Genomic DNA, 69,683 nt, shown 5'->3' on the forward strand with positions numbered 1-69,683 from the left:
GGGGAACTGATCTCTGTCGCAGGGTAAAAATGTAACGAAACAAACAAATAAATAAACGGTGTACAAAAGTAGACAAATCGTGATTTGCGAGAAGTCGTGTGACCAAGAGCACATTTGATTTGCAAAGACCCACGTTCAGAAGATGTTTGGAAGAGCCACAAGAGGGAGCTACTGATCCAGTGTTTCTCAACCAGGGTTCCCTGGAAGCCTAGGTTTCTGAGAAATCGCTAGAAATAGTGTTGAATTGGCTAATAATATGTACATCAAATGTAAAACATATGTAATTATATGTAGGGGTTCCCTGAATATCATTTCAAGGGTTCCGCAAGGGTAAAAAGGTTGAGAAACGCTGTGCTGCTAGCTTGTACTGGAGATTTGCTTTGTTTCTGTGTATTTTCTGCTTGTGTGTGTGTTAAGTGCCGTCAAGTCGCTTCCGACTCATGGCAACACTATGAATCAAAGTCCTCCAAAATGCCCTATCTTTGACAGCCTTGCTCAGATCTTGCAAATTGAGGGCTGCGGCTTCCTTTATTGAGTCCATCCATCTCTTGTTGGGCCTTCCTCTTTTCCTGCTGCCTTCAACTTTTCCTAGCATGACGGTCTTTTCCAGTGACTCTTGTCTTCTCATAACGTGACCAAACTACGATAGCCTCAGTTTAGTCATTTTAGCTTCTAGGGTCAGTTCAGGCTTGATTTGATCTATAACCCACTGATTTGTTATTTGGCAGTCCACAGTATCTGTAACACTGTCCTCCAACACCACATTTCAAAGGAATCTACTTTTTTCCTATCAGCTTTCTTCAATGTCCAGCTTTCACACCCATACATAGTACTACACACTTGACACATAGTAGTAGGGAATACGATGGCATGAATTAATCTTAGTGGCCAGTGACACATCCTTACATTTCAGAATCTTTTCTGGCTCCTTCATGGCTGCCCTTCCCAGTCTCAATCTCCTTCTGATTTCTTGGCTGCAGTCTCCCTTTGGGTTGACGATGGAGCCAAGGAATTCTGCTTGGAAAGATAGAAATTAGCATTCTTTGCCCCTGGTGTGGTCCGGTTCTCAAAGGGCATTTCTGTGGCCGCCTGCTCTGTTGCAGCCAAAGGGCTATTGGCCATTTCCAGATTGATGCGCTAGCCCTGCTTGGGCTGGCTTTTCTCATTCCTGCCGAAAGGGAGGCCTGTTAGCGCAGCCCCCCTCCCCCCCCCGTGGTGGCGATTGAGTTGGGAAGAGCAAGAGGGGAAAGATGAAAGCAAGCCGCTGCCAGAGAAGTGTTTGCTTTTTGGGGGGGGGAAGGCAAGGAAAGAGAACAACATTAAAACTGCCAAGGGAGTGTGACCTGTGCTCAACCTCCTCGTGTCACTCCCCCCCACCACAGCTTTTGCCAAACTCATGATGAAGGTGGGCGCCCTTTGAGCTTCAGCAGATGGGGTTTGCCATTGCCTTCCCCAGTCACCTACACTTTGCACCCCCAGCAAGCTGGGTCCTCATTTTAACAACCTCGGAAGGACGAAAGGCTGAGTCAACCTTGAGCCGGCAACCTGAAACCGACTTTCGTCGGGATCAAACTCAGGTTGTGAGCAGAGCTTGGACTGCAGTACCGCAGCTTACTACTCTGTGTCACAGGGCACTTTTTAGGAGATACCAAAGGGATTATCTGTAGGCAAATCAGGTGCTCTACCACCAAACTACTGAGCAAGATGGGCCAACCATCATGCTGGAGAGAAGACCCCTTTTTATATTATATTGTAACCCAGCATCATATTTTGCTAGGAGAGGGGGTTGGGGTACAGCCAGCCAGGCCCAGCTCCTCTGGCTAACTTTCTTCCTTCCACCCTCCCTGTTTTCCTGTTGGGGGTGGAGAGGGAGAGAGGAGAAGGAAAACAGTGAGAAAACTACTGCCCTATCTTCAAAGATGGAGGGATTCAGTCTTCGATAGGGCAGCTCGGGTTCTGCCAAAATAAACAGGAGGGGAAGTTGGCCGCAGGCCAAAAGCGGCAAAAGGGGCCCCTGTAAGCCGCCCACCCTCGGATGTCAGGAATGCTGTTGCCATAGGGCTCCCACAGAACAGCTGTGCCGCATGTTTGGATAGCGTCCTTCGCACAGCTGGAATGTCAGGGCGGGGAGTCTTCAGGACGGACCCCCTCCCTCGCACAGCACTGTTTTCCCCTTGGAAAAAGCAACAAAGCAAGAGAGACGGTGTGCCTCTTTGTAAGGATTTATTTCTGGCATGCAAACTTCGGAGTCACACAAGACTCTTTGGATAGAAATGTTCAGCTGAAGCTGCCAGACTGGGTCAGCCCACTGTGGATCATGGCTATTTTATTCTTGCCGTTCCCGGCTTATGACATTTAGTTTAAAAAGTGGCCAGGATTTAGGAAGTTGTCAGTTCTTCATGGAGGCAAGGGGTGGTCCTAGATAGCTTACAAGAGGTGGTGGTAGGGTCACTCCTGAAAAAACCTTTGATCCTTTTGATTTATTAGCATATCTAATTATTAACGTGGCCCCATCTGTGGACACTTCAATCCAGAGACTGGACAAGTGAACACGCAAGATGGACCCATTTACAAACTTGAAAAGCCCCAGGTTTGCAGAAAAATCTGAAATCTCAAAACAAACATACTGCATGGATTAACCTTCCCAATTATAAAAGCAGAGCCCAATAGCTTCAAGAAACAAATGCCTTGTCAGTGATCATTGTGGGGGTTGCTATGCAACACTATTGGCAGCCTTCAAGCCTTGGTTCCTGCCAGTAAATGGCAGGGGAAAGGGGAAGAGGCAAGGCCCTTTCTAGGGCTGTTTCATCCTTTTGAGGAAGACTCATCAGTATGGGTGACACGCTACCACACAATTTGCATGACTCACCTAGGCATGGCAGCTTGCTATTATTCAACAGCAGTCACTGCATGAAAACCAATGTGGTGTAGTGGTCAGTTTCAGACTCTGACCCCCACTCTCCTATGGAAGCTCACTGGGTGACCTTGGGCCAGTTACATCAGCCTGACCAACTTCACAGGGTTGCCGTGAGGATAAAATGGAGAAAAGAATGGTATAAGCTGCTTTGAGACCCCCACTCGAGAGAAAAACGGGGTATAAAAGAACTATATAGCTCAGAGATAACAAAACAGGTGGTTAAGTTTTGCAGAAGGCGTGTATCACTAGGAAGGCCAAACTGAGCCATACTTTTACTCCAGAGCAGGACGGGAACATATGAGATTACTAGTTTACTTTTAGGATTCATATCTGCTTGTTTGTTATGCAGTGCGTGAATTTTAAATATTACTGGATTTGTACATTTTATGTGGGGGTGGGAAAACTGAATGTTGTAGTTCTAAAGTCTGTGCTGAATTGGTCTTTTGACCGCAATAAATGATGATTGATTGAACTATATAGCTGAAGATGAGGAGGAAAAGAGAAAGAAGCAGGGAAAGAGGAGAGGCTATGGAGGCTTTTCAGGGAAAGAGGAAATTGTGGGGAGGGGAAATTGAGAAGCCATCACAATAACTTCTTGGGGCTACCAACCTTGCCCAACAGTAAGGCAAGAAGTTATTGGGTTGGATCCATTGCAAAATTGCCACTTGCACTAATGCTCCTGTGGACGCAGAGATGCAAGAAAAAGGCCGCATTGGCCACTCGTGCTCAGTCAAACTTATTGGGTCCCAACTTGTGTTCCTGCCTGCACAAGATCTTGCACAACCAATTTCTGGACACTACATCGGGAGGAAAGTGTTCGGTGTCGCACAAGATTTTGTGCAAGCTGAACTGTGCTACGTCTGTTGATGTTTCCGCTTGGCATTGCTAGAGCCAAGCCATTGAGAGCTAGGGTTTTTCCAACAGCGGTGGCATGGCTACAAAAGGCTCTTCTTTTGAAATCCACCTGGTACCTTTCCTTGATGGCGCTCAGGAAACATGTTAATTTCGCCTGGGCTTTTGACAGTTTTTTATTCAGTTGTGATAAGGGCTGCTTTATAGAACACACACAGCTCTTGCCCCAAGATCTCACCCCAAAGCAAGAAGCACAATTAAAGCTCCCACTGCAATGGTGTTTAGACCAAAGCTTCTTTAACTGTGGGTCGCGACCCTATATGGGGTCACATAACTGAATGTGGGGGGGGGGTCACAAAAAATTTAGGCAACAGTAAATGGTAAAATTATATGTATACCAAAGAACTGTTCTAAAATAAATTTATGATTTATTATCAGTAAATGTTTGATTTGTATACACATGAAGCTGCCTTATACTGAATCAGACCCTTGGCCCATCAAAGTCAGTATTGTCTACTCAGACTGGCAGCAGCTCTCCAGGGTCTTAGGCAGGGGTCTTTCACATCAACTACCTGCCTACCCTTTAACTGGAGATGCTGGGGATTGAACCTGGGACCTTCTGCATGCCAAGCAGATGCTCTACCAGCTGAGCCACAGTCTCACCTATTTTACATACCTATATACCCGGGGTCACGTAAAAATGTCTCAGGCGAAAAGGGGTCGCGAGTGGAAGAAGTTTAAGAAGCCCTGCTTTAGACAACTGGCAGGTGCCTCGAAGGTGCTTAAGCTGGTGGTCTAGATAGAACAGCTAAGAAACACAGGAAGAATAAAGGCTAAAAAAAAAGAACCAGTATTGACTTTGTTATAACCTTTCTCCCCCCTCTGCAGAAGAAAAGTAACTTCAGTCGGCTTGAGTAAAGCTCCCTGAATATCAAAGGTGGGCAGTTTGCTCAGCAATAAGCACCAGTGATTGTGTGTGTATAAAGTGCCTTTAAGTCGCAGCCGACTTATGGCAATCCCTTTTGAGGTTTTCATGGCAAGAGACTAACAGAGGTGGTTTGCCAATGCCTTCCTCTGTACAGCAACCCTGGACTTCCTTGGTGGTCTCCCATCCAAATACTAACCAGGGCTGACCCTGCTTAGCTTCTGAGATCTGACGAGATCAGGCTAGCCTGGGCCATCCAGGTCAGGGATTAGTACATGAAAAATAGTGGTGTGGCACCTGACATGTGATGAACAAGCAACGATTATTCTGAAATTGCTATGCTGAGTAGCAAAAATTCTGAGCCAGCCAGTTAAAAAGCGTGACAGTGAAATGACGCTGGGGACAAAATGAAAGCACACATTAAGTTCTTTCGTCTTTCCAATTTTATTTCTAATCTTTTGACACTGCTTGCTGACAAATTCTTCCATGTGATCCAATAAGTGCTACAGACTTAGACCAGGATGTTGTTGTTTTTTTTAAAAAAAGGTACTTTAGGCACGCCCAAGAATTGTATGTTAACTTCTCTTTGAACAACAGATTTCGATTGCCCTCTTTGCGGTGATTCGCAACCAGCTTTTGAGAGAATCCTCCACGTGGCTTGCTGTGGGGAGAAGGCTGCTGTTCAAGGCCCTTGTTATGCAAAGCACAGACTCAGTTCAAACTCCAGCTACTGCTGTCCTGTGGCTCCACCCTACACCCCCGGCCACATGTGAAGTAGAGAAACTTCCGAGGCATCTCGAGATGCTCCCGCTGGCAGCATCCCAAGTGATTCGACGGCACAGGTCAAAAGTGTGCCATGCAATGAACCTGGGGGCAGGTAGAGACCACCTTGCCACAATACGAACCGAGCCGGAGGCTCTCAAGATTCCTAGTCAGTAAATTTCATTTCTGTGCCTGCGGAAAGTCCAGGACCTCAACCGATGGCCATGAAGCCCTCTGTTTTGGTCTCTGCAGAGCCTCTCACTCCAGGTATTCTCCCCCCACTCTGCCTTATGCAACAACCAAATTCATCTAAACTAACATGGAGAGGGATGTAATAGTGACTCCTCCCTGTGAAGAGCAGCGAGAGACTTCGGACGACGTCTCCCCTTATGCAGCTCGGTACTCACATGCAGGAGAGAAACAATCTGCAAAAGTCTCGGGTGTTTCTTTCTACTCTGGAGAACAAGAGGCTGAAGAGCCCCTGGTTGGGTCAGGAGGAGTCAACGATGTGTCCCCCGTCTCCCCCATGTCAAAAAGTGACTTGCCAAGCAGGGCGGTTACTGTGTGGGGCTGCACCCCACAAAGCCTGAGTCTGCCTGGGCCATACAGTTATTCTGTAAGAAGAATACAGCTCAGCACCTTGATCCAAAAAGAGATTGGTGTGGCTTCCAGGTTTGGACATGAGGTTGGTTATGGAATCTTCTGCAAGACCCACAACATCTTGTTCCACTGCGTTTCATCAAATCCTCCACCAAATCAGAGCGGTGACTGTTTTTCTGTCTGGATAAAAGTGTAGCAAAACAAGGCAATTGCAAAATATACACCCGGGGCCTTCGAAAACAAGCAGTGCGGAGGAAAACATCGGTGGGCTTAATGAATTACAGTGAGGAGCGATGAGACCGTGCTGAGATCAGTTTTCGAAGGGTAGAGGACCTTTAAGTTGCCGTCTGTATCCACAACCCGAACTTGTTCCAGGATCAGAGGGGAATTCTTGGGAATTGTTTTGGCGCCCGAGTTTTCGCAGTGGAGAATCTCGTTTGATTTGGGATCAGAATTCACTTCCCCATCCTTATTCTCGGCTGTGAACTTGTGGAGCTCTGCCATTTTCTGCGATAAAGAGATCAAGGTCGCGCTATGTCAGGCTGGTACCTGAAGAGCGATGGCTCCCCCCCCCCCGAGCAAATGAGACAGAAATGGAAGGACCTAGAGAGCAACACATGCTGTAAAGCTCAGCCTCCATCATGTATGGGAGTGTGTGTGGCTGTGACGACAGACCATGGAGGGCTTTGCTGCACCAATGCTATGGACCTTTGGCACATGACTGCAACACACAGAATAATCAATCCCATAGAGTAATTTAGAAGAAGAGTTGGTTTTTATATGCCGACTTTCTCTACCACTTAAGGAAGAATCAAACCAGCTTACAATCACCTTCCCTTCCCCTCCCCACAACAGACACCGAAGGAGGGAGGTGGGGCTGAGAGAGCTCTTAACAGAACTGTGACTTGCCCAAGGTCACCCAGCTGGCTTTATGTGTAGGAGTGGGGGAATCAAACCCGGTTCTCCAGATCAGAATCCACCACTCCACACCAGCATTCTTAATCACTCCACCACGCTGGGTGTATGGGCAAGCTTACTCTGGGGTATGCTGGGCGTATGGGCAATTTTACTTTGAACACCGGCCTTCAAACTGAATTTCCTACCATTCGGTAAACTAGGGAATCTCCGCTGAACTTCCTACCATACAGTAAACCTGGGAATCTCTGCTGAACTTCCTACCATTCGGTAAACTTGGGAATCTCCGCTGAACTTCCTACCATACAGTAAACTTCGGAATCTATGGTTAAACAGCATACACAGCAAAAATTGCAGGGTTGGTGGGGGGGGGGGAGAAAGAGGATCAGGGGCTGAATACGTCCTCACCAGAAGGAGCGTGTCCATTACGTCTTTACAGATCTGCAGGCTGGTGGCACTTGTCACCTCTAGAAAGATATCCGAGGTCGTTTTTCCAAGCTTCACACGCAGAACAGAAACATAATAAAGGGAAAGAAAAAAAATTAAGAACTGGACTCGGCATAAAGGCTAGGCTGAACTAAGCTATCGAGGACAGTCTTGTGGAATCTCGTTCTGATCTCTTTCGTTCGCAGACGAAAGTGTTGCAAAAAACAACAGAAGTGTTCTGGCTTTCTCCAAGGAGCCCTGAGAATGACATTTTGGCAAGAATGTCCAGCCAAGGCTTCTCAGCCCCCCTGCAGAACAACAATGCCCAGCATTCCTTGAGAGAAAGTCATGAACAATGGAACCCCCCGCCCTTTAAACCCAACTGAAATGGTTAGAGTAGAATGTACCTTTGGCATGAAGTGGGAAATAAATATGCCTCAAAGAATCTAGAATTTGGCAGATCAACAGGATTGCCGTGAACATTCAACTGGGTGTTTAGGGTAAGGAATGTGAAGCCTGCCCCCGCTTCACAACAGTTTTATACTACAAACCAAGAATTACGCTCAGGGTTGAATTTCAGCTAGCAAATTCATTTTTAAAAAGTTTCTAGACAGTGGGGACATGGGCAGTGCCTGCTGAGCTCTCAGAAGCGGAAGGGGTAACAGAGCCAGATTTCAAATGGAGGCAGGAGGCTTCAACCTTGTGTAGCTCTTGACCCCAACCCTCAACTAGCAAAGCCAGATTTATGTGAAGTCACAGAAACCACACAAATCCTCCCCAATCTGCCTTGTAATGAAATTAATAATTTATTATTAGGTCTATGACCGCAGTCTTGGACCAAGGGAGGAAGAAAGGAAGAGAGGGGGGATGGGAAGCATAATACAAAGTATAATACAATCTTAAGTTAACAATGCTAAAAATTAGGCGTCCACCCAATAGGTAAAATTCCTAACTAAAATAAACTGGGGGCAGAGCAAACTGACTAAAAGTTGCCAGAGGTAGGCGTTGAGAGTTCTTTCTTCTTAAGAGCAGCCACTTTGGCCAAAAAGCGGGCAACATTCGATGTTGCTGCACCATTAGTTGAGTCGCCAAGCAAAAAAGGCAACACCCAGGCATGTAGAGGGAGGTTCAAGCTGGTGAGGATTGGAGCAATAAAGCATCTCTATCTTGAGACCAGTGAGGACAACGGAGCATCAAATGGTCCAATGTTTCAATTTTGCCCGTGTTACATGGGCAGAGACGGTCCGGAAAAGGTATCCCGGTATATCTGCCCAACATGACCATGGATGGAAAGGCATTTAAACGAGCTAAAAGGAGAGCCAGACGATGTGAGAAGATTGAAACCGTAGAGTGGAACTCTAGAAGCTTCTCTGGTGGGGGGAGTCCCAAGACCAGACCGGAGCAAGTACGTCTGGCCCTCCCAACCGTACTGGCCCAATCTAACTCCTTCAATCTCTTCAAGATTGCCTCTAAATGAGATGGAACCAGGTTGTCAGAGGGAGTAGAGATCCCCAATCTGCCTTATGAATGAACGTTACCTTTGTCTTCTCACTGTTTGTGATTGGTGGGAATGAAATCACAGCACCCTCAGCATCTATTAGGCAGGGGTAATTCTCTTTCCCGTCTAGTAACCGGAGGTACCTGGATAAAAATAATAAGAATATAAAAACGAGCAGAACGAAAGACCAACAAGAATAGCGACAACCCAAGCAGTTTTCTTGCAAACACCAAAAACAAACAAACAAAAAACCCCCCACCACAACTACAAACTCTAGAAAAGCTGGGAAGGTGAAGAGTTTGTTTTAACTGCACTCAGTTAGTTTGCATTTCCGTGTACATGTCTGAAAATCTGCACTTTCAAGCATGAAAAGGCCAGCATTCATCCCTGGAGAGCCACTGCTGGTCTGAGTAGACAGTACTGACTTTGATGGACCAAGGGACTGGTTCAGTATAAGACAGCTTCATGTGCTCATGCCCACCACAAGCTTGCGCACGTACTGAACCTTGCACATGGGAGCTTTCTGAAGGTGGATTAGGCTCTACTTTGCAGAACCTCACACCTAACTAAAATTGTCTGAGCTCTGGGAAGATGCCGCAGCAGCCAAAATAGTAATTTGTTTTAAGTTTGGATAGGCCTAAGGTTACGAGATGGCTTCACGAGACTGGGGGCATGGGGGTGGAGGTAGCTGTGAATCTTACATTGCTCAGGAGGTCCCTTCCAGCTCTGTGGTTCTCAGCAGTGCCCCGACATTAACACTGACCTGTGCAGCCCAGAAATATTCTGCCTCTTCTTCTGCTTCCTCTGCTCGTCGGCTTCTAGCTGCAGTTGGCGAAGGAGGTCCTTTGCCTTGATCTCTTTCCGGCCCAAGGGAGAGATCTGCAAGCCGAACACGAGGGAAAGGTGGAAAGTTATTGGCATCAGCACCGGTTTGTGGATGAGCCCCACAATACTCCTCGCGGGGCTGCTGTCCGCTATAGACCTTTCGGGGAGGCCGTCAACCCAAAGGGACGTCTTACATTTGGGAGGGCACAGAATGTAGCAAGGCAACTTTCCATTGTGCCTATAGTCAGCTCCAACTCAGAGCTTCCCCCATCGATGAGGCAGAAACACCCACTGCCTTTTCATGCCGTGACACAGTGTCAGCTGTGAATCTCATGCCCAAGATACATTCTATATTGATTTTTTTTTTGCTGTCAAGTCACAGCTGACTTATGGCGACCACTGGTGGGGCTTTCAAGGCAAGAGCCATTGGGAGGTGGTTTGCCATTGACGGCCTCCACGTTACGTTCCTGGTATTCCTTGGGAGGTTTTCCATCCAAATACTAGCCAGGTTTGAGGCTGAGAGTGTGTGACTGGCCCAAGGTCACCCAGCAACCTTCCATGGCGCAAGTGGGGATTCGAACCTGGGTTTCCCAGGTCCTATTCTGACCTTAACTCACCACCTTAACTGCTCTTGCACTGAATTTATTAGGAGCTTACTGGTTTGGGACAAAGTTTGTAGATGAACTGGTCTGATGCGCTAAGTGACGAAACACCATCATTTAAGGTTTTAGCCCTGCACCTACCAACTCTGCTGGATTAGAAATCATCAAATGTCTCAACTAAAAGCAGTGTCACTACGAAAAATATAGAATTCAGCAGAGACGTCCCGTGGTTGCAATTCTATTGAGAACTTACCCAAGTTTTATCAAATCTCTTCTCCAAGGAAGCTCACAGTGGCATATAAAGTGGGCCATTTCCCCCTCGCAACAGCCCTATATCATGCCCTGCCTGTGTGGTTACAAAGGGCACTCAGCCAGTGACCACATCTTGGATTGTTCATGGCCTCAGAGAGAGTCAATTGAGTAGCCAGTCTTCTGTCCGCTCCGTGCCTTTAATTTATATACCCCCTTATGATTGTTAATATTGTCTCTATGCCAATAAAGGTTTGGATGGATGATGATTTATATACCCCAAAAGGACATCAGTCCCCGACTCTACCAGCAATGCAACCTCACCTTCAAATCATCAGGAGGTCGAGCGTCATACAGGAGAGGACCTTTGATCAGCCGCAAATCGTGCGTGGCGATGGTGGCTGTTGTCCTTTTGTCACAGACGTCTTCGTGGAGTTTGGTCTAAAAATTTCAACGACAACGACGAACCAAAAAAAGAAAAGAAAAAGCTTTGCTATTTATTTATTCAAATTCATAACCCGCCCTCGTTCCCAGCCAAGGCTGGACTCAGGGTGGGTAACATGTAAAATACATAAAAAGCCATAGAGCAATAATTAAAAACTTATATTAAAATTGTCAACCAGATAGCCTTAAAAACAACTCAGACAACACAGTGTACCGAGTTTCGGCAGGTCAATCCCACACAGATGCTGACAGTGGGGGGAGAAGGATGAGGAGGCCAGTAATGATGGATAAACTTGCAGCTGCCCTCAGTTGTAGGCCTGGCAGAATAGCTCTGTGTTACAGGCACTCCTAGGAACAGCTCACTAGGAAGGCTATTCCACCAGGCCAGAGCCAGGGCCGAAAAAGCCCTGGCCCTTGTTGAGGACACCCACACACTCTTCAGGCCAATGACAGCCAGCAGATTATTACCAGTGAAGCGTAGAGCTCTTTGGGGGGTGTACCAGGAGAGGAGGTCCCGAAGGTATGATGGCCCCAGACCATGTAAGGCTTTAAAGGTCAAAACCAGAACCTTGAACCTGATCCGATACTCCAGCTGGAGCCAGTGCAGTTGTTACTGCATCAAGAAATAGCAGCCCCTTCTTTCACCACACTGACTCTGCCACAGCAACTGCCTTGTGAGAGTCAGAAAAGGAAAAGCCGACAGGGATCCCCGGCATCTCCAGTTAAAGGGACTAGGCAAGTAGGGGATGTGAAAGACCTCTGCCTGAGACCCTGGAGAGCTGCTGCCGGTCAGAGTAGACAGCACTGACTTTGATGGACCAAGGGTCTGGTTCCGTAGAAGGCACCTTCATGTGTTCAACTTTCCCCTACCCTGACAACACCACCTATATGTATAGAAGAAAATCAGGAGAAGACCCTCTGAAATGTTCTCTGCTCTTTTTGGTTGAATCAGCTGTGGTAGGTTTTTTTTTTTTACTGACTTATGGTGACCCTGTAGGGTTTTCAAGACAAGAGATGTTCAGAGGTGGTTTGCCATCGCCTATCTCCATGTCACGTCCCTGGTCTTCCTTGGAGGTCTCCCATCCAAATACTTGCCAGGGTTGAGGCTCAGAGTGTGTTGACTGGGCCAAGGTCACCTAGCAGGTTTCCATGGCAGAGTGGGGATTCGAACCCGGGTTTCCCAGATCCTAGCCCTACACCTTAACCACTACACCATGCCGGCTCTCAGTGTGGTAGGCTGCCTCCTGGAAAAGCTAGCTCTTTACCTCACCCTGGCCGCAACAGCTAAATGCAGGAGGACAACAATTCTGTTACGCTCCATCTCCATAACCACCAAGGCAACCTCTGTGGAAAGAACTGTAGGGCAGGACAAACTCCCTAATTCTCACTCCAACCTAAAAGATGGTTATTTGGCCCCAGATTGGCAGCTGAGAAAGAGAAGACGGGTGATTTTGGAGAGGGCTCGCTCATTGCTCTGGGCCCGGCTTGCTGGGGGTAAAGGGAAGATGACTGGGGAAGGCACTGGCAAACCACCCCGTAAACACAGTCTGCCTAGTAAACGTCGGGATGTGACGTCAACCCAGGGGTTAGGAATGACCCGGTGCTTGCACAGGGGACCTTTACTAATTAACTAGCGTGGCCCAGCTGTGAACGAGGAAGCAGTCGAGCAGTTATTGGGCTTGTCCCATATGAAACAAGTATGAAGCTTTCGGGAATATGAGAATAAATGACAGCTGGGTTGGTCATATGTAATAGCTTGTTAAGTAGACTGCCATCAAACTCAGTGAAAAACAGCCACAGCTGAAGGACAAACTCAGTAAATTCAAAACCGCAGCATCAAAAATTAAGGCTCTGTGATCCCAAAAAACTGTTCTGTAAGCATACATTAGATTTTTTTTTTTTTACTGTGGACATTGGGGCAGGGAGGCAGCTTCTCATTAGAACCGGGATGCGTATTTTGTTTTTAAGCGATATGTTCCATTTTTAGGCTTCTTAAGGTAGTTAATAAACTACCGACCTCGGAAGGATGGAAGGCTGAGTCAGCCTTCATTAGTAGGTGATGTGATAGACCGCAGTCTGAGACCCTGGAGAGCCGCTGCCGATCTAAGTAGACAATACTGACTTTGATGGACCAAGGGTCTGATGCAGTATAAGGCGGCTTCATGTGTTCATGTGTACCTACATAATTTTTTCAGGCATACCTGAACAGAAAGAAACCTCTTCAAAGCATTGCCTGTCTGGAAGTCCATTCCTTTCACCACACAGCACACAATATAGGGGCGGACGTCTTTGACTGCTGGGTCGGCTTTTACGATCACTGGCGCTGGGTTCTCAGAGATGTGGAGCACTTTGACCATCAGCTTCTGGACCTCTTCCGCCTCATCATCCTCCGAATCGCTGTTGGCTTTTTTCTTCGGCTTCTCCCTCTTCTTCCGCCGCGCCTCCTCTCTCTCTGCGCCCTCCTGTTTTCCTTTCCCTTTGCCGCTCCCCCGGCCCCCGACTCGCAAATACTCCAAGATGGATTTCGTTTGGCAGCCGTTCACCATCTTCTCGAGACGTTTGTCTTTTAGGAAATTGCCTTTCAGGTTGACATCTTTCAGCTTTGGACAGTCCGCTAACTCCACAGGGATTTCAGACAGTTTGTTATTAGAGACATCCAACGTCTACAAACAGAAAAGAATTGAAGCAAAGAGTACGTGAAAAGTCAAGCCCTTGAAACAAAAAGGAGCCATTCTCATTTCCACCCCATCCTCCTTCTAAATAACTCAGAATAATACCCATGAATCTTTCTAACCTTCCCCCCCATAACCCCCGCTTCAATTAGGCATAGCTTAGGGGTCAAGTGAGGATTTTAACTGGGTGTGTGTCGCAAGTACTAATTTGACATTTTAACCACACCACACTGGCTCTGCCCCTGGGACAAGGCAATGCCATCCAATATTATCCTTGTGCTGTGACAACCTCATATCCAGAGATTTCCTTATGAATGATTTGCAGACAACCGTCTCCCAGAGAATGGCCACATGACTCTATTGCAAACAAACAAAATAAGGCACCAGGTAACACTATTGGGGAGGGGCCGTGGCTCAGTGGTAGAGCATCTGCTTGGCAGGCCTGGCAGAAGGTCCCAGGATCCAACCCCGGCATCTCCAGTTAAAGGGACTAGGCAAGTAGGTGATGTGAAAGGGTCCATCAAAGTCAGTATTGTCTACTCAGACTGGCAGCGGCTGTCCAGGGTCTCAGGCAGAGGTCTTTCACATCGCCTACTTGCCTGGCCCCTTTCTGGAGATGCCAGGGATTGAACCTGGGACCTTCTGCAGGCCAAGCAGAGGCTCTACCACTGAGCCACGGCCCCTCTCCATGGTCTCAGGCAGGGGTCTTTCACATCACCTACTTGCCTGGTCCCTTTAGCTGGAGATGCCGGGGATTGAACCTGGGACCTTCTGCCTGCCAAGCAGACGCTGGACCACTGAGCCCCTGCAATCATGTTTGCTTGCAACTTGAACCTTTCTTCTTACACTGCTTTTACTGAACGCAGCACACGTTTTCGCTCCGCCCGAGGAAGGGGTGTACCTTGAGTCCGGCCAGGTGGGCGATCTGGGGCCCCAGCTCCTCCAGCTCGTTGCCGGCCGCCTCGAGAGTGGCGAGCAGGGGCAAAGGCGGGCTGCGGCCGGGCGCGGGCAGGAGGCCGCCGGGGAGGGCGCGCAGGCCGTTGCCGCCCAGGAGCAGCTCCTGCAGGGCCGGGGCGTGGCGGGCCAGGCCGGCCCCCAGCTGGCGCAGGCGGTTGCGGCGCAGGTTGAGCAGCCGCAGCTCGGGCAGGGCGCCGCCCGCCCCGGCCTCGCCCGCCCCGGCCTCGCCGGCGCCGCCCAGCTCGGCGGGCAGCTCCTCCAGCGCGTTGCCCGAGAGGTCGAGGATGCGCAGCGTGGCCGGGAACAGCCCCGCCGCCCGCGCCAGCCCCGCCGGGCCCAGCCCGCAGCCGGGCAAGGCCAGGGTGTGCAGCGCCGTCAGCCGCCCCAAGGCCGGGCCCGGCTCCCGCAGGCCAGGGCAGCCGCCGCGCACCTCCAGCGACCGCAGCGACGCCCCCAGCCGGCCCAGCGCCGGCGGCAGGACGCCCCCGGCCGCCGCCACCCGCCGCTCCAGCTCCGGCCCCGCCGACAGGCTCAGCTCCCGCCGGCCGGAGCCCGTCACCTCCGGCCAGGCGCCGTCCTCCTCCTCCTCCTCCGCCATTGAGCCGCCCCTCCACACCCGCTTCCGGGGTCAGGAGCCCGGATGTGAAAGCGGGCCGCTTCCTCTCTCCAGGCCTCTCTGGGCCTGTGCCGTCTCTATGGCCGCCGGGCGGTGCGTCCGCGTGGCGCTCCCTCTTCCGGTTTCTGGACAGCGAAGCAAGCTGATAGGAGCTCCGTGGCGCAGAGTGGTGAGCTGCAGTCCTGCAGCCGAAAGCTCTGCTCACGACCTGAGTTCGATCCCGACGGAAGTCGGTTTCAGGTCCTTGGCTCAAGGTTGACTCAGCCTTCCGAGGTCGGTAAAATGAGTACCCAGCTTGCTGGGGGTAAAGGGAAGACAACCGGGGAAGGCCCTGGCAAACCACCCCGTAAAACAAAGTCTGCCTAGTAAACATTGGGATGTGACATCACCCCATGGGTCAGGAATGACCTGGTGCTTGCACAGGGGACCTTTACCTTTAAGCAAGCTGATAGGAGGAAAGCGGATTCCTTTGAAATGTGGCCTTGGGAGGAAGCGTCGGCATTCAAAACGAGACAAAAGGGAGTCTTTCTTCACGCGACGCGCAGTTAAATGGTGGAACTCCCTGCCCCAGGATGTGGGGATGGATGCCAACTCGGAAGGCTTGAAGAGGGGAGTGGACTTGTTCATGGAGGAGAGGGGTATCCATGGCTACCGGCCAAAATGGATACTAGTCATGATGCATAGCTATTATGTCCAATATCAGAGGAGCATGCCTATGATATTTGTTGCCTTGGAACACAGGCAAGATAATAATGCTGCTGCAGTGGTCTTGTTTGTGGGCTTCCTAGAGGCACCTGGTTGGCCACTGTGTGAACAGACTGCTGGACTTGATGGACCTTGGTCTGATCCAGCAGGGCGTTTATGTTCCCTATGACCTGCTTTTTTCCCCACCTTCTGGTTTTGTAAAAAAAGGAGCCCCTCAAAGCCGGGGAGGGGCCGTGGCTCAGTGGCAGAGTATCTGCTTGGCATTGCAGAAGGTCCCAGGTTCAGTCCCTGGCATCTCCAGTTAAAGGGACTAGGCAAGTAGGTGATGTGAAAGACCCCTGCCTGAGACCCTGGAGAGCTGCTGCCCGTCTGAGTAGACAATACTGACTTTGATGGACCAAGGGTCTGATTCAATATAAGGCATCTTCATCTGTTCATGTGTCTGGGCTCTTTCCCCTATTTGCAGGTGAGGCTTAATTGAACCACAGATTTTAAATGGTAGAACGGCCACAAGCTTCTGGTACCCGTGGGGAAAGTGACTATAGATCCTGATGTATCCGTGCAACTGTGGGGTGAAAGCTGACTTGCCCTGGCAGTGACAGTTTCCTGACTCCTTTTCCCAAGAGGCGGGAAGCTTGAGTCGCTTGCTTTTCTCCTTGGCTGCAAGCTGCACTCATTCGTTTTGTTAAACCCCATAATATTTAACAAAACGCTCTACAACAGAACAAGAAACTTCATGAAAACACCATTCTGCTGCACAGAAGAGACGCATTCAAGACTGCCAGGGCTTTCTGAGCGAACAGAAAGCAATCGTTGCGGAGGTTGCTTTAAAACACGTAAAACTCAGTACGAACTTCAGTCAGTGGGATGGTGGGCTCCAAATGCCAGCTTTGGAAGCCATGCTACCTCTCCCATGGCAACTAACAATCTACAAGGCTCCAAACAGCTTATCTACCAGACTGGCTCCAGCCTAACATTTAAAAAAGGTAAAGATCCTCTGTGAAGCACCGGGTCATTCCTGACCCATGGGTGACATCACCTCTTGACGTTTACTTGGCAGACTTTGTTTACGGGTGGTTTGCCAGTGCCTTCCCCAGTCATCTTCCCTTTACCCCCGGCAAGCTGGGGACTCATTTTGCCGACCTCGGAAGAAGGGAAGGCTGAGTCAACCTTGAGCCGGCTACCTGAAACCAACTTTTGTCGGGATCGAACTCAGGTTGTGAGCAGAGCTTGGACTGCAGCACTGCAGCTTACCACTCTGCGCCACTGGGCTCCTTAGCCTAACACAAACATATAAACTAGACCCAGCTAGCCCACCTTTGCTTCTAACTGGCAGGCGCTCCCCATGGTCTCAGGTAGAGAAACATCTTTCCCTATGCCTTTTTCTTGGAAGTTATCCAACTGGGCATTCCAGGGACTGAATCTGGCACCTTCTGCATGCACAGCAGGTACCTGACCCTTTCCCTTAATTTATGACCATCAGGATTGACTAAGAATCTGAGCATAAATGTATGTTCAGTTTCCACTTCAGAAGGAGAGTTGGCTTTTATATACCGACTTTCTCTACCACTTAAGGAAAAATCAAACTGGCTTACAGTCACCTTGCCTTCCCCTCCCCACAACGGACACCCTGTGAGATAGGTGGGGCTGAGAGAGTTCAGAAAGAACTGTGACTAGCCCAAGGTTACCCAGCTGGCTTTATGTGTAGGAGTGGGGAAACAAATCCAGTTCGCCAGATTAGCGTCCGTCGCTTCTGTGGGGGAGTGGGGAATCAAACCCGGTTTTTCAGATCAGAGTCTGCCACTCTAAACCACTGCTGTTAACCCACTACACCAGGGCTTCAAGAGCACGCAGAGAGGTGTTCTCAGTTGCTCTCGGTAGTTTTGGAACTTCCTCTAGAGGCTCCAACCCTGAGCTTGTGCTTCTTCCGGAATCAGAGGGTTCTAATTCAAAGGGACTATGGTGGCCAACCTCTAGCGGCCTCCAAACCAACCCCAACACACACACACCCCTGAAATAATGCACTTCCATTCCTCCCAGTTGAAATATAGACTTTTATTATCAGAGAAAAGCAAGTACAAACATGGTCTAAGGTAACAAAAGAGGCCTTTGCAGAACTCTGGAACCAGCCTGCTGCTCTCCAGCAAATTGTCCCTTTGTACGTGTCGTTCGAGCCCTGCACGGGCTGGGTTGCAACGGCACCGGCTGCCCGATTTATCCTCGAAGTCCCAGCTTGAAGACGGCAGCAGAGTTGCAAGCGGGTGGGGAAGTGCCAGGCCAATGGGGAAACTTCGCTAGCTGGAGCCGGCACACACCACGTACACCACACAGCGTACATGCTCCTGCATGCACACTTCTCTCAAGTGACAGGCCGATAATTTTAGCCAAGGTGGTCAAGAGTGGCACTGCCATCCCACATGAGTTCCCAAACCTATCCTGAATGGGCATGACGAGAGGCATTTTAATGGGAAAAAATAGTGGACGGGTTAACCCTTTCTCTGCCTGGCACTACCTCCCACCTTTTCCTGTTTTGCCCATTGCCCGGCTGGGGCCAAACTGGGGGGGAGGGGTAAGATGGCTGGAGAAGGGGGTAATGGTGAGCAGGGGATGGGCTAAGACTCTTCCTGCCAGTTCGACCCTGAAAATGCCCCCTTTCCCCCACCGTTCCTAACATACCTTTGCTGATGCAACAAGTGGTGAAACCAGTCAACAGAAGTGGACTGTTCTGCTGGGGGAAATCACCTTCTGTGAAGCACCTGGCCCTTGCCAAGATGCCCTCCTCCCTCAGCACCTGCCCATTTGGGTGCTTTCAGCCCAACTCCCAGCCTCGTGGGCCGGGGGACTGAGGCTTTCAAGAGATATAAGTGAAAAAAATGGGCACGAGCAAACATCTGGGGAAGGAAGCGGGGGGGGGGGGAACCAGCAAAACAGAGGAGCCACCAGCCAGAAGGCACAGGAGGTGCTCCTGAGCCGCCACCCTGCCTCACTGCCCTCCCTGACCAAACTTCAGCAGATGCTGGACGCTTTCCGAAGCGGCTACGACAGCTGACATGTGGCTGGAGGCAGCTTCTCCTTGCTTCCTTGACCAAGAGCGAGGGGAGGAGCAAAGACTCCTCTGCTCCGTGCGGTTACTTTCTACTGAATGGAAAATGTATGCTTTTTTAAAAGCAAGCGCAACGAGAGAGCTTGTATGTGTTGGAAGCACAGCCATGTGCCGGGATATACAGATTTGGTTTGTGCTGAAAGCCAACTCAACCGGGCATGCGCAGCCTCACCACCAAGTGTGCCACCAAACCTGCCTTCTGGCTCGCTAAGTGTGCAGCTCCCAGTTAAGTCCAGGTGAAGGAAAGGAAGGAGGAAAGCCCTCCGACACCAGCAATAAGTAGAAAAGTTCCAGGAGAAACCCTGCAGGACCAGTGGAAAGGTCCATCACGCCGAGCTTCCAGCTTCCAACAACAGCCACCCGGGAGCCTCTGAGAAGCTCATAAGGTGGTCACAGACATTTCGGTCCTCCTCTGTGGAGGGCGTCCAGCATCTGGTATTCCGAAATACATAGAGGTTCCACCGGGCCCTTATAGCTGACAGCGGTTTAGACCTCCTCTCCCTGGACTTCTCATTTATGGTTCAAACAACTTAGGCTTCTGGCCACAGCCCTGCTTGTGGTAGTGAAGAAGAGTTGGTTCTTATATGCCGATTTTGCTCTACCTTTTTTAAAAAACGGGCTTACAATCAAAGCGGCTTACAATCTCCTTTCCTTCCTCTCCACACAACAGGCACCCTGTGAGGCAGGTGGGACTGAGAGAGCTCAAAGAGAACTGCGACTAGCCCAAGGTCACCCAGCTGGCTTCATGTGTAGGAGTGGGGAAACAAATCCAGTTCACCAGATCAGCGACCGTCACTCGTGGGACGAGTGGGGAATGAAACCCGGTTCTCCAGATTAGAGTCTACCGCTCTTAACCACTACACCGCACTTTTATGCCCCAACTATTCTTGCTAGAGAGATTCCTACTCTTTGAAAGTTATGTAATTAAAGCAGGCTTACGGTAGATGGAAAAGCTCTGGCACTGTTTTAGTCAGTATTTCTAAACCAGTTGCCGTGAGATAAGGTAAATATCCTCCAAAGAGCTGTGCGGCTAAAGGCGAGCAACCCTTAAGACATTATTAATGTTGACTGCGGGATATGAACTATAATATTTAACCCAACAGGGCTGCTTCTCACCCTGAAAGAAAACCTATAAATGCCCTAAAGCTGCAGTCCTGTGTATACTTACTTAGAGGGGCTTACTACCAAGTAAACCTCAGGGGCTTCCTGGTGGCATTCATTAGTGGGCTTTTTTGCTGTTGCTAACTCTATACAAGGGGCTAGCTTGATAAGAATGCTAATAGACCTATAGGGTGTGAGTATGTATAATGCACCATCAGCAAACAACCTCAAACACACTTCTAAGCCAAGTGAAATACTGTTTCAGTTCACACGTGAAAGGACTGTACTATAACCACAGAATGAGACAGAAATCACTAGAAGCCAGAGCTTAAAACTGAACAAAACAAAACAAAATAACAGGAAACTAGGAATGTAACAGCTTGGGGGAGAAACTTTGGGACCACCCATAAGAGGGGCCATTTGAAAAGGTCGGCAATCAGCTGGAAATGGAATGGAAAAACTCTTAATACAGTGCTGTGCCATCTTCCCCACAGAAGTCTTTCCCCGCCAGCAAGATCCCACTATATGTCCGCCTGGAGTTAAAGTCCCCTTTGCAAGCTTCTCTGAGCAGTTTTCCTTCACACCTTTGTTTTACAGATATAATTACCTCCTGTCCCCTCTGTGGCCAGTCATGACACCCATGAGTCAATTGTTTGGGACTAAGATTAAGTACTGCTTATGAAGTATTCTGATGGCAAATCCACTCTTATTTTTGAGTGTTTTATCATGTTTTTGGAATAAAAAAATCATTAACATATAGTTGGACTGCAAAGTGAAAAGCAGCGCTTAATTGCCCCGCCTCCCCCTATTTTACAATTCATAAATGCCCCGCACAGGACAGGAATTAATCATGTTGGAAGCAGAAAAGCAAGCAGGAAAACTTGAAAGGGCGGGACGACAACAGGGAAAACGATGGAATGTGCTGGGCTGCTAGGGATGTCTCCAGATTCTCTGTTCAAACTAATGTGGGAAGTACCCTAACAGCCCAATCCTAAAAGTGCCACTTGTGCTAACCCAGCCGCAGCAGAACCCCACCCCCCCGGGTTAGGATTGTGCAGTTAGTCTGGATTCTCAGAAACAAACGCGTGAGCAAATGGCATCAATACTGAAGAAAGAGAAGAAGCACCCATCCTTAGGACTGGACTGCAAAAGTCATTCCTGAGAAATATCTATGACACTGCGCGACAAAAAAGAGATGAAGCCTAACAAATCTTGGGATGATCGCCGCAGTCACCATTAATAGTTCCTGCTAATGAGCGAACTGGAAGGTATTACCATTGAATTGCTAAAAGGGGCTGTTCAAACAACAGCGATGTTCTGCGGAAACCATGCACCACAGCAGCAACGAGGCTTTTGGATGGCCGGTTTCCCCACATTTTCCCTGCCCCATTTACCCTGCGGTGGCCATTCTGGACTCCCCCGCCCACACGGTAGCCATCCTGGCTTCGCCATGACCTTTTCCAAAACATCATATCAAAGCAGGTTTGGAAAAGATCGGAGAAGAGCAGAGAAAACCCAGGAGGTGCATAAATGCGCCACGATGCCGTGGGGAAGCAAAATGGGGGGGGGGGGGGAACCCACGTTACATTGACCATGAGGCAAATAACCCCTATGGAACGCTCAAAGTTATGAAGGAAGGCCAGAACCCATCAAGAAAGGTTTACAAATTGTGTGTTGCAAGAGGGGGTTACAGCCTGTCTTTAAAATTAAGCTTCGGTTTTAGATGTGTCCAGCTGTGGGCCCTTTGTGTTGAGAAGGCCCTCCGGAGCACGGATTCCCTTCTCAACAAGATCACCCCTACAGTAAGGGTGTACCAGGATGCCTTGGCACTGTTTACACTACAGGCCCAGGGGAACTCCAGAAGCGCTTCCGTTGCCTAGAAAGCAGGGCCCCATCCATGACAGTGACTGCAAAAGGGAGCCAGGAAGCGTGGGGAGGAAAAGAAGAAGCAAACCTGAAACCCTGTGCTCTATTTACTGAAGGCCTGGCAAACACTAGGCTAAGCAGTCATGCCCTCCTCCAGCACCCTGTTTGGTACGCTGAAGCATTCTGTGTAATTCAAAAGTCTGGCGATTATCACACAGCCATAACACATTCCATAAGACTAAAAACAAGTGGGGGGGGGGAAGCAAAAAGCTACCACTGCAACAAAGAGAGATGTAATAAAATATTTTAGTTATACATTTAGCAATATATATTAGTAATAAATATGAATATTTTAATAATAAAATGTTGCAATCCCATATAGAAATTTTTGTATTCTTAAAATATTTATTCTCTCTCTCTTCATTGTACCGGTCTGCCCCATCATTTTTAGTTTTCCACCAGAGTGGCCCTTTTGTTGTGCTCCATGGCAACACAACAAGCCAAAACAGATTTTAACACAGCCGTCATCTGGCTCATTCTTTCAAAAGGGGGTGCGTGGGGGACCCGGAAGATAATGACCACCTTTTCACCATTTGTTCCGTGCCCTCTCCTGATTCAGGTTTTCCCCAAGGATCAAATGCGCCGCTTTTCCAAAGTTTCCGCACTCAAGCAATCCTGACTTGTTTGCTGAGGACCATTTGTGCATGGCCAGAGGCCACAGGGTGCATTCTAGGGCTCAGTTTGCCTGGCCACAGAGGTGGAAGCCAGAACGTGCTCGGCGCGCTCCTTTAGCAACTGAAATGCTCATTAACGGTGAACAAGCTGCAATAACCAAGCAATCCGGGGGGGGGGGGGGGAAGCTGCTTAGGAACTATCGAGATCCTAGTGCCAGTGTCCGTGCCCCTTGTGCTGTCCAAATTGGCACAGACGCTGGCGCAGGGTGACTTATGCCAGTTCCGGGGAGTGAAGCGGCAGCGCGAGGCTCAGCTGCCAGTGCTGCCTCCCCGGCAGCGTTTTTCCAGTGCAAGTGGTCGCGCCAGTGTCCCGGGGGGGGGGGCGTTCCTGGGGGGGCAGAGTCGACGTTCATCAGCTCCCTAAGCCCTATCGGCCCGGGGACACCCTTTTTTTGCGCCTGCAAAATAGCTGGCTTAGGCCCGTGAAACTCAATGGGGGATTTTCATGGGATTTTGTTAAAATTAATTTTTAAAAACTTTTTTGGGGCCGGGAAGCCTCTCAGGAGGTGGTGTAGCGGTGTTGTCCCCGGCTGTCCCTTAACTACCCCCTTACACACTCAGGATTGCTCTGCCTGATGGCTGGCATCGATGCTTTTAAAAAAATAGCCAAAAGTATCCATGCTGAATCCACTGAGCCACAGGCTCTGAGGTGAGAGGAAGACCTAGATTGTCTGGGAGCCTTTTAAGCAGGAACGTGGGAAGCACGTGAGGCACGTGCCCGGCCCCCTCCTCTGCTTCTCTTACACGTTGGGGGCGACAGGATTGTCTCTTATGTGTTATGTTTTAAACACTTGATTCTCTAACAGCCAATGTGCTAAACGGAGTGATTGTTTGTAGTAAATCCGTTGACTGGGATGGCTTATCCATCCCTCTTTCAGAGCAGGAATCTGCAACCAGAGCAGGTTCCCGGTACGGCTTTTGCTGGGCTACAGGTGTGGGGAGGGGCTCGGCATCAGAACTCCCCTTAAACATCTTGTACGTACTAAAACTAACATGCCGAGGAAAACAGGAGGCATGCTAGTTCTGTAATGCAAGAAGTCAAGCCTTCATTCCCCACCCCACCCTCCAAGACCTAAAATGGTACAGCCTCACCAAAAGCTGCAGCCTTTGACTGCTCCAGCATTGAGTTCAGAGGCCGATCTGCTTTGAACTTCAAAAATCTGTAACTGTTGCACGACCCTGGCTGGGCTCAAGAGCACAGAAAGCCAAGAAAAAGGAAACCTGTGACATTCACAGTGGAGAAGAGAGGCGCAGTCCACGAGCCTCGGCCCTGATTGTCTACGTTGTGGTTTTTAGATCCGCATGTATCTGGCACGTCGAATTTACAACAGGGAAGGGAAAAGGCACCTGCCTCAGGTGGCAGATTGACAGGAGCCGTTAAGGAGAGCAGAGTAGGGGGCTGACGAAAACAGCAGCAGCAGGCATCTCGTCCGAGGGGAAGGCCTGTGCCTTCACGATTACAAAACGCATCACAATTACAAATCACAGCGTCACAGGAACGACGGTTCGAATTAGGATAAGAGGAGGGAGGTAAATGCCACTGAGGCAGCCCAGCTCAGACACTGTTTTTGCAAAGGGGCCCACGGCTGAAGAGGAAACGAGCCCAAGGCTCGAGAAAAAACAAAGGCCCGCCTCCCCTTTCCCGCTTTGGAGCTGCGAGGAGGGGGGCAAGTTACTCGGTACCTTGAAAACCCGGGGGCAGCTGGCACGGGGCAACGGCAGCCCTGCGGGCTCGAAGCCCCTGGGACGGGGCAGAGAGTGTTTCGGCACGCAGCTTCCCATGCGTGAGCAGCGGTGTGGACGGGTGGACGCAATCCTCGGGGCGGAGGGGACCGGCCAATCGCAGCCAGACAACTCTGAATAGAGAACGCCAGAGGGCTGAGGATTGAGCATGGGGGGGAGTTGCTGTCACTCGCAGGTAGATGATCAGAACCAGGTAACGGGGAGCCAGAGGAAAGAGATCCGTGTCATCGCTTTGCGTATGTTCTGCCAGTGCTTTTATTCAAGCCGCCTCGCGGGGTGGGGATCTTGCTTCCAACCAAAGGGGAGCGGAGCTTTGTACTGGCTGGCCCTGATCTGTTCAGCACTGTTCCCGCAGGTCTGCCTATGAATCAGAGGGAAAAGAGTGAGAGGTGTGAGCCCCCAAGGTTGCGGGTGGTGCCTATTTAGACCCCCACCCAGGAACAAACACCCATTACTGCCTGGCACCTAGTGGGGCCATCCGCAGAGATCTGAACGTACTCGGTGACCCCCATGAGCAAATGACCCTTGAGGGATGCCGTACCAGCAGCGGGCTGTGATGAGAAGCTCTTATTCAAGGAGGGCCCCCGCCTCGGGTTCACGCGGCACCCGTCTTTGCCCATCAGATGCATCTTCCAGGCCTGCAGGTGAAAGGGAGAGAACGAAATCAGACTGGGTCGTGGCGGAGGCAGCCGACGCGCTGATGCGCTGACGCAACAGAAAGCTAAGTTCAGGGCTCGACACAGCCGAGCCTGCAGCAAATGCGAAGGACCCGGAGGTGAGTCTCTGTTGAAAAGCAACACGGTGCAGAACCACACGCATCTGGCACGTGCCACTCTCGTCTCCCAAGGGGACAGGCATCGGCCAAAGAAAGAGCTTGTCAATGATTCTCTACCCATTTAATGTATTACCGTCAGCCTTATTAACTGGTCGTTATACTGGTGTTCCCCTCCCCGACAGATTGGGCCCTTGCTCTAATGAAGAGATTGAAACTATTCAACATGTTCTCCTTCGGTGCCCTTTTTATCCAATGTGACGATTAAAACCCCTAAATCCTATCCTGATTCAGATGGAGGGACTTTCTAATTATTCAAAGGCTCTCACCTTTCTTAAATACCAGGACCTTAAAACTATAGAAATTGTGGCTGTTTTTGTTGGTGTGATGGCAATCCGCTCTTCCTTATAATAAGTTAAGTTATATGCTTAATGTACCCGGATAAATGTTGGATATGCCAATAAAGGTATCTGAACTGAAACTGATCCTCTACCCCCCTCTTCTTTACCTGGCAGGAGGCACTTCGCTGTTAGCTTCCTGAGCAGAGTTTGTGTGTGTGGTTGGGAGGGGCTGTGGCTCAGTGGTAGAGCATATGCTTGGCATGCAGAAGGTTCCAGGTTCAATCCCTGGCATCTCCAATTAAACGGACTAGGCAAGTAGGTGATGGGAAAGACCTCCGCCTGAGACCCTGGAGAGCTGCTGCCGGTCTGAGTAGACAATACTGACTTTGATGGACCGAGGGTCTGATTCAGTATCAGGCAGCCTCATGTGTTCATGAACTCAGTCCAGCCGCTGGAAGAATATGTTTACTTTGAACTGGCATCTGTCGGAGAGCTTTGAGACATTCTTTGCTGATAACGGTCACCTGTCAGGAACTCGCAAAAGGCTTCCCACCTTTGCTATGTTTGCCCTTGCAATAACTCTGTAAAGCAGATCACCAGTCTTTGTCTGGCCACTTAGGCTTAGAAGAGGGCGCTGCCTGCAGGGCCAAAAAGATCTTGTCAATACAAGCACACCTCGTTTTATGCCGCCTCACTTTATTGCGCCTCGCAGATGTTGTGTTTTTAAGCAAGTCTCTTGGAGCCCATTTTTTTCAACAGCGCGTGCTCACTTCATGCCTCTGTGTCACATTTTGGTAATTCTTGCAATATTTCAAACTGCTTACAGTACATTTTAAGACCTAATGCTGTGGCACACTTCATAAACTACAGTAGAGTGTGACCATAACTTTTATATGCACTGGGAAAACCGAAACGTTTGTGTGACTTGCTTTATCGGGCTGGTCTGCAATTGACCTGCAGTAACTCTGAGGTATGCTTGTACTTTGGCCAGTTTTCTGCTTCCCCCTTTCGGGCAATAATGGTGATGGGACCAGCCCAACAAGCCCAGGAGTTGTTATGAGATGTTGCAGCGAAGAATTATCTTAAGAAAAGCCAAGCCCCACCCCGAAACGCCAAGCCCCCCCCCCCCCGCAAAGAATGAATTCGTTCTCACTTCCTCTCCTGGAGAGAAATTGTCATGGCACAACGGACAACGATTGGCCACTTTCTCGGGTTTGGCAGCTGGAAAGAGGAAGGAGAGAAATCAGAGAGATGTATAAAGTCTATCGACACCTATGGTTTTGCACTTAGAAGAAGAGTTGGCCTTTATATGCCAACTTTCTCTACCACTTAAGGGAGAATCAAACAGGCTTACAAGCACCTTCCCTTCCCCTCCCCACAACTGACACCCTGTGAGGCAGGTGGGGCTGAGAGAGCTCTAAGAGAGCTGTGACTTGCCCAAGGTCACCCAGCTGGCTTCAGGTGGAGGAGTGGAGAAACAAATCCAGTTCACCAAATTAGCCTCCGCCACTCATGTGGAGGAGTGGGAAATCAAACCCGGTTCTCCAGATCAGAGTCCACTGCTCCAAACCACCGCTCTTAACCACTGCACCAAGCTGGCTCTCTAGCCATTGGTCAGTGCCGTCCTCTTGACGCTTCCAAATCAGAGGGGCTTACGGTTGCATGCTTTCCCCTTGACGTGTCTGGGCAGCTCCTCCTTCGGCAGGGCCTCGCAGCAGCGGGAACACTTGCCGAAGTTGTCCTTCTTGTCGCATTCGGTGAGCAAGTGCTCGGTCAAGCTGGCAATCTCTACAACCTGCACCGAGAAAACCAACCAACCAGCAATCAAGCAACCCCAAAAAAGGCATAAGGTCAGAGTCGAGGCCCAAATCAGCCTCGCCAGGCACCAGAAGTGTTCCTTTATACCTATTTCTTGACAACTCCTAAGAACATAAGAAAAGCCATGCTGGATCAGACCCAGGCCCATTAAGTCCAGCAGTCTGTTCTCACAGCAGCCAGCCAGGTGCCTCTAGGAAGCCCACAAGCAAGACGACTGCAGCAGCGTTATCCTTCTTGTGTTCCAAACACCTAATATATTCAACATGCTCCTCTGATCCTGGAGAGAATAGGCATGCATCATGACTAGTATCTCTTTTGACTAGTAGCCATGAATAGCGCTATCCTCTATGCAAATGCCCACTCCCCTCTTAAAGCCTTCCAAGTTGGCAGCCATAGGAAAAGTCCTGCTGGATCAGACCAAGGCCCATCAAGTCCAGCAGTCTGTTCACACAGGTGCCTGCCAGGTGCCTGTAGGAAGCCCACAAACAAAACGACTGCAGCAGCATCCTGCCTGTGTTCCACAGAACCTAATATAATAGGCATGCTCCTCTGATCCTGGAGAGAATAGGTATGCCACATGACTAGTATCCATTTTGACTAGTAGCCATGGACAGCCCTCTCCTCTTAAAGCCTTCCAAGTTGGCAGCCGTAAGAAAAGCCCTGCTGGATCAGACCAAGGCCCATCAAGTCCAGCAGTCTGTTCACACAGTGGCCCACCAGGTGCCTCTAGGAAGCCCACAAACAAGACGACTGCAGCAGCACCATCCTGCCTGTGTTCCACAGCACCTAAGAATAGGCATGCTCCTCTGATCCTAGAGAGAATAGGTATCCTAATTTCTTAAGAGCTTTTTTTCTTGCTAGACTGAATGCTAAACCTTCTATGGAGCTAGATCATGATGGGTAGCCGTGTTAGTCTGTCAATAGCAGTAGAAAAGAGCAAGAGTCCACTAGCACCTCACAGACTAACAAAATTTCTGGCAGGGAATGAGCTTTCATGAGCTACAGTTCACTTTTTCAGAAAGCTCATACTCTGCTAGAAATTTTGTTAGTCTTTAAGGTGCGACTGGACTCTTGGTTTTTTCTAACCCTTCTATGAAAGGTAGATACACGAACCTACCATTGTCAGAAAGGATCCCTGCCCCAGGATGTGGTGATGGCTGCCAACTTGGAAGGCTTTAAGAGGGGAGTGGACACATTCATGGAGGAGAGGACTATCCATGGCTACTTGTCAAAATGGATACTAGTCCAGGATCAGGGGAGCATGCCTATTATATTAGGTGCTGTGGAACACAGGCAGGACAATGCTGCTGCAGTTGTCTTGCTTGTGGCCTTCCTAGAGGCCCCTGGTTGGCCACTGTGTGAACAGACTGCTAGACTTGATGGACCTTGGTCTCATCCAGCATGGCCTTTCTTATGTTCTTATGACTTGGTGCCAATCACACTCTCTCAGCCTGTTTTACCCCACATGGCAAGGATAACACAAGGAGGGGAGAGTCTGATCCTGGAAGATAAGATGCAACAACAACAACAAAAGCCCTCTTGAATGTTCCCGGAAGCCTGGCAAAAGGACAAAGTTCTTACCTGTTTGCAGTGATCACATCTTGTTAACATGGGGCAGCGCTTCCAGTAGTGGAGGTCCAGACCTTCCTCTGTGAAGGATTCATCCCTTTCACCGCAAAAGATGCAGAGGCTGGAGTGGAAGAAAGGCAAGGAAGGTAGAGGTTAAGGCACACTGCCGGCAAGGGCTGGGACGTCTGTCTTTCCCCCTCAAAATTGATTTGCTCGGCCTTGGGAACACCCCCCCCCCCCAGAACACTACGCATGCTGCATCATTCAATATTATGAACTGACTAAAGCAATTTTTTAAAGAGAGTTGTGGTGGCCATCTTGGATTTGGCTCCCTAGAGGCAAAGGGCCATGTTTTTGCAAGGTCTCCTCGATATCCGTTTCTGCCGGTACGCTTCTCTCATGTAGAAGACAGACAGCTTGGTGTAGTGGTTAAGAGCGGTGATTTGGAGAGGTGGACTCTAATTTGGAGAGTGGGTTTGATTCCCCACTCCTCCACATGAGCGGCGGATGCTAATCTGGTGAACTGGGTAGGTTTCCCCACTCCTCTGCATGAAGCCAGCTGGGTGACCTTGGGCTAGTCACACTCTCTCAGCCCCACCTACCTCACAGGGTGCCTGTTGTGGGGAGGGGAAGGGAAGGTGATTGTAAGCCCGTTTGATTCTTCCTTGAGTGGTAGAGAAAGTCGGCATATAAAAACCAACTCTTCTTCTTCTACTACTACTACAAGCCACAGACTTCTGATCCTGCAAAGTAGTCCTTACTAGCTTTGGCTTCCATTGTCACGTGCTCTTTTCGCTGACGTTTTGCCGGTGGCGCTGTTGTTACTTACTTGTCAAGGTAATTTGCCACTGAGGAATGGTCATCAGGAACCTCAGTTGTTGCAGGCAAGGGGGCTTTTTTGGTGAGCTCGCCTTTTAAAAAAAGGAAACCACGTTATTTTGACTCTTGCCAATATTTACACTCAACAGATACATAGCTCAACTCTTTTGTTCACTTTTCCAGAACCAAAAATCAAATGTATATAGCTAACTGGGCAGAAATACAAGTTTGAGAAGGTCTTTGAAACAGCATCTGGACATCCACTTGTCAGGGATACTGTAACTAAGAATTGTCCTACAAGAGGATGGGCTGTATGATCCTTGGGGTCCCCTTACAATTCTTTTAGAACAGGGGCGGGGAATCTTTTTTCCGCCAAGGGCCATTTGGATATTTATAACATCATTCGCGGCCATACAAAATTATCAACTTAGACATTAGCCGACCAAGCCCCAAGCCGGAGTTGCTCCTCCTCCGCATGGTCAGGGCCGGATTCTACAGCCGGCTCCTGCGACCTCCGCCTGTAGGGATGAAATGAGGACACACTGGCTAAGAACTCCCCCCACCCCTGAGCGTACATTCTGGCCCTGCCCCCTTTAACCCCTCCATTGTTGCCACTTCCGCCCCCAGCCCTCTTGTAGTACAGAGGAAATACGTTTCTCCACGGCCCGGGTGGGAAAGGGTTAACACCGTTTCTTAGGCAGTCCTAGCAGCCCCATAGCTAAAGACTCTTCTGAAAGGGGGGAAAAGTTCCTTTTCTCGGCAAAACAAACTCACATCTGCCTTGAATAGAGGCTATTCCTGTCTGCGGGAGGGGGCGGATCGCCAGTCTTAGATCCTTCTGAGCTAGAGATCTGCCAGGACCCACGAAGGGCCAGACCAAATGATTTCATGGGCCTTAAATGGCCCCCGGGCCTGACGTTCCCCACCCATGTATTAGAAGAAGAGTTGGTTTTTATACGCCGACTTTCTCTACCACTTAAGCAACAATCAAACTGGCTTACAATCACCTTCCCCTAACCACGACACCCTGTGAGGCAGGTGGGGCTGAGAGAGTGTTACTAGCCCAAGGTCACCCAGCTGGCTTTCATGTGGAGGAATGAGGAAACCAACCCGGTTCACCAGATTAGCCTCCGCCGCTCATGTGGAGGAGTAGGGAATGAAACCCAATTCTCCAGATCAGAGTCCACCGCTCCAAACCACCGCTCTTTACCACTACACCACGCTGGCCCTTCTCGGAGCACACACACTTGCGTACAACACTCTGTTCGTTTTACATCACAAATACTGTATGTTTCATAAGAGCATTAAAAAATACCCTACCTTGATTCTTGGGCTTCTGCAAATCATTTTCTTTTTCCTAAAAGAAGTAGAAAAAATCCTGAAAAGATTAAGCCCCCAAATCCACGACCCTAACTGAGCAATACGACTGCTACAGCTCAGCGGGAGAGCACATGGTTTTTCCACACCCGATCCCCTGGCTTCTCCAGTTCGGTGGATCTCGGAATGAAGAGCTAGGAAAGGCTGCCTCCGCAGACAGCCTCTGCAATTTGGTGTTCTCCAAACCTATGAGAGTTGCTGATTTTTTGGGTGGGGGGATTTAAAAACAGGAAAGACAGAAACTGAGACTTAAATTTTGCCTATTCTATTTGCCTCCTGCTGGCCACTTCCTGAAAGAATAAAGCAGTCAAAGTGGGGTTTTTTTTTTTGGGGGGGGAGCAGTCAGGTACCTTTGGGGTGTCATTCTGCATCTCCTTCAGCGCTGCCAGCTGACCTTGCAAAGCTTTGATCTCCTCTTTCTTTTGCTTCTCAGATTCTTCTGCGGCCGCCTTTTTCTGCGCCTGTCAAGACAACACACAGCTGAAGGCAGAGCGACCTTCGGGACCACAACCGCCCGCAGAACTTAACATGTCCCTGTTCTGGGCAACGGCGCTCCAGGAGACTTCTGGCGGATAGGATTCCTAAATGTTCTCGGCCTGCCAACTGGGCAAGCTTGGGCACAAGCAAAGTTGGCACGGACTCGTGCTGTTTATTTTCTGCTTGAGAGAAGGGAACTGAAATGAAGGTGGAGGCTGTGGTGCAGTGGTTAAGAGCAGTGGTTTGGAGCGGGGCTCGATTCCCCACTCCTCCACGAGCGGTGGATGCTAATCTGGTGAATGGGGTTGGTTTCCCCACTCCTACACATGAAGCCAACTGGGCGACCGTGGGCTAGTCACAGCTCTTCAGGGAGCTGTTCCAGTTGGCAGCAGAGGATAGGACTCTCAATGATGGGTTTAAATTACGGGTGGAAAGGTACTGGTTGGACATTAGGAAACATTTTTTTTACAGTGAAAGTAGTTCAGCAGTGGAATCGGCTGCCTAGGGAGTTGGTAAGCTCCCCCTCTCTGGCAGTCTTCAAGCAGCAGAAGCCCACAATAGTACCTCTTATCAAAAATTACAATGAATCCATTTATAAACATCAAATTATTTCATGAAATAAGCTTAGAATAATAACTGAAGTTCTTTACGAAACAAGCATACACCCGGGAACTTGTCTGTATATTACCAGTGGAATTACTACTGTACACTACCTGTGGAAGTACAACCTGATAAGAATGTACATTACCTGTTGAATTACAACCTGATTGTTTTGAAATATCATTACTTGAATTTATTTGACTTACTTACAACTTGAATTCGTTTAATTTTTATTAAATATATGTTCAGTTTGAATCTTTACCTGGTGAATTGACCTGTATGCTGTATATCTAATTTAAAAAATTGATGCTGATAAATAGATTCATTGTACTTTTTGATAAGATGTACTATTGTGGGCTTCTGCAGACTGGATATTTTTAGTGACTCTATTCCCCCTTTTTATAGTCTTCAAGCAGCGGCTGGACAAACACTTGTCAGGGATGCCCTAGGCCCGTGTTGGCGAACCTATGGCACGCGTGCCACAAGCGGCACGCCGAGCCCTTTCTATGGGCACGCGTGGAGCCGCCGCCCCCCCGCCCCCCACCCCCTCCTTGCGGCCTTGACGCCATCTGCCTCCCGCCGCCCCGCTCCGCCTTAGCAGCAGCGCCGCCGCCCCACCCAGGCACCGCTTCAGACCCGCCGCCGCCCGCTCATGCTCGGCCCCGAGGGCTGCCCTGCCGGCCGCCCCGCTATGCCTGCCGAGTCGCCCCCGCCTCCTCCTCCACCGCCCCCTTGGCTGCCTGTCCCCCTCCTCCGCCCCTCCCCGCGGCCTCGGTACAAGTTTCCGACGCGCCGCAGCCAACTTTGTCGAGGGGCGGGGGCGACTCGGCGGGCGTAGCGGGGCGGCCGGCAGGGCAGCCCTCGGGGCCGAGCAGGAGCGGCCGGTGGCGGCAGCGGGTCCAGAGCGGCGCCTGGGTGGGGCGGCAGCGCTGCTGCTGAGGCAGAGCGGGGCGGCGGGAGGCTTGCGGGAGGCTGGCGGCGGGCGGCTCTTTCGCTTGGACTTGCCACTGAGATGCACATTTACCCCATCCAGATTCTCAAAACTGCATGGGGTTTTTTTTTGTCTATTTGTGAAAGAGAGGTTTTGCCTTGGACTTGCCACTGAGATGCACATTTACCCCATCCAGATTCTCAAAACTGCACGGGGGGGGGGGGGGGTTTGTTGTCTATTTGTGAAAGAGAGGTTTTGCCTTGGACTTGCCACTGAGATGCACATTTCCCACATCCAGATTCTCAAAACTGCATGGGGGGGGGGTTTGTTGTCTATTTGTGAATGGGAGGTTTTGCCTTGGAGTTGCCACTCAGATGCACAACTCAACAATAAGCCCCCCTGCAGAGTTTTGAGAATGCAGATGGGGGAAAAGGTGTTTGTCAGTCATTGCCATGATTTAATTTTATGGATGACAAAGGATAGTACAGTTAGTTCTGAAAATGAAATCCTTAAAGTGTGGAATTCTCTGCCAAATAATTTTAAATCAATGAAAGCACTTGGGATTGCTTTCCTTACTTTGTTTGGATCATTTTTTGCTTGTGAGCATAAGATGTTAACATATGAATTGTTTTTTCTAAACTAAAACCTCAGTATTCAGGTTAAATTGCCGTGCTGGCACTTTACGATGAATAAGTGGTTTTGGGTTGCAGTTTGGGCACTCGGTCTCTAAAAGGTTCGCCATCACTGCCCTAGGCCAATCCTGCACTGAGCAGAGGACTGGACTAGGTGGCCTGTATGGCCCCTTCCAACTCTGTGTTCCTATGAACTAGTTTGTTACAGCTTGCGTTGATGCACCAGTCAGTACAGTCCCTAAAAGAACCACGGGACGCGGTCGCCAAAGCCCCTCAGGTTTACCTTTGTGTCGACCTCTGGGAGCCTGCCGTCGATTTTAGCAATCCCGTCGAAGAGTGTCTTGTAGAGAATGTTCTTGCGGGTGTTGGCATCGTCGGGAGGAAGGTAATCTAGGACGACAGCCTGGTGCTGGCGGTACATGTCTAAGATGATCCGGATGGCTGTCTCTCGGACTTCGTACACGCGGTGCTCCAGAGTTGCTGTTGCAAACTACGAGCAAAGACAGATGTGTGATTTTTTTAAAGGGTGGTGGAAGTGGACTCAAAGGGCCGAATTTTTTTTACCCTGAAACACACTCCTATTTTTCTGCCCCAGAGCAAGTGCTGGCAAACCAAAGTCTGCGTCAGGGGCACACACACTCTATGGAGGGTGTCTATGGGCTGGTGCCAGTAACATCAATGACATCTCTCATCTTATCCCTGGAACAGCCACGGACCCTTTTTTAAAAAAATATATGGTTTTGTTTTTAAAGTGAAGGGTCAATATGTGAATATATAAAACATACGCATGTAGCTTTAAAACACGAATAAACCGAGTGGATGAGAGAGGGACAAGACTGAAAGCCGATGAGGTTCAACGTGCATGCATGTGTTTTAAGTGCCGTCAAGTCACTTCTGACTCAAGGGGATGCTATGAATCAATGTCCTCCGAAACGTCCTATCATTAACAGCCTTACTTAGGTCTAGCAAACTGAGGGCCGTGGCTTCCTTTATAGAGTCATTCCATCTCATGTAGGGTCTTCCTCTTTTCCTGCTGCCTTTTCCTGCTTGCGTACATGCAGATGTCCAAATTGCAAAGCTGGGTTTACTCAACATGTGAGGAACTCCCTATTACAGCCCTTAAGACTCATACATTTGTTCTGTCCCCCACACCCAAGAAAAGGAAGACAAAAGAGGCTGTTTCTAGGAAGACTGCGCTTGCATTGGGGATTTAAATGTTTCTTTGAACATCCCCTGGGAGCTCAACTACAAGCCCTTCCTTGTTTATTTTAAACAGTGTCTTCATTTTTGAAAAATCTACCTGCCAGGCGAAGAAACATTGATCCATTCCTCACTGCTGTTTTCTCATGCGGAAAAAGCCAGAGCTGTTTATACTCCTGCTGGAGGGAAACTTAAAGGTATGTGTATTTCCCCGCCCCCAGCAGAGGTAAAAGGAGTTTGGAATGGGGTGTTGTTTTCTTACTGAGAAAAAAACAAGGCCGAACAGGGTCAAAGTTTCCCTGTCTCTCCATGTCGTTCTCCTCGACAAAGCAATCCAGGCGGCTAAATTCTTTTCCCTAGATTTAACAGCCATTGGCTATTCATGTGCCATTTCACACTTTAAAAAAAAAAGGGGAGGGGATGAAAATTAATATTTTCTTGTCGCTATAAAGAGAAAAGTTGCCACACCTCTCACGAAATCCACTGATTGACTGGACAGCAGATAACACAGTATCCGCTTCTCAGAAAGAGTCATTAGCTGTTTTATCCAGGGAGTGATATATTTATTTTGTGCAGTATTATTTTGTGAATATGCTAAAACAATGTGGGCTGGGGTGACTAAGTTCAACGAACAAGGAAGAATCATAATAGTTATGTAGCTGAAGACAGGTGCAAGGGTTGGGTTGAGTGAGACGCTTCATCTCTACCGGCTCTCTGAATAGCATCAGTGTTGACAAACAAAGAAGAAGAACAGTTGGTTTTTATATGCCGACTTTCTCTACCACTTAAGGAAGAATCAAACCAGCTTACAATCACCTTCCCTTCCCCTCCCCACAAGACATCCTGTGAGGTAGGTGGGGCTGAGAGAGCTCAAAGAGAACTGTGACTAGCCCACTATCACCCAGCTGGCTTCATGTGGAGAAGTGGGGAAACCAACCCGGTTCACCAGATTAGTGTCAGCCACTCACGTGGATGAGTGGGGAATCAAACCTGGTTCTCCAGATCAGAGTCCACCGCTCCAAACCACCGCTCTTAACCATTACACCACGATGGCTCTCTCTACAAAGACAGGCAATTTGTAGAAAGCTCTTCAGGAGCCAGTGCCTTACTTCTGTATACATTTTATATGTGGGAGAATGATCCCATGTTCTCCTGGCAAGAGGAATCATATTCAGGGATGTTATATGCTGGAGACTGATCAGCATTACGGAAGTCTATTCTCCTAGAGGCCGGTCGAAAAAGAGTATTTTTTCAGGAGCGGTTTTAAGGAACCTCATGTTAGGTTGAAGTAAACCGAATGGGAAGGCAGGGCACGTTTCATTCCTTTTGCAGGAGAAGCACTGCTACCTGGCCCAAATCTCTAGGCTGGAGAAAAAAGCTGCAGCAGCTCAGATCCCTACCTTCATGACATTATCGACAGTAAAGCCGGTGTTATCCGTTCCGAGATCTCTCAGCAAGCGTTCCACTAAGTCCACCTGGCTCATCGCCAGATGCGTAGGGGAATTGGACTTCAGCGGCTGCACCAAGTGAGCGGGGATAATCTGAAGAGGCTTCACTTCGATACAGAGCGCCATTTCCTGGAGAGAGGAACAAAACAAGCAAGCAGTTAAGGCACCTGTCCCAAGAAAACGCTCATTCAAACCTCAACTGTTCATCAGCAATCAAGCCTTGAAGCTTTTATTTCACACACTGCTTTAATTTGAAGGAGAGTTGTTTTTTATATGCCAACGTTCTCTACCTTTTAAGGAGAATCAAACAGGCTTACAATCTCATTTCCTTCCTCTCCCCTCAATAAATACCTTGTGAGGTAGGTGAGTCTGAGTCTGAAGAGAACTGTGACTGGCCCAAGGTCACCCAGCAGGCTTCATGTAGAGGAGTGGGGAATCAAACCCGGTTCTCCAGATTAGAGTCCGCTGCTCAGGTGGAGGAGTGGGGAATCAAACCCAGTTCTCCAGATTAGAATAACTTTTAATCAAACCTGGTTCACCAGTTTAGAGTCCGCTGCTCAGGTGGAGGAGTGGGGAAACAAACCCAGTTCTCCAGATTAAAGTCCACTACTCTTAACCGCTACACCACACTGGCTCAGGACTCATACCTCACTCTTTTACTACAGACCAACATGGCTACCTGCCCTGGTATTCCTTGGAGGTCTCCCATACAAATACTTGCCAGGGTTGAGGCTGAAAGTGTGTGACTGGCCCAAAGTCACCCAGCAAGCTTCCATGGCAGAGTGGGGATTCAAACCTGGGTTTCCCAGATCCTAGTCCAGGACCTTAATCACTACGCCACACTGGCTCTCAATGTTATATCAAAACAATGGTACTCAAAAGGGACTTCTGCACACTAGCACATCTGTCTCAAAAACACAGCTTGGGAACAGCATCCAAAGCATCCATTCCAGCACGGCAGCCTCTGCAGACCTGCTCACCTGGATGAAGTTGGCAGAGGCGACGCGCAGGCGAGCCGAGGAGTCTCCAGTCCTGGAAAGGAGATTGGTAAACACCCTCTCCACGCAGTAAGCTGTCTCCTGCTTCCCGAGTTTATGCTTGGGGATGTACTTGGTGATGATCATTTTCAAAAGCTTCAAGGAAGCCTGAAAAACCTGCCATGAAAAACACAGACAACTAGAGACGCTATTAAAAAAGACGGCTGTCATCCCAAGCAATTTGCTTTGCTTTCTAGCGGAAAGAGACCAGAACCATGATTTCCTAATAAGAAACCAATTCAAGGCATGAAAGGATGTGTGTCGGTAAGAAATAGATGGAGGCATTTGGGGGCAGGGAATAGGGGGAGAAAGATCTGGGAGGATCCAGAGAGTCCTAGGTTTGGGATACACAGAATGGCCAAAGTGAAAGACAGGCTTGGAGGGGGGAAAGAGAAGGAAGGATTAAGAGGAAGAGAGGTTTTGATTGGTTGGGGGAATGGAAAAGCATTAAGTTGGGGGAACGTTATCTGTCACTGCTAGATAGCCACAGATTGTTATATAAAAAACAGGCTTAGAAGAAGAGTTGGTTTTTATATGCCGACTTTCTCTACCATTTAAGGTAGAATCAAACCGGCTTACAATCACCTTCCCTTCCCCTTCCCACAACACCCACCCTGTAAGGTAGGTGAGGCTGAGAGAGCTCTAAGAGAGCTGTGACTAGCTCAAGGTCACCCAGCTGGCTTTGTGTGTAGGAGTGGGGAAACCAAACGGTTCACCAGATAAGCCTCCGCCGCTCATGTGGAGGAGTGGGGAATCAAACCCAGTCTTCCAGATTAAAGTCCACCGCTCCACACCACCGCTCTTAACCACTACACCACGTTGGCTCCTTAGAAGGAAGCCCTGTCATGGGAGATGTAAAAAAGCTAATATAGAGCCATGCTGCCCCCAATCTTACTCACGGAGGAGACTATGTCTTTTATGGCTCTTGTTACGAGGAAGATGGCAGCCCTGAGCAAGTTCTTGAGATCCTCCTTCGGCGTACTGATGGGCATCTCCATCATCTTCTTGTACATGGCAAGCAATGCATCTTCGCGGTAGGACCATGTTTTGGAGTAGGCCCCAGCAACCTGCCAAATGGAGACGTTGGGGGCTGAAAACAGCCTGAAGAAGGCAGGTACCTATAGCTAATACCCCACGCTTTTGGCAGAAGTTTCCCTCTGCGGTATGACCGGAGAGCTCTAATAGTGGGTACGTGGGAGCTCAGAACTTGTGCCTCCGATATGCAAGAGGCATGCCCTACCCACTCAGCCAAGACTTGTGGGTCTTTACCAAGGCTTCCCCAAAGACTTCGATAGCCGGCCCGGCCTCCCTCAAGGCTTTCTCCGTCAAGGGCTCCGGCTCGCCTGTGATGCCGCTTCTCGGCGTCTCGCTGGGTTCGTCCTCGTTCGGTTCAGGATCGAAGCAGGCGAACCCTTCTTCCTGCTGCTTACGAATAGCAGGAAGAGGCCTCTCATCGTAAGGTAGGAACTCGACCTAGTTGAACAGAAAGAAGAAGAAGAGTTGGTTTTTATATTTCGACTTTCTCTACCTTTCAAGGAGAAAAAAACTCGCTTACAATTACCTTCCCTTCCCCTCCCCACAACAGACACCCTGTGAGGTAGGTGAGGCTGAAAGAACTGTGACTAGCCCAAGGTCACCCAGCTGGCTTCATGTGGAGGAGTGGGGAAACAAATCCAGTTCACCAGATTAGCCTCCGCCGCTCAAGTGGAGGAGTGGGGAACCAAACCCGGTTCTCAACATCAGAGTCCACCACTCTAAACTACTGCTCTTAACCACTACACCACGCTGGCTTTACACCACAAAGATCTCGACACTTCTGTACATAGCTTGAAGTGCACTGTTGCCTGCCCTTCTACTTCTTGTGGCTCCTCTGCCATACATCCTGCATTTGCAGGTTTTGAGTAGCTTGGATGTAACCAAGGCTGTTATTAGGGAGGTTTGTTGGACCATGTGGGAGTCTGAAAATATCATTTCATTACATTTTTAAATCCAACTCTTGCTGGAGGTGAAATATCTTCTGTGTTGGGCCAGAGTACATCCCAACCTGAGAATAAGCCCATTCTGAGAATGTTGGAAGTTTAGGCTGGGTTATTTACCTTGAACCTGTACAGAGTTCAGGTCCTTTAACCCTTCGTTACATCAATTACGTCTCAGCCCCACCTACCTCACAAGGTGTGTGTTGTGAGGAGAGGAAGGGAAGGTGATTGTAAGCTGCTCTGAGATTTCTTAAAGGTTGAGAAAAGCGGGGTATAAAAACCAGCTCTCCTTCTTCTTCAGTACAGACACAAAAAGCCCAAAAACCACAACAACCCCACTCACACTTATCTTTGGAAAAGCCTCAGGTGAGACAAGTCCCTGGGCTACAGGAGGAGAGAAAGAGTGCTGAGTGAGAGACTCTGGAGAAACAGCTTCTGGCGGCTTCTCAGGCGGCAGAGGCTCCGGGTTATCCGCTTCCATCTTATCCTGCTGAGGAGAAAGGAAGGTCTTCTTTTGCGGAGGAGAAACAGCAGGATAAACCACCGGCTCCAGGGGGAAGTCAGGCCTTCGAATCTGAGTTGACAAGAGGGAGAAACAGCGTCGGGTGAGGTTTCTGGATGCCACCCCCGTGCAAACAGCTTTGCCAAATGAACACATGAAGCTGCCTTCTACTGAATCAGACCTTTGGTCCATCAAAGTCAGTACTATCTACTCAGACCAGCAGCGGCTCCCCAGGGTCTCAGGCAGAAGTCTTTCTCATCACCTACTTGCCTAGTCCTTTTAACTGGAGATGCCAGGGATTGAACCTGGGACCTTCTGCATGCCAAGCAGATGCTCTACCTCTGAGCCACAGCCCCTCCCCAAGCCACCATCTGTCACGTGCCCCAATTCCAAACTGCAGCTGGAGGATATTATGGAAGGGTGACAGAGCAACTGAAGCAAAAGGGGAACAAAGAAACTCAACCTAAAAGTTAGGGGAAACCAAAGGGGTTGAGCGGAACACTTACCTAATATAACAACCAATAAATCTATTTTTAGGCCCTGTGTTTGTAAATACAATTGTGCACAATATATAATAAAAATAGATTTATTGGTTGTTATATTAGATAAGGGTGACAGAGCAGTCAGGGTCTAGAACTCCCTGCCATTTTTTTTCCTTTAAAAAAAAAAGGGGGGGGGGCGGAATGAAGTTCTAGGCCAAACTAACTCTTCCTTGGCAAGATAACTGCATAAATTATACACCAAAGCCCTAGCCGCTGGCAATCTTATTCAGCAACCACTCTGGCTTCAAACATCTAACAAGGCATCATTGACATATATCTTAAGGCTTAGGACCTTTCTTCTTTTTAAAATGAAAGAAGAGAAACCAAGCTTTGAACTTTTACAACTCTTAGAGATGTGAAGACTTGGAAAATTTAGAGAGAAAGAAAATGCTCCCCTCAAGGACTCTATTTTTGGTTCAGATTTTCAAATGGAAAAATGAGCACTAAAAAAAAAACGATTAAAATGTATTTCATTTTGGAAAGAATGAAATGTGCTAAAATAGAAGAGAGCACAGCTCACTCTCTCCCTTTAGCATAGGGTATGTTTGTGGTTTTGCTTGTAGAAAACCAAGGCATTGATTGCTGCTAAATTCCATAAATGTGCCAATCAATACAATTTTATATTGCCAAGTTATAAATGATGGTTGTGGAAACAGAAAGGAACGTATGCCATACACTTCAAGTTTCCCCCCAAATTTCCATTTTGTTCCTGAAAAAAACAAGAAAAAAGCTTGTTCCTCCCTCATGGCTTCGAAATTTTTCATCTCCCACAACAGTACAAATACAACAAACAATATTTGGACGGAGAAATTGGAAGGAATTTGAATTGCTTTAGAACACAGTTTGGTTTGGGTTAAAGAATCTTTTAGCACTCTCAAGTCATGGAACTGATTAAAAAAAACCAAATCTGACAGCTACACTGATTTGGGCTGCTGTAACTTCCAGGATAGGCTACTGCAAGGGCTCTACATTAAAGGGCTGCCCTTGAAAACAACCCAGAATCTTCAACTGGTGCAGAACCATTTAATACAGAGCAGGTTGGCAAGATCACAAACAGCCTGCACTGTGCCAGTTACACTGGATGCCAACCTGCTTCTGGGTTCAATTCAAGGTGTTGATTTCAACCCATTCAAGCCATTCATGCCCTGGGACCTGTCCATCTCAAGGACTGTCACAGGTACACATGAACACATGAAGCTGCCTTATACTGAATCAGACCTTTGGACCATCAAAGTCAGTACTGCCTACTCAGACTGGCAGTGGCTCTCCAGGGTCTCAGGAAGAGGTCTTTCACATCATTAGTCCCTTTAACTGGAGATGCTGGGGATTGAACCTGGGACCTTCTGCATGCCAAGCAGATGCTCTACCATTGAACCACAGCCCCTCGTGTGCTGATTGGGACCAGGACAGCAGACCCTGTTGGAGGTTCCAACAATCCCTCATGTGGACAGTGACAGCAGCAACCAGAGCAAATTTCAGGTATCTGCCCTCCCCCACCCCCCGCCCGATGGAATCTTTTTCCTAAGTGAGGAAGGCCACATCCTTTAATATTTCATAGGAAGCGTTAAGATATTCCTATTTCCCCTGGCATCCGGAGAATTTAAAATGGTAAAAAAAGATCCCTTTCGAACGCAAGGTGGTAGAAGGTGAATGCTGAGCCAACGAGAGCAGCCACTGAATCATTTACAACCGGCGCTGTGGCCAGCATCGCCGCTCACTGTCAGATCCGGATCAAGGAGGTTATGCAGTTCCAGCTGCTGGTAAACTCTCAAGCGGTAGTCCTCCATCTGTTGCTTCTTCTGCTTGGCGAGATCGTAGTCCTCCCGCTCGACCGCACAGCGCTTCTCCACCTCGTAACGCCCCAGCCGCTCCCCAACCTGAAATACAGGGGCTCCAAAGTCACTGCTGAAGGTGGACGCCTCCTTTCTAATGTTGCGGAAAGTGAGTTTTGGGACTGAGAAAACTGGGGAGGGGTTTTTTGCCCAAAAGGGCTTTTGAAGGCCCACTGGAGAACTCACTAATTGTCCAGATTTTTTTTTTTAATGTTTTGGGCAGCAGCTGCCTCCCCGGCACGAGGATCTTCGCTGCGTGAATGGAAGCATATGCAAGAAAATATTTTAAAACAATACGTTCATTTTAAAAGGGATCCTGTAAAACAAAGCTTCTGCCTGAAATGCTGAAAAGTTACTATTAGAAGAAGAAGAGTTGGTTTTAACGTGCCGACTTTCTCTACCACTTAAGGAAGAATCAAACCAGCTTACAATCACCTTCCCCTCCTCTACCCAGAACAGACACTTGTGAGGTAGGTAAGGCTGAGAGAGTTCAGAGAGAACTATGACTAGCCCAAGGTCACCCAGCTGGCTTCATGTGGAGGAGTGGGGAAACCAACCTTGTTCACCGGATTAGCGTCCGCCGCTCCTGCGGAGGAGTGGGGAATCAAACCCGGTTCTCCAGATCAAAGTCCACTGCTCCAAATCACCGCTCTTAACCACTGCACCACGCTGGCTCTCTTGAGTTAAGCATGACCTCACCCCGATGCTTTGTGGTTGCGCCCACCACCCTGTGTCAGAATTCCAAGGGTGCCCACAGGCTCAAAAAGGTTGGGGACCCCTGCTGTAGGATATAAACTTCTTTCCCTCAAGCTAGAAACCCAGATTCCCAGAGATCTCCCTCCTGTAAATGGCCAAGAGAGACCATGGCTGTCTGGTGCTCCATTCTGGCAACCAGCCCCTCATAGAATCATAGAGTTGGAAGGGAGCACCAGGGTCATCTAGTCCAACTCCCTGCACAATGCAGGAAATTCACAACTACCCCCCCCACACACACACACCCCAGTGACCCCTACTCCATGCCCAGATGGCCAAGATGCTCTCCCTCTCATGATCTGCCTAAGGTCACAGAATCAGCATTGCTGACCGATGGCCCTCTAACCTCTTTTTAAAACCTCCAGGGAAGGAGAGCTCACCACCTCCCGAGGAAGCCTGTTCCACTGAGGAACCACTCTGTTAGAAAATTCTTCCTAATGTCTAGACGGAAACTCTTTTGATTTAATTTCAGCCCGTTGGTTCTGGTCCAACCTTCTGACAGCCCTTCAACCACCTGAAGATGGTTACCCTCTGGTAACCTAAGTCATGCCATTCCGGCAGTACCTTCTGCAGGTCCGCAATGGCTTGCTTGAGTTTCTTGGCATGATCGTAATGTTCGTGCCGCACCGCTTCGTATTTTTTCTCGTCCAGTTTCCGAATGATCTGAGCCACCTCTGGATCTTGGTACATGTCAAAAGCCAGATCATCCAGGGGTGAAATGGAATCTGACTTCCTGGGGAGGAAAGGGAGGAGAGCATTTTTGGAGAGCCATACGTTAATACCACTGCATCACATCTGAGGCAAGGGTGACAGATTTAACCCTTGGAGAGTTCGGAGGGATAAAACTGTGGCAGGTGGGAAAACGTCACACAGCAAGGGCGCTCTTACCCCATGTGTGTTCCATCTAAGGCCGAGTCATCCGGGTTGTTCCCGAGGTAATGGTCAATCAGCTTCTCTCTTGACGTCTTTTGAAAGACAAATGAAACCATCACAGAAAGTTTTGTTTTGTTAACGGACCGGAGTTCGTCGCTCTTCGATGGCTGTCAGTGTTCAAGGGAAAGCTTTCCACGCTAACTGGACCGCCACAGAACCCCTTTTCATTGCAAAGGATTCTGGGGCATATTCTAGGGAGCAAACTCAGTGGACTGGTCGGGTTTTCTGGGACTTCTGTACGAACTGAAAGAGTGCCACTGAATGCACCCACAGCTGTTTTGCAACTGTTGTTATATAATAACAATAATAATAATAAAGGAGGATCGAGGAGAAGGAGGAGGAGAAGAACCGGCTTTCGATCACCTTCCCTTCCCCTCCCCATAACAGACACCCTGGGAGGTAAGAGGGCTGAGAGAGCTGTGATTTGCCCAACGTCATCCAGCTGGCTTCATGTGGAGGAGTGGGGAAACAAATCCAGTTCACCAGATTAGCCTCCGCAGCTCATGTGGTGGAGCAGGGAATCAAACCCGGTTCTCCAGATCAGATGCCACCGCTCCAAACCACCGCTCTTAACCACAACACCACGATCCTATTTCTCCTAGCATCTGGAGAATTTGAAATGAATAATAATTATTATAATCATTATTAAAGCCAGCAACCAAACGGACTATCCCTGCGTCTCTGTCTAAGAGAATGCAAGTCAGAAGAAGTGCTTCCTCCACCCCATTATTTAATCCACTTACATGGCTGAAGTTACCGCTGTGGTCTGCAGCTTCGCCAATGATATTTACTGCGACTAGAGCCACCTAGAACACAGGGGAAGAGACAAAGAGATAGGGGTAGGGTGCCAGATACTTAAAGGAAGGCTTACATTCTGCACCAAGAAAAGCTTAGCCCTGCAAAACATACCAGCAAATTTGCAGAATTCTTTTACGTTGCAGAATTAAAAAAAAAAACCTGGGGGAGGAGGGGTTCTTCTGAGAACCCCAAGACTGAAAACCGCTGCCTTGCAGACTTGGAGCACTTTCGCCCATCCTAAATAATGCACTTCCAATGCACTTTGCAGCTGGATTTTCCTGTGTGAAGCGGCGACATCCACCTGCAAACGATCGTTAAAGTGCATCGAAGGTGGATCGAAAGTGCGTTACTCAGGATGTGTGAAAGCGCCCTTAGTATTTGATAACGTCTCAGCCTGACTTCTTGAAGGCAGTCTTCTTTGGTCTGCTGAAGGATGTCTGCAACGACGACCTTTCGAAAGACCGGACAAACTCCCCCAACATCTCACCTGGCTGTACAAGTTGTACCTGTTGACATAGCTCTTGTGGAATGTCAACTTAAGGTACTGGCCAACTGCGTCCACGTAGACGGATTTCAGTTCTCGGGCTTTGTAGCTCGTCTTCTCGTTGTCCGAGAGAGACACATAGCTGTCGTGGAGGGAGACAGAGAAAACATTCACCACGAATAGTGCCGGTTCTGCTCAGATAGGGCAACCTCTAGACACAGCGACCACACTTAAAAGAATCATAACCTCAGCTGGTGCTGAACTACACCCCATCATGCACCTCTGCATAAAAGACACATCATGGCTGCCAACTCTTCTTTGTGGCCTTGATTTTCCTCCCAACATACCCATGCAGAGCAACCACTGAATTCAAACCCTTCCTCCCACAAAAGAGATGGTTTCCACGGAGCTTTGGCTTCACCCCATGTGTTTTTATTCTCTCTGGAAGTGAAGTCTAAATACCCATGGATAGCATTCTTCTGGCCTCTGCCATCTCCTTGGTGGAATTTAGATTGTAAGTTCCTAGAGGCAGGGACCTGTGTCTTTTGTGTGAGAACCCATTTTACATTCCAGTCACCTCGACTGAGTTCCTGGAACTGAGCAGATCTCAAATCAAACTACATTTCTCTGGACGATTGACTTATTTGGGAAAACCAAGCTCAGTAGTCCTCAGGTATGCCTGCTCCCACTCCTTGACCTGCTTCTAGAAAGGGTACTTCCAAATGGCAGCTTCCCTCTGCAAATGTCACGTGACACCATGTACAAGGTACCACCGGAGCTGGCCTGTGATTGTATTAGCATTCTGCTGGGGCTGTTAAACCGTTCGGACCATCAGCAATTGCCACACGCTGTTCCCCTTGCAGCTCATCTGTGCCAGTCCAATGTGGCCAACGCTCTCGAAAACCTCTTGCTCTAAACACCATAATGACTACTGTGCTTGGGTCAGATAAGCACAGATGTGCGTACCAGCATATCTGCAGTAGAGGGAGGCTTACCCAAGTCTTCTGAACCTCTCTGTCTTGTGCGGTGCAAAGTATTCAGGTAGGTTATCGCTGATATAGAACTCGATTTTGCTGGAGATCATGTACTGGTGAGCCAGCAGCTGCAGTTTTCGAATTCTACATCGCTCCACCATCTGAAGGACGATCTCTTGGGGGTACTGGCAGAGCCTGGAAGAGACATGCAAGTGCTTCATCAGCCAAAAACTTCAGCTTGCCTCCTCTGTTACCCAAAAACTCAGATTACAACCGGGGGTGGGGGGGGGGAGGCAGAGAGATGGAGGAAGAGATCAGGCTTCATCTTTAGTATCATCGACAGCACTCAGTTGGCACCCAAACTCAGCCTGCTGGTTTTCACAATGAGACTGAGGAAAAAAAACTGGAAAACATATCATGCCAACATACAAACACTATTTCTTCACAAGAGAAATCTGTGAGGGATGCCATCAAATAAACAGCAATTTGATTAAGGCCATTTTATTTAGCCCAGAACTCAGCAATGTTCTGAACCCCAGCCTTCCATACCCAAGCCCAAACATTTAAAACTAGCTTCGGAAATTAAGAAGTAGTACAATGGGCTGAGGACCAGATTAAAATCTATTTAATACATTTTTTATCCAAGGAGCTCAGAGCAGTGTATGACTCTCTCGTCCCCATTTTATCCTCACAACAAGCCTGCAAGGTAGGCTAAAACTGCAAGAGAGTAACTTGCCCGAGGTCATCCAATGAACTTCACAGCAGAGTGGGGATTTATTTATTTATTCAAACATTCCTATCCCACCTTTCCTTGTAGCTCAAGCCGAGTTTGATGCCTAGTGGGTGCTGTCCCAGATTTTAGTCCAGCTTTGTAACTGCTCAATACTGGCCAAGAAAGAATTAAATCTCAGCCTCATTCTGAATGTGAAAGATATAAGCCAGCCTTTATTTCATACTTCCGCTACTGTAAAGGAAAAAACCCTCATGGTCAGAAGGGGGAGAACCTGATCATGATGGCAGGAAACAATTAATCAGCTATTTGAAGAAGAGTTGGTTTTTATATCCTGCTTTTCTCTACCTTTAAGGAGTCTCAAAGCTTCTTACAATCGACTCCCCCCCCACAACTGACACCTTGGTTTTAAAACGTTGGTTTTAACGTGCCGACTTTCTCTACCACTTAAGGAAGAATCAAACCAGCTTACAATCACCTTCCCTTCCTCTACCCAGAACAGACACTTGTGAGGTAGGTGAGGCTGAGAGAGTTCAGAGAGAACTGTGACTAGCCCAAGGTCACCCAGCTGGCTTCATGTGGAGGAGTGGGGAAACCAACCTGGTTCACCAGATTAGCGTCCGGTGCTCCTGCGGAGGAGTGGGGAATCACCCGATTAGAGTCCACCGCTCTTAACCACTATACCACACTGGCTCTCCCAGGGGAGTTTCAGGGATACTATTTTCAAGGTTGGCACTGTCTAAGTATATGCCCTCCCTTACCCAATAAGTATAAACAGGTATTACAAAGCCTGTATTTTCTTTTCTTAATAGAAACAGACATTGTAGTGGTCAGTACAGACGCCAGAAAAGTCCTACTACAAAAGGAAGCTAGTTTCACTTGTGTGTGTATGTGTGTGTGTATATATATATATATACACACACACATATATAGAATTCATATATATTCAGGAGGTTGGAGACCCCATCCAAAGGTATTGCCAGAATCCTCATGGACCCCACGAACCTGACAGCGTCTGAAATGGGAGTTAATGCTTTCCTCAGATCGCTTTCACTTACAGTACCTTGGTGACCTCCATCCATTGACAGTTGGCGCGTGGACCATCAGTTCTTTTGCACTGAAGCCATCCTCATGTCCTGATGAACTTATAACGATAAAACCAATCTTGTGTGGCATCCTCCCCTCTTGAGCTAACCAGAAGCACACAGAACAAAATCACATACTTTTGCAAAATCACAGACCGCAGCCTTCATGCAACAATGTGTCTGAAGCCAGTCAGCAACATCCAGTCTAAAACCTACATCCTATCACACCTCACCAATCATGATGGGTAGCCGTGTGAGTCCGTCTGTAGCAGTAGAAAAGAACAAGAGTCTAGTAGTAGCTTAAAGACTAACAACATTTCCTGAAAGAGGTGAACCCAGGGTACCCAACTCATGGCCCCACTCGACTCTAGCCAATAGACTGGACTAATTCTGGCTCCGCTACACCATTAAACTATGGGTAACGGAGAAAATGGGGACCAATGCTCAGCATTCATTCTTCAGCAACGGCCAGCTCCCAACTAGCCCAAGCATTAAAAAAGATGGCTTCTTCTGTTGTTCACCGCTCAGCACCCAGTAATCAGAGCTCTACTGCCTCTGAAAATGGAGTTTCCATTGTACCATTACAGCTAATAGCTGTTGGAGGATCTCTCTCCCTTACATTTGTTGAATCCTTAAACAAAAAGATGAAGCTAGATTTGTTTGTTTGTTTACTTATTTATACATACATACATACATACATACATACATATATACGTCTACCCCACCCTCCCCAGACAAGGTCGGGCTCTGAAAAAGAAACCATCTTAAGAAAATGCCCCCCCATAGCCAACATAGGGATGCCAACTATGGGTTGGGAAATTCCTGGAGATTTGCAGGTGGAGAGAGGGATCTAATGACACAGATCCCACCCTCCAAAGTAGCCATTTCCTCCAAGGGAACTGGTCTCTGCCGCCTGGAGATCAGTTGTAAATAGAACAGGCTTCCTCGGGAAGTGGTGAGCTCTCCTTTCCTGGAGGTTTTTAAGCAGAGGCTAGATGGTCATCTGTCAGCAATGCTGATTCTATAACCTTAGGCAGATGATGAGAGGCAGGGCATCTTGGCCACCTTCTGGGCATGGCATAGGGGTCACTGGGTGTGTGTGTGTGGGGGGGAGAGAGAGAGTTGTGAGTTTCCTGCATTGTGCCGGGGGTTGGACTAGATGACCCTGGTGGTCCCTTCCAACTCTATGATTCTATGGTTAACATAAGAACATAAGAAAGGCCCTGCTGGATCAGACCAAGGTCCATCAAGTAAAGCAGTCTGTTCACACAGTGGCCAGCCAGGGGCCTCTAGGAAGCCCCCAAACAAGACGACTGCAGCAGCACCATCCTGCCTGTGTTCCACCGCACCCAAAATAATAGGCATGCTCCTCTGATACTAGAGAGAATAGGTAAGCAGCATGACTAGTATCCATTCTAACTCTGTGTGTGTGTTAAGTGCCATCAAGTCGCTTCCGACTCATGGCGACCCTATGAATGAAAGTCCTTCAAAACGTCCTATCTTTGCCAGCCTTGTTCAGATCTTGCAAACTGAGGGCTGTGGCTTCCTTTATTGAGTCCATCCATCTCTTGTTGGGTCTATTCCATTCTAACTAACAGCCATGAACACCCCTCTCCTCCATGAATATGTCCACTCCCCTCTTCAAGTTGTCAGCTCCAGGTTGGGAAATACCTGGAGGTTTTGGGGACGGAGCCTGAGGAGGGCAGGGTTTGGGGAGGGACTTCAGTGCCATAGAGTCCAACGGCCAAAGCGGCCCCTTTTCTCCAGGGGAACCGACCTCTTTCAGCTGGAGATCAGTTGGAACAGCGGGAGATCACCAGGCCCCACCTGGAGGCTGGCAACCCTAATAGGCCCCCTACTCTTTTTTTTGGGGGGGGTGAACAAAATCTCTTGCCACCACCCTTCTCTGCTCACAGCCACCATAGGAAGAAAACAAAAGATCACCCCCTCGACTATTTATAATTTATATAATTTAATTTATATTTATAACTATTTATATTGCCACAGTCACATACCCTCCCATTGGCCTTCCTTCAGGGGTGAGGGGCCTCCGCCTGTCTCTGCGAGGTGGGAGGGCAGAGGCCCACACAGGCGGGCGGGTGGGTGGCTCGGCCGGTCAGTCGATCCCTGGGAGGATCCCTGGAAGGATCTCCCCTTCTAACTAACCTTCCCCCTCCCCCCCCCTTTCTCTTCCCCCTACCTACTTTATTCCGGCTCCATCACTAGGGCCACTGATCTCCTAGCAACCGCTTGGACGTGACTGCGCACGCGCGTGCCCCGCCGAGCGAGAACGGTACTCCCGCGCATGCGCCAGTGGTCTCCCCGCCCCTCCCTTTCCCCCTTCCGTTGACCGACTAAGGCGGCTGCGGAGGTGAGCATGCGCGCCTTGCTACGCCCGGCGCTTGAGCCTTGGAGGCGTGGCCCTTTGCGCGTGCGCCGTAGGTGAAAAGCGTTTCACCGCCTCGCTGCGAAAGGGCGCGGGAATAAATCAAATTTTAAAAAAATGTTATTGGTTGGATATTTGGCGGGGTTTGTTGCTCTTCTTTTTGTAGTTCCAACAGGCTGCTCCACCAATGCGAAACAGCGAATAAAGATTAAAAAAAAAAGACATTAGGAAAGTTTCTTCTGTTGTTGTGGTGGAAATGGGAGACTGTTCCTTTAAGAGCGAGTAGGCAGGACCATCTCTGGACGGATGTCCGTCTCCGCCAATAGGAATCCTCTTTCGAGGAGGACCCTTCCGAGAACAAAGATCAGTTCAGGACGTTGCGGGTTCGAGTCCTCTTTGTGCCGCGGTCATGTTGGCGAAGCCCAAGAGTGTCAAAATCCGCAGATTGGGCGGTGATCGCAAATACGGGGTGGCGGGGAGAAGCCTGAAAGAGGTGCTGTCCAAAGCCTGCGTCCTTCTTAAGGTGTGCTTGGGAGCTGGAGGGAGGAGAGCGCAAGTGGAGGGGTTGGGGAGGGGGTGGTTGATCCCTGCTGGGGCAGAGAAGAGGTCGAGGGGGCCTCCTGCAAAGAAAGCATTCCCAGACTTGAGAGAGCTACTAGTACCCTGAGGGAACTAAACACATTTCCTTTGTGAGCCTTTCCGTTGTGTCTCTGCATGATTACCGTCCCTGGCCTGGCCTTAGCCCCATGGACCTGTATATTCCATTGGTGTCTCTCCGTCCTGTATGACTGGTTTCTTCAGTTGCTCCTGATGGAGAGCCGCAGCTGAGCTGCTGGATCTTAAAAGAGGCCCCTCGCTGCATCTCTGCAGGAGTTACTGCGTGTGTTTCTCCATATCTTCAAGATATCTGGAAATGTTACATCTCTGAATGCACTCTGACGTCAACGCAGGTGCAGGAACACAAAATGCCAAGGCTCTGCCCACCTTCCCTCCGCACCCCTACGGAGAGCTAATGTTACAGACTCAGTGGTACAGCATTGCCAATGGTCCTTAGCTGCCCATCCCAAGAGACGAAACTGTCCTAGATGCATCAGGGGTCTGTATAAGGCAGCATCATGTGTGAGGGCCCTTCTTCCAAGGCCATACAGATGACTGAAGAGTTAGGAGGGATTCCCTTCGGCTTCTCATCTGACCTCCATTACTTTTACCAAATTTCGATGGGCTTTTCCAAGAGCTCGCTTTAATGTCTTTCTTTTTAAAATAATTATTTTTATTATTTTCCACAATTCAACAAAATTAAACATATCTCAACAATATATTCAGTTGTAACTACTTATAACAAAAAAACTCATTGCTATTACTGAGAATATGTTATCTATAGTATTCAATGCTATCTACTATATATGACTTCCCCACATCTTCTTCAGTCACTAATTCTACTGGTTAACACTTTTGCATTTCAAATTAATTTCTAATCCTTATTTTCTTTCATACTGACTTGCTTTAAGCTATCTATACTACTTCTATAAGCAGTTTCAAGCTTTAATGTTTTCATAGCTTTAATGTCTTTCTGTCGGCCTTGTGCAGCGGAAGATTCCGGCATTTACCTTTGGAGTCTACCTTGTGCCCCTGTAACTCTGATTTTGAGACAATTACCCATATTTTATTGTATTGTGAATTTTATCGGGATGTCAGAAATAGGCTGATTTTTGCCCTTGTTGACCCGAGTCTTTAGATATTCAGATGATTGTATTATTAAATATTTACTTGAGGATAAAGATGCCCACGTTTCCTACACAGTGGCAAAGTTTTGTTACATTGCCACTAGAATGCGGAGGGCTCTGGTTAGAGTATCAAAATTGTAATTCTGGCTCTATTGATCAATTTTAATGAGCCCCATGGCGCAGAGTGGTACGCTGCAGTACTGCAGTCCAAGCTCTGCTCACGACCTGAGTTCGATCCCGACCGAAGTCGGTTTCAGGTAGCCGGCTCAAGGCTGACTCAGCCTTCTGAGGTCAGTAAAATGAGTACCCAGCTTGCTGGGGGTAAAGGGAAGATGATTGGGGAAGGCACTTGAAAACCACCCCGTAAACAAAAGTCTGCCCAGTAAATGTTGGGATGTGACGTCACCCCATGGGTCAGGAATGACCCGGTGCTTGCACAGGGGACCTTTACTTTTTACCTATTGATCAATTTAAAAGGTTTTTATCTGCTGGTCAAATGACCGTAAATAAACTGAGCGTCATGTGTTTCTAGTGACGCTTCTTTAACTGTACTTGTTTGAGTCAGTGCGCTCTGGTCTTTGGTGGGTTCCTGAGTTTTGGACGGGGTTTCAACTTTTGGTCCGCGCCACTTCCTTGATTCGATACCTGGTTCCCCCAACAGCTTCCTGTTTCCAACTGCCGGCTGTGTTTGTATGACGATGGCACAGAGGTGACAGAAAGCTATTTCGGTAACGTTCCAGATAACACCGAGCTTATCTTGTTAGCTCAAGGCGAGATCTGGCAAGGCTGTAAGTAAGACATTGCATGAGCAGAAAGAGAGCACAAAAGAAAGAGTGCAATTCCGCTCTCGTGGTTGGGCTTATACTGCAGGCAGTCAAACGTGACACTTTTTTGGGGAGGGGGTTATGGCAGAATTTAGACTGGAACTAATGCCCAGCTTTGTATAAAGCAGGTTTTTGTTATAAAAACATGGATACATTTCAGTCACTTGTAATAGAAACATAGTTATCTGATGCAGTAGAAAAGATATAGTTATCTGATGCAGCAGAAATGAGCAACAGTCCAGTAGCACCTTAAAGACGAACATAACTTCTGGCAGGGTATGACTTTTCGAGAGTCACAGCTCACTTCTTTAGATGTCCAATGGTTTTTTCACCATTTTAAACCCCCATTGTAAAAACTGGCAGCCTGCCGTTAGAAACTGGGCCAGTAAGCCTGTTCCTCACTCCCTTTGACACATAATCAGTACATTTCTTTTTGTACCGACAAAAAATAGTGTCTTCTGCCCTTAGGCCCAGTGTGAAGCCAATGTGGTGTAGTGGTTAAGAGCGGTGGTTTGGAGCGGTGGACTCTAATTTGGAGAACTGGGTTCGATTCTCCCACTCCTCTAACATGAGCTTTGGACAGTAATCTGGTGAACCGGGTTGGTTTCCCTTCTCCTACACATAAGGCCAGCTGGGTGTCCTTGGGCTAGTCACAGCTCTCTCAGCCCCACCTACCTCACAGGGTGTCTGTTGTGGGGAAGAGAAGGTGATTATAAGCCAGTTTGATTCTCCCTTAAGTGGTAGAGAAAGTTGGTATATAAAAATCAACTCAGAAATGGAAGATAGGGAGGCCAGCATTTATAAGAAAAGGAACCATGGCTGGCCTCAACCATATAACAAACACACCCACCGTTCCTTGGCAATTGATCCACTGCAAGCCAATTTGTGTGTTTCATGGAGGATTGTCTGCCCCCACTTCTCATTGAGGAACCCCAATAAGCCTTCCCCCCCCCCATCATCCTGGAACGCAGTTTGTCACAAGAAAGTCAAGGGTCTTGCCAAAGTCAGGGACTTGCCAACTTCCAGGTGTTGGCTGGAGATCTGCTATTACAACTAATCTCCAGCCAATAGGGATCACTTCACCTGCCTATGGGAGGGACCGTGGCTCAGTGGTAGAGCATCTGCTTGGCATGCAGAAGGACCCAGGTTCAATCCCCGGCATCTCCAGTTAAAGGGACTAGGCAAGTAGGTGATGTGAAAGACCTCTTCCTGAGACCCTGGAGAGCCGCTGCCAGTCTGAGTAGACAATACTGACTTTGATGGACCCAGGGTCTGATTCAGTATAAGGCAGCTTCATGTGTTCATGGACTTGATTAAAAGCAAAGCACTGCCATGTTGATCCATTGCTGTTATTCCTCTCTCCCCCTCCCCCCCCTTTACAAATTGCAGACGTGAGCGAGATCCTGCTCTTTCTCAAGGCATCTTCCAGGCAGATGGATGATATCATTCAGGTGGCGCGGGGGCTTCTCTCCGAGGAGGAAGCCCCCAAGCGGCGGAAGCTGCTGGTGGACCTCATCCAGAACCTCAGTGACAATATTTCCGCCGAAAGTAGAGAGGAGGATGAGAAGTGGTTTGAAGGTAAATCTGGCCTTGCTCTGGGTGCTCGAGGAAGATTCCGACGTATTGTTTGGGGAGCTGACGGAGAAAAGGCACTTACATAAATGTGAGAGTCAAGCAAAATAGGCCTCCAGTTTTAATCTAGAAAAACCCTTGCCTTCATGTAACACCAGTTCACAACTTCTTAGATAGGGTTCTGTTGTGTGCTCTGCATATTATTTACTTCATTTAGATCCCAAGTTGTCCCCCCAGTGGGGGCGTGGTGTAGTGGTTAAGAGCAGTGGACTCTGATCTTGAGAACTGGGTTTGATCCCCACTCTTCCACATGAGCGGGGGAGGCTAATCTGGTGAGCTGGACTAGAAACGTGTGAAAGCTCAAATCAATTTTTTTTCTGTTACCCCTAGATTTTTGAAGACACCTTATGGTTGCATTTCAGAACGGCATGCAAAGCAGGGGATTGCTTTACTGAGGCGGGAGGGGCTAATGGTTTTGTTTTTGCCTTTTCCAGGGGTTGAATCTCGCTTTAAGACAAAATCTAGTTACATGCGCTACAGTTGCGAGAGCAGAATCCGAGGCTACTTGAAAGAGGTAAAGCCGTGCTGATTCACTGTACAGATCAGCGTTATGTCCCAGACATAAATGTGATGTGAAATGTGGCACCAGTAGAGGGGGGTGGCAAAATAGCTCCCCCCCCCCAATTACCAAAATGGCTTCCTTTCCCTCCAGGCTACCAGTTACGCCTCTGCTATCCATCCGGCCGCCCAAGCCAAATATAAAATGCTTGTGGAAGCAATGGTGGAGAAACTGAAGTCGGAGAGATACAACGGCTGTTATTTTGACAGAAGGGAAGATGAGAAGGTGTGTCTTTGCACGACAGAGGGCTGGTTCTCCTGTCAAGTAAGTCGAGACTGTTTTCAAGAAAACACAACCCTTTCGTTGTCCCCCCCCCCCCGGGTGTTCTTGAAAATGAATGGCGGTCTGCCAACCAAGCCGGGACTGAGGGGCCAGGGAATCAGACCCTTGGTCCATCAAAGTCAGTATTGTCTACTCAGACTGGCAGCAGCTCTCCAGGGTCTCAGGCAGAGGTCTTTCACATCACCTACTTGCCTAGTCCTTTTAACTGGAGATGCCGAGGATTGAACCTGGGACCTTTTGCATACCAAGCAGATGCTGTACCACTGAGCCACGGCCTCCTTCTTCCCTGAAAGTTCTTTGAACTGAACGGTTGGATGGTAATTCTGTGAAGAATTGCAGTTTCAGTTCACTTGTTTGCTGCCTTGAGGGCCTCAGGATGGAAATGCCGCTAATAAATATTCCAAAATAAATGTTTCCCCCCATATTAGAAAATATAATTGCTATGTGAAAACCTCTCATCTCAGGGTGACATTTTAGCATAGTCCTTTCCTCGACATGCTGTTTTATTATGAGCAGGGAGCCTTCAGGTGAGGAAGTCTTCAAAAGGTGCTTGTTATTAAAGGCCGAAGAATTCCTCCACCACAATCTGCAGAGTTTGTGGGAGGGCTTTCAGGAGTCAGTTGCCTTTGTGTGTGTGTGTGTGTTTTTTTTTTACAGGGCCCTTTTGACAAGGAAAGCTGTCCTAGCAGACACTCCATCAATCCCTACGGGAACCGGGAAAGCAGGATCCTCTTCAGCACCTGGAATCTCGATCATGTGTATGTATGGGGACAACATCCAGCCAGTTGTGGTTCTCAACTGGAGCTATAAAAGACACTGACAGAAGAAGTGTTGTTTTTTATATGCCTACTTTCTCTACCACTTGAGGAATCAAAAGGAGGAATCAAACCTTCCCTTCCCCTCCCAACAACAGACACCCTGTGAGGTAGTTGGGGCTAATTCTACCATGTCCCCCTTTTCCCCTCACAGCTGCTCTCAATGCTCTGTCCCTTTCTGTAATGTTCTCAGTCCTCATAAGGCTGTTTTGGGGTTGTTTTCTTCTCCTCTGGGTTAACTTACAAAAATCATATTTTTAATACCCCCAGAATAGAAAAGAAACGGACTATCCTCCCGACGTTAGCTGAAGCCATCATGGCCCACGATGGAAAGGAAGTCAACTGGGAATATTTCTACCAGCTGTTGTTCACTGTCGATAACTTGAACCTCGTACACATCGCCTGCCACAAGAAAGCCACCCATAACCTTAGCTGTGACAAAACCAAGATCTACCGAAAACGAAGACGCCTCCGGATCCCGGAGAAACGCATTCGGAAAGTAGTTTGCCAGAAGTCGGTTTCCTAAGGCCGAGGACAGATATAACAATTTTGGAGCTGTGGGGTCAGGGGATTCTCTACTTTCATTCAGCACGACGCTCCTAAGCATGTCTACCCGGAAGAGAGTCCCACTGAACTCAATGGGGCAGGCTCCCTCCTAAAGGTTAGTATTTGGTCCAGTGCAATCCTGTTTACAAAAGGTTGTTCATGGCGGCGGATGGAATGCGTGGCTAGTTGAATTCTCAGGATCCCAAATATGTAATATGCTTGTTTAATTCAATGCAGTAGCTGTTCAGCTCGGAATACCTTCAGTATCAAGTTTACCGCCGACGAAACGGGTTGATTTGACATACGGCCTTAGAGCTTTTTACTCTCAGGGCAAATGCTATCTACTGCCGCACCCGACTGCTGGGCATCATTTACTTGGCACAAATGCCAAAAGAATGCCAAGCATACCCAGCTCTTTTAACGCCTGCCCCCAGCCCAAACCCCTGGTGTTTGTTTGCTGTACAGAATGAAGAACGGCTTGGATTTTTTTTTTTTTTTGAAGCTACTCTTCTATGTAAAGAACCTGTTTTTAAAAAGATGAATCGTGCAGCTCAGAGACGAGATGATTCCTCAGGGATTAAAATGAGTTTGCATTTCTTCAAAAGCTTTCCTTCCGTCACTGCGGGATATCTGTATCTATTATTACCAAGTGAAAGAAGGCAGCAAGAAGGGAAAAAATAGCACAAAAATTAAAATTGGTGCTTAAATCTGGATTCTGCTGGTGGCAGAGAGTCCTTTACTGCCCTGAGATATGAAATGGGGTGGTGAGAATTGGTAGTACTTACGGTAGCAGTTCACCAACTATACACCATAAAATAATTCCCTGCATGCCTTGTTAATTCACTAAAGGTTCCCTGGAGGCCTGTTTGGAGTATCTCCTTACTGTGAGGTATGTTGGTTGCTAGCCATGCAAATAGGGCTGAGAAGGAAAAATGATGGCTCCCTCCCAGATGAGAATGTAGCCACATTTCACCTATCCCATTCATTGTGGGTGTTAGATGGGGCTGGCTTCTAGTTGTAGGCTTTCCAAATCCTGTATTGCTCCCCTGCATGGCACCTCTCCTAGGCTTAGACCACCAAAGTAGTTCTGGAGAAAGAGGTGGGCAAAAAGAGCCAGTGTGGTGTAGTGGTTAAGAGTGGCAAGGTTTTGCTATCTTGCTACCAGAATATGTCATCGTTGCAATGCGAAACAGCTCACAAACTATACAATTGTACAACTGTTATGCTGGTCAATGATTGTATTTAATAAATCTGAAGTACTAAGGGTCCTGCCCACAAATGCCTTGTCATGCCTGGGGCCCTCCTGGAGGGGATACCTCACCTTTTGAGAGCCAAGCGCCTGGGCTGGTGGTCTCCCAAACATGCTGGGGGGGTTCTACCCATACAAATTACCCGGGAGGGAAGCCGCACTCCCTGGAAGGTGGATTTGCTGACCCCACTGCTGAGGTCGGTCCACAAAATACAATGAGAGAAGAGTTGGGCGTACCTAAGGGTACCTAAGGGTGCACTTGCTCCCACAGGGGGAGAGTAAAGCCTCTTTGGAGGCAGAGAATGTACCCAAGACTGTTTCCCAGAGTCCTCTACTGCATCCTGCAATTTCTCAGCAGGCATACCCACGTGGGAAGGGCTCCCTGAAGGTGGCCGTCTGAAAGATGCTGTTACAGCCTCAGCACTGGGCTGCTCTTTTGTTCACACTTTTATCAGAAAGAGAACGTGACAGTAGCCATGCTGGATCCAACCCATGTTCCATCTAATCCCAACTTCTTGTTTCCAGCAGTGGCCAGAGAAACCCTACAGGGATGGTAACAAACAGGGCCTGTTGGCAATATCCCTCCCGTACTGACTGCTCCCTGGCATCTGATTGCAGAGCCAGCGTGGTGTAGTGGTTAAGAGCGGTGGAGCCTGACCTGGAGAACCAGGTTAGATTCCCCTCTCCTCCACATGAAGCCATCTGGGTGACCTTGGGCCAGTCACACTCTCTCAGCCCCACCTACCTCACAGGCTGTCTGTTGTGGGGAGGGAAAGATGATTGTAAGCCAGTTTGATTCTCCCTTAAGTGGTAGAGAAAGTCAGCATATAAAAACCAACCCTTCCTCTTCTACCTGTGGACCAAGAAGCTCTATTGCAGTATCCTGGCTAATAAGCAGCACCATCCTCAAGAAGAAGAGTTGGTTTTTATATGCCAACTTTCTCTACCTTTTAAGGAATCAGACATTTTTACAACCACCTTCCCTTCCTCTCCCCACAACAGACTCCTTGTGAGGTAGGTGAGGTTGAGAGTTCGGAGAGAACTGCGACTAGCCCAAGGTCACCTAGCAGGCTTCATGTGGAGGAGTGGGGAAACAAACCCGGTTCTCCAGATTAGAGTCCGCCGCTTGTATGGAATGGGGACTCAAACCCAGTTCTCCAGATTAGAGAGCCAGCGTGGTGTAGTGGTTAAGAGCAGTGGTTTGGAGCGGTGGAGTCTGATCTGGAGAACCGGGTTTGATTCCCCACTCCTCCACATGAGCTGCGGAGGCTAATCTGGTGAATGGATTTGTTTCCCCACTCCTCCACATGAAGCCAGCCTTGGGCAAGTCACAGCTCTGTTAGCGCTCTCTCAGCCCCACCCACCTCACAGGGTGTCTGTTGTGGGGAAGGGAAGGTGATTGTAAGCCGGTTTGAGTCTCCCTTAAGTGGTAGAGAAAGTCAGCATATAAAAACCAACTCTTCTGCTAGAGTCCACCCCTCCTAACCACTACACCACGCTGGCTCTCTGTTCAGTGCCCTTTTAAATCCAATTAAACCAGCACCCAACACATCTGGCAATGACTTCCACTCCAACTACCCATTCTAATTTGGGGGAAAAAAACCCAGGAAAACCACAGGACTGCTTGCACTAAACAGAAAAGAGAATACTTCTCTCTGTGTGTGATTTATGATATTGCAAAATAAACAGACCAGTTGAGTATTCTGTCTTTTTAATAAACTCCATGCAGATTCTCCAGCACATGGTGGTAGCTGCCTGAGTAACCAAGGAAATGAGAAGCAAAGAAAACAGGCAAAGCAGACTGTGGCTCCCCCCTGCCCCCCGTGGAGGGGCCACAGGAGTCGGATTAGATTGAGTGAACTCAGAGTTCGTATCCAGGGGAAAGTTCCCAGCTGTCTCAAAGTGCCCTTTGGCATGTTTTAAGGCCCCTTGCCGGTGAGACTTCACAAGTCCAAAAGCCAGCGAGTAATTAGAGACATCCCCACTCAAACCCCCACCCGCAAGCAATGTTAAGCATGGTGCGTATTGAGCGTAAGGCTGCAAAAAGCACAGCACTGATGCAGAGGCAGAAAAGTGACAAGTCCAAAATCAAGATGCCACAAAAACTGATGAGGACGGAGCCTGCGCCTCCTCCAACAACCGCTGGTTGTCCTCTCTCCCACGAGGAGGGAGATGAATGCACGGACCTTAAGTGCTTTAGAATTTACTGTAAAGCGACTCGTTCTGCCCAAGAGCTCTACGAGGATTGGCGTCTTTTTTGCAAAAGGAAATGCACTTCCTTCTTCAAAAAGGGAACAGTCACGCACGTTTGGTTCTGAGCGCGTCCGCCGTGTAGAGGAAGAGAGCTTGACAATGGAAGGGCAGGGCGGATCTTTGGCAGGCACTCAGATGACATCTTCGTCGTCGTCGTCCTCCTTGGCTATGAAGTGCAGCTTCCGGAGTTCTCGCCTGTTGGTGGGTGCCCTGGCAAGAGAAGGAGGCGGGAGGTCCTAGGGGAAAAAAACAAAACAACCAATAATTGTTTTAACACAGAAGGCGAGGGAGGAGCTATGGTTCAGTGGAAGAGCCTTTGCTTTGCATGCAGAAGGACCCAGGTTCGATTCCCGGCATCTCCAGGTAAAGAGACTAGGCAAGTAGGTGATGTGAAAGACCCCTGCCTGAGACCCTGGCAAGCTAATGCCGGTCTGAGTAGACAAGACTGACTTTGATGGACCAAGGGTCTGATTCAGTTTAAGGCAGATTCATGTGAGGTTGCTTCATACGCTTTACACAGACACTCTGGGTACTGTGATCATCTGTGTGCAGACACATCTCAAAATAAGGGGAGGGGGAATATTAGGGTAGTTAGGCAGTGCCTGGCAACTGGTGGGAGGTTTGTGGTGGGAGTAAAGCATCCCAGGAGAAAAATTAAAAAGAAAAAGAAGGCCTCATCAACTTACAGTGAGTTCTTACCATAGAGTTCCTGGCGATTCCTGGAGCCACCTGGAAGTGACAAAGGGTAGCTCTAGGAATCGCCAGGAACTTTGTGGTAAGAACTTCCTGTAAATAGACAAAAGCCTTATTTTTCTTTTTTGATTTTTCCCCAGGCAACGGGACTTGGGGTGGGGGAACGTCCTGCTCCCACTGGGGGCTTATACAAATCAAAAATAAAGGGACAGAATTGCTGATCACGCAAGTTTAAAAAAATAACAGCAATTCAAACTATTATCCAATAGTGCTAAGAAATGTATTCACATTCAAGAATCACACATCATTGTATATATCAATGACAAACATTGCATACATAAACATGCATACACAAACAGTTTAAAACAATTCCAAACTGCACACAATTCCAGCATGTCAGAGTCAGATAAGAATACAGTCAATTTCAATGACTTGACGTGCTGGAATTGTGTGCAGTTTGGCATGGGTTTCAACTGTTTGTGAATGCATGTTTACGTATGCAATTGTTGTCACTGATATATACAATGATGTGTGATTCTTGAATGTGAATACATTTCTTGGCACCATTGGATAATAGCCTGAATTGCTGTTATTTTTCTAAACCCACTGGGGGCTTGGCAGCCATAGGGAGCCGACATCTAAAAACCAACACTACAGAAGTAGATATTTTTATGCCGAACTTGACTTTTCCCTGCTCACCTTACCTGCATGAACGCCACACTTCCGAAGAACCGGTCCACCGGCAGCGGCTGGTTACTGTCCTCATTCAGGAATGCGCTGTTGTCCGGCTCGAGGAAACAGTCCTGCGGCTCCTCGGGTTCCATTTCCGAGTCGTCCGAGCAACCAGTTCCACAGCTCTCGTCTTCCCTCTCCTCCTCCTCCTCTTCCTCCTCTACGTTTTGGACACAGGTCAGGAACAAAGGCTCGCTCTCAGCCTCCGGCGAGTAGCTGTTTGCACCAGAGGCTGACGTTTCTGCGCAAAAGTTGGCTCGGTCGACCTGCAGTTCCTCGCTAATCTTTGGAATCGCTTTCCCTTCACTTTGAAGCATCATCTTCAGGACGGGCAAGTTTGGCGAGCGCTCATCCGCTTCTGATATTTTTTTTGCTGGCTCCTTTGAGCAGACGCTGCTGCTGTTTCCACAAACATCCACCTCGGGTATCTTCAGCTTCGCTCGATTTCTCTTGTCACATTTCAGCTTCTTTGGAGGGCGCCTCTCAGTGGCTCTGTGTGAAGGACCCTGGAATATATTTTTTTTTTTAAGAGAAAGTAAGAGTATCACTTGCCTGTTTCAACCATGGCCTGGTTGACAGACATCTCCTGAGTTATAACCAAGTGAGCATTTTCTTTTGCTGATGCCCTCCATACTGTAATTATTAGTGGGAAGATACAGAGAATCTTTATTTAGATATTACAACACATTTCTCCCCAGTGCATAATGGCTTGCAACACTGTTTGTTCTTCCAATTTTATCCTCACAACAATCCTATGAGGTAGGTTAGGTTGAAATAGAAGAAGCTGGTTTTTAATACCCCGATTTTCTCTACCTTTTAAGGAGTCTCAAACTGGCTTACAATCTCCTCCCCTTCCTCTCTCCACAACAGACACCTTTTGTAAGGTAGGTGGGGCTAAGAGAGTTCTGAGAGAACTGTGACTGGCCCAAGGACACCCAGCAGGCTTCATGCGGAGGGGTGGGGAACTGAACTTGGTTCACCAGATTGGAGTTCACTGCTCTTAACCACTGACCCAGGGTCACATGAACACATGAAGCTGGCTTATACTGAATCAGACTCTTGGTCCATTAAAGTCAATATTCAGACCTGTCAGCTGCTTCCCTGTTCAACTTTCACACCCATACATAGTTACTGGGAATACTACAGTATGTATTCTCTTGATCTTGGTTGCTAGCCACACATCTTTACACTGAAGGATCTTTTCCAGGTCCTCCATGGCTTCCTTTCCCAGTCTCACTCTCCTAATTCCTTGGTTGCAGCCTCCCTTTCGGTGGACGATTAAGCCAAGGAATAGAAAATCTTTAACACCTGTTAGGCCACACGGCTAAGCTGCCAGGATTGGCCTGCAGCCTCACTCACTGTTGCCCAGGAGTGTCCTTGTTATCATCTGTGAGATGCCGGAATGTATGATTATCTAATGGTTGCAGCAGAGTGTTCAAAGCGCTTCATGCTGTGTTCATTGTCACAACAACCCTGTAAGGTAGACCAGTAATATCATCTCATTGAAAGGGGGGGCTGAAAAGGAACGAGCAGTGGTTTAAGGTCACCCAATAAGTCTAGGGCAGAGGTGAGATCTGAAATGGGGACTTTCTAATTTGCAGCTTGGCCACTTAGCCAGTGTGGCCTCACCATTTTATTATATTTCAATCTCGCTTTTCAGACAATCATTGCCCAAAGCAGCTCATGTCAATAAACGGGGGAGAAGACAGTTTACAAACAAGCAGGAGAAGACTCAGAAGAAGAGTGAAAGTCGTATATGTTTTTAACTCTGTCTTAATTTATGTTTTAACCTATTCTACTGTATCATACATTGACGGTTAAAAGCCACTCTGAGCCTGACTTGGTCAGGAAAGGGCAGGGCACAAATTGAATAAGACCCCTGCTTGAGCCCCTGGAGAGCCGTTGCTAGTCTGAGTAGACAATACTGACTTTGAGGGACCAAGGGTCTGATTCAGTATAAGGCAGCTTCATGTGTATTCACGCGTGAAGCTGCCTTATACTGAATCAGACCATTGATCTATCAAGGTTAGCATTGTCTACTCTGACTGGCAGCAGCTCTCCAGGTGGAGGTCTTTCACATCACCTGCCACCTGGAAATGTTGGGGATTGAACTGGGACCTTCTGCGGGCCAAGCGGATGCTCTAGCACTGAGCCATGGCCCCTCCCCAGCTGGGACCAGGTTAATCACCCCCTCCTTAGCGTTTTCAGATTAAGGCAGCCCACCCTTCCCCAGCAACTCCTGCATGGGCAAGAACAAAACAGAGCAGTTTCCTCCTTGCTTCTGCAGTCCCGGGAAGAGGGGATACAACCTTCCAGTAGCATATTTGCCTTCTGGCCAGTAACAGAGGCAGCAGCGTCCTTTCCCTCGATTCTGAGGCTAAGAGCATTTGCCTAATTTAATAACGTTCATGCTTTCTCCCCGTTCTCAAAGACTGTAAGTTCCTCGGGGTAGGGACCTTGTACCATGTAAAGTGCTGAGGCCAAAGTTTCATGGAGGAAAAAAAGAGTATTTTTAGCGGTTCGGAGGCCCTTTAGAACCCCCCACCCCTGGTGGTCTTCCCATGCAAGAGGGGATACAACCTTCCAGTAGCTCTTTGCTTTGTGGCCAGTAACAGAGGCAACAGCATCCTTTCCCTCAATTCTGAGACTAAGAGCATTTGCCACATTCAGTAATATTCACACTGCTTTCTTCCCATTCCCAAAGACTTAAGTTCCTCGGGGCAGGGACCTCTCTTCTTGTACCATGTAAAGCACAGAGGCTAAAGTTCCACGGAGGGGAAAAAAAGAGAGCCTTTTTAGCGGTTCGGAGGCCCTTTGGAACCCCCCACCCCACTAACGTTCATGCTGTTTTCTCCCCATTCTTAAAGACTGTAAGTTCCTCGGGGCAGGGACCTCGCTTCTTGTACTATGTAAAGCACTGAGGCTACAGTTCCACGGGAGGGGGGAAAGTATTTTAACGGTTCGGAGGCGCTTTAGACACCCCACCCTATACATGATTGATATAGCTATATCTAGACACAAGTACATATAGTAATGATGCAGTAAACCAGAGGTTCGTGGGGGAGAAGGAGACCCGAGACCGTTGTTTGCAAGAAAACAGTTATTTATTTGGAGCAGCTGCTACCCAGAGCTCTCTACCGAGTAAAAATCTCTGAGCCCCGATCATAATGAGGAAGGGATATTTATCCAAATTCAAGATACGACAACCCATCGACATTCAGGGTAAAGCTGATAGCACTACAGACATGGAGGTGGCAGTATAGTAACAGTTTCACCCAGTTCTTGTTATGGTTCACTGTAACCCTCCGTGACTCTTGCCCCAATTCCTTAGCACACAGACACACAGAGTTATCCTGCCCAGCAACAAGCTATTCCCTGGCTGTCCTAATGCATTTCAATACATTTTACAGAAAGGAAAAGAGATTACTGCAAATTGCTAAATCAGTGGATCTTCCATAGTCAGGGGAAGTCTACCCTGCTGTCTCAATATGAACAGGGAGAGACGCAGATTAAGGCGTTGCTATTAACCCCCCCAGTCAAAAAACCCTGCACGCTCATTTAAGTAAACCGGAATAAAATTTGCATATGCAAACAACCCCCCCCTTCTCACCCTCCGGGCCCGCATGGAGCTCGAGGCGGCGACCGCAAGCCGAGCCCAGCCAGATCGCCTCCACGCCGAACCATCGCTACTTCCGCCCCAGCGAAAAACCACTTCCTCTTAAACCCTAGCCGGAAAACAAAACAGCCCAATCAAAGAAAAGAAGCGGTAGGAAATGCCCGCCTATTCCTGAGGTCGACGCCGCCATGTTTCTACAGGGCAACTTCCGGGCCAAGTGCGGCGCGCCGCCATCTTAACTTCGGGCGCTCCAAACTGGCAAGCGGAGAAGCTCGGCCGACGGGTTTCCCTTTACTCTCCACCCCTATTGGGTCTCTAGACGCTATAAAAGTTATATATTTTATGTCGCTATATAAGAGTTCTCGCCTTGTTTCTAAGGCCTTTTGGTTAAGGGCAGTCAGGTGACTTTGTGAAGAAGGAGCGGCCATTTTTGTATAGGGCATTTTCTGTTGCAGCCGTTCCATAGTCTGGTTAAAAAGGGCAAAGAGTCCAGTAGCACCTTAAAGACTAACAAGAATATTTTCTGGCAGGGTATGAGCTTTCGTGAGCCACAGCTCACTTCTTCAGATACAGCTAGAATGTGAATCCATCGGGCTTTAAGCTGTATCTGAAGAAGTGAGCTGTGGCTCACGAAAGCTCACACCCTACCAGAAAATATTTTTGTTAGTCTTTAAGGGGCTACTGGACTCGTTGCCCTTTTTGACTACTGCAAACAGACTAACACGGCGACCCACTGTGCATAGTCTGGTTAATTCACAGTGGGTCGCCGTGTTAGTCTGTCTGCAGTAGTAGAAAAGGGCGAGAGTCCAGTAGCACCTTAAAGACTAACAAGAATATTTGCTGGTAGGGTATGAGCTTTCTGGTATCTGGAGAAGTGAGCTGTGGCTCGCGAAAGCTCATACCCTGCCAGAAAATATTTTTGTTAGTCTTTAAGCTGCTACTGGACTCTCGCCCTTTTCTACTATAGTCTGGTTAGGAGGACTTTGTGCTGGGCCAGAGCCCGACGTTTTTGTCGATGGCATAAAAAAATTGTCAGCAGCACCTTTGTTAAAGGAAATTTATTTTTCTTTGCTCGCTTCCAACCCACTTTTAGCTGAAACAGAACCAATTTCTAATTAACTTTTAAGTTAGAAATTCCTCCCCGCCCCTCTCTGTGCATTTTCCTCCTCTTTCCCTCTTCTTCATCCTCTCTTTCCACCTGTCCTTAGTTACTGCCTATGCAATACCTCACTGGGTGCTAGGGTTGCCAACCTCCAGGTACTAGCTGGAGATCTCCAGCTATTACAGCTGATCTCCAGCCGATAGAGATCAGTTCACCTGGAGAAAATGGCCGCTTTGGCAATAGGACTCTATGGCATTGAAGTCCCTTCCCTCCTAGGGTTGCCAACCTCCAGGTAGTAGCTGGAGATCGCCTGCTATTACAGCTGATCTCCAGCCGATAGAGACCAGTTCCCCTGGAGAAAATGGCTGCTTTGGCAATTGGACTCTATGGCATTGAAGTCCTTCCCCTCCTAGGGTTGCCAACCTCCAGGTAGTAGCTGGAGATCACCTACTATTACAGCTGATCTCCAGCCGATAGAGATCAGTTCCCCTGGAGAAAATGGCTGCTTTGGCAATTGGACTCTATGGCATTGAAGTCCCTCCCCTCCTAGGGTTGCCAACCTCCAGGTAGTTGAGGAAAATAAACAGCACCACAGCTCAAAAAATTAATGATATGCAATGCAATTTTACAATTTTTTAGAATTTACTAGTAAACAATCAAATGCAGAGAGACAAGTTCCAGAACTAATTCCATACAAAAATAAATATGGCTTGAAATTTACAGCAGCCTAGTATTGAATAAGAGAGTAGTAGCTGGAGATTGCCTGCTATTACAGCTGATCTCCAGCCGATAGAGATCAGTTCCCCTGGAGAAAATGGCTGCTTTGGCAATTGGACTCTATGGCATTGAAGTCCCTCCCCTCCTAGGGTTGCCAACCTCCAGATAGTTGAGGAAAATAAACAGCACCACAGCTCAAAAAATTAATGATATGCAATGCAATTTTACAATTTTTTAGAATTTACTAGTAAACAATCAAATGCAGAGAGACAAGTTCCAGAACTAATTCCATACAAAAATAAATATGGCTTGAAATTTACAGCAGCCTAGTATTGAATAAGAGAGTAGTAGCTGGAGATCGCCTGCTATTACAGCTGATCTCCAGCCGATAGAGACCAGTTCCCCTGGAGAAAATGGCTGCTTTGGCAATTGGACTCTATGGCATTGAAGTCCTTCCCCTCCTAGGGTTGCCAACCTCCAGGTAGTAGCTGGAGATCACCTACTATTACAGCTGATCTCCAGCCGATAGAGATCAGTTCCCCTGGAGAAAATGGCTGCTTTGGCAATTGGACTCTATGGCATTGAAGTCCCTCCCCTCCTAGGGTTGCCAACCTCCAGGTAGTTGAGGAAAATAAACAGCACCACAGCTCAAAAAATTAATGATATGCAATGCAATTTTACAATTTTTTAGAATTTACTAGTAAACAATCAAATGCAGAGAGACAAGTTCCAGAACTAATTCCATACAAAAATAAATATGGCTTGAAATTTACAGCAGCCTAGTATTGAATAAGAGAGTAGTAGCTGGAGATTGCCTGCTATTACAGCTGATCTCCAGCCGATAGAGATCAGTTCCCCTGGAGAAAATGGCTGCTTTGGCAATTGGACTCTATGGCATTGAAGTCCCTCCCCTCCTAGGGTTGCCAACCTCCAGATAGTTGAGGAAAATAAACAGCACCACAGCTCAAAAAATTAATGATATGCAATGCAATTTTACAATTTTTTAGAATTTACTAGTAAACAATCAAATGCAGAGAGACAAGTTCCAGAACTAATTCCATACAAAAATAAATATGGCTTGAAATTTACAGCAGCCTAGTATTGAATAAGAGAGTAGTAGCTGGAGATCGCCTGCTATTACAGCTGATCTCCAGCCGATAGAGATCAGTTCCCCTGGAGAAAATGGCTGCTTTGGCAATTGGACTCTATGGCATTGAAGCCCTCCCCAAACTTTGCCCTTCTCTGGCCCCACCCCAAAAACCTCCCATTGGTGGTGAAGAGGGACCTGGCAACCTTACTGGGTGACCTTGGCCAGTCACACACTCTCAGCCTGACCTGCTTTACAGGGTTGTTGTGAGAATAAAATGAAGGAGAGAAGAATGATGTAATCACACAGTCTCAGCCTAAGCTACCTTACAGGGTTGTGAGGATAAAATGGAGGAGAGGAGAATGATGTGAGCTGCTTTGGATTCCCATTGGGGCGAAAGGCGGGGTATAAGAGAAGAACCTAAATAAATGAATAAATCAAACCTACCTCACAGTGTTGCTGTTGTGAGGATAAAATGGAGGAGAGAACAATGCTATGTCACTTTAGATTCCCATTCACATTTAAAGAAGTTTCTAAAAGCATGCCCAGATTAGTGACCACACAGAAACGTAGGGGTGGACAGATTCCATTCTGGGTGGATGATTCTTCCACATTTTTAAACAAAACCTTTTCATATAAGGAATTTTAATTAAAAAAATGTGCCTCAGAAATCAGATGTTTCGGACACGTTGATTTAACCCCATCTGTCAGGAGCATTGGTGTATATACATATGTGTGTGTGTGTGTGTGTGTGTATTCTGCCTGAAAAACTGTTGTGCATCTCTCTTGTGAAGCCTGCAAAAGAAAAGTTACCTGTGATTTCTATTTCAGCCCCCACAACCGCTGTGTGTGTGTTAAGTGCTGTCAAGTCGCTTCTGACTCATGGCGACCCTATGAATGAAAGTCCTCCAAAATGCCCTATCTTTGCCAGTCTTGCTCAGATCTTGCAAATTGAGGGCTGTGGCTTCCTTTATTGAGTCAATCCACCTCTTGTTGGGTCTTCCTCTTTTCCTGCTGCCCTCAACCTTTCCTAGCATGACCGCTAGGTGGCAACATTAGGCTGAGAATGAATGATTCTCTAGCAACAGTAAAAGTAGTCCTTCTCATACTTCAGCCAGGGTGGGATAACTACAATCTCTCTTCCAGGGCAGGCCAAGCTGGTGCTGGAGTCTAGCCTTGGCCAAAACGGGTTACTCAGATGCTGTTTGATGTCCTTTTCCTTCAGAGGGGGTTGTACCGATCTGAAACCATTACGCTTATGAACTTTACTGAAACTGTTACGCTGTTATACTTCTAAATAAACTCTTTTTATGTTTAAGAGGAA

The 69,683-nt window shown here is 48.3% G+C and overlaps 4 protein-coding genes across 4 annotated transcripts; 1 reads left to right on the forward strand and 3 right to left on the reverse strand.

Annotated features, from left to right (window-relative positions):
• Positions 1-6,326: 6,326 nt before the first annotated feature.
• LRRC47 (leucine rich repeat containing 47) lies at positions 6,327-15,242 on the reverse strand. Its single transcript, XM_056864892.1, has 7 exons — positions 14,589-15,242; positions 13,217-13,678; positions 10,896-11,012; positions 9,659-9,774; positions 8,936-9,038; positions 7,380-7,469; positions 6,327-6,563 (listed from the first exon to the last, which is right to left on the reverse strand). The coding sequence occupies exons 1-7, from the start codon at positions 15,240-15,242 to the stop codon at positions 6,327-6,329; spliced, it is 1,779 nt and encodes a 592-aa protein (XP_056720870.1).
• Positions 15,243-24,736: 9,494 nt separating this feature from the next.
• Positions 24,737-50,414, reverse strand: CEP104 (centrosomal protein 104). Its single transcript, XM_056864897.1, has 22 exons — positions 50,347-50,414; positions 48,121-48,247; positions 46,349-46,522; positions 45,357-45,495; positions 44,815-44,877; positions 44,027-44,103; positions 43,703-43,871; positions 42,272-42,430; positions 39,853-40,083; positions 38,803-39,006; positions 38,433-38,600; positions 37,477-37,650; positions 36,449-36,625; positions 34,132-34,338; positions 31,559-31,669; positions 31,152-31,188; positions 29,842-29,923; positions 29,025-29,133; positions 27,282-27,420; positions 26,779-26,846; positions 25,054-25,150; positions 24,737-24,873 (listed from the first exon to the last, which is right to left on the reverse strand). Exons 2-22 carry the CDS (start codon positions 48,231-48,233, stop codon positions 24,737-24,739), a joined length of 2,835 nt encoding a protein of 944 aa, XP_056720875.1. The 5' UTR covers positions 48,234-48,247; positions 50,347-50,414.
• A 523-nt stretch (positions 50,415-50,937) lies between these two features.
• DFFB (DNA fragmentation factor subunit beta) lies at positions 50,938-56,890 on the forward strand. Its single transcript, XM_056864898.1, has 7 exons — positions 50,938-51,051; positions 52,914-53,040; positions 54,466-54,654; positions 55,143-55,222; positions 55,361-55,531; positions 56,207-56,307; positions 56,635-56,890. Exons 1-7 carry the CDS (start codon positions 50,938-50,940, stop codon positions 56,888-56,890), a joined length of 1,038 nt encoding a protein of 345 aa, XP_056720876.1.
• Positions 56,891-60,543: 3,653 nt separating this feature from the next.
• C19H1orf174 (chromosome 19 C1orf174 homolog) lies at positions 60,544-65,473 on the reverse strand. The gene is made up of 3 exons (XM_056864896.1): positions 65,448-65,473; positions 61,810-62,343; positions 60,544-60,648 (listed from the first exon to the last, which is right to left on the reverse strand). The coding sequence occupies exons 1-3, from the start codon at positions 65,460-65,462 to the stop codon at positions 60,544-60,546; spliced, it is 654 nt and encodes a 217-aa protein (XP_056720874.1). The 5' UTR covers positions 65,463-65,473.
• Between the last annotated feature and the right edge of the window lie 4,210 nt (positions 65,474-69,683).

This window comes from Euleptes europaea, chromosome 19 (genome assembly GCF_029931775.1).
Source record: "Euleptes europaea isolate rEulEur1 chromosome 19, rEulEur1.hap1, whole genome shotgun sequence".
In the NCBI taxonomy this organism is placed as follows: domain Eukaryota; kingdom Metazoa; phylum Chordata; class Lepidosauria; order Squamata; family Sphaerodactylidae; genus Euleptes; species Euleptes europaea.

What these genes read in the sequence shown, in the direction of transcription:
- LRRC47 (XM_056864892.1), bottom strand. Translation starts at nt 15,242, where the DNA reads ATGGCGGAGGAGGAGGAGGAGGACGGCGCCTGGCCGGAGGTGACGGGC. An exon ending in AGAGGTTTCTTTCTGTTCAG is followed by an intron (nt 11,013 to 13,216) that starts GTATGCCTGAAA and finishes TGAAATTTTTAG; the next exon opens with ACCAAACTCCACGAAGACGT. An exon ending in GACCTCCTGATGATTTGAAG is followed by an intron (nt 9,775 to 10,895) that starts GTGAGGTTGCAT and finishes TTCGGCTTGCAG; the next exon opens with ATCTCTCCCTTGGGCCGGAA.
- CEP104 (XM_056864897.1), bottom strand. Translation starts at nt 48,233, where the DNA reads ATGCCACACAAGATTGGTTTTATCGTTATAAGTTCATCAGGACATGAG. An exon ending in TAAAAGACATAGTCTCCTCC is followed by an intron (nt 37,651 to 38,432) that starts GTGAGTAAGATT and finishes TTTTCATGGCAG; the next exon opens with GTTTTTCAGGCTTCCTTGAA. An exon ending in GCAGAAGCCCAAGAATCAAG is followed by an intron (nt 29,924 to 31,151) that starts GTAGGGTATTTT and finishes TTTTTTTAAAAG; the next exon opens with GCGAGCTCACCAAAAAAGCC.
- DFFB (XM_056864898.1), top strand. Translation starts at nt 50,938, where the DNA reads ATGTTGGCGAAGCCCAAGAGTGTCAAAATCCGCAGATTGGGCGGTGAT. An exon ending in AAGCCTGCGTCCTTCTTAAG is followed by an intron (nt 51,052 to 52,913) that starts GTGTGCTTGGGA and finishes TTCCCCCAACAG; the next exon opens with CTTCCTGTTTCCAACTGCCG. An exon ending in AGGGCTGGTTCTCCTGTCAA is followed by an intron (nt 55,532 to 56,206) that starts GTAAGTCGAGAC and finishes TTTTTTTTACAG; the next exon opens with GGCCCTTTTGACAAGGAAAG.
- C19H1orf174 (XM_056864896.1), bottom strand. An exon ending in GAAGTGTGGCGTTCATGCAG is followed by an intron (nt 60,649 to 61,809) that starts GTAAGGTGAGCA and finishes TTTTTCCCCTAG; the next exon opens with GACCTCCCGCCTCCTTCTCT.